Genomic DNA, 72,089 nt, shown 5'->3' with positions numbered 1-72,089 from the left:
AGCTCATTTTCTCTCATCGCCATCTAGTACATGCCTAACCCTTTCCATCGTCACAGCTACTATTAGAAATAAAACAAGAGTTATGCCACGTGATTCCCATGTGTCCTTTTAGTTTATTCAATAAGAGAAGATAGAACCTTCAAACAATGATATATTGATATTTGTCTCACACCCAATACCTTGTCAGTACTTGTCTCTGAGATGAATACTGCACTTAGAGGGATGTTAAAGGAAGATGCAGCAATCTGAGCAACTTTTGTATGCAAACCTTGGCCCATCTCCACACCCCCATGAGTGACCAACACTGTTCCATCTGTGTAAACTTGAACAAGAGCACCTGCCTGTAGTCAATCAGTCAGTGAATAACCAACTTAAACTTTTGCGATTATAATTTTTCACAGAACTAAAAATCTGAAACAATCAGCATCGGAAAAAGTGCTGTTTATGAAGAACAGGAACCTATATCTCCTGTAGAACTATTCACACCAACACCTCAACTTACTCAGGTGCATTTCACCTCCAATAGTCCCATTAACCAAGAGAAGAAAAATCAATTTGGAAATCTAACTAAATTATCCAGTTGTGCAATGGTTGAAATGGAACAGATGGACCTCAAGGGTAGGAAATGTTCCATCAGCCAATCAATTTTTTTTTTGCTAAATCTGCCACTTGCGTTTTGCAGCCGAGGGTCTTTCGGAAACAGCCGCCCTACCTTTCAAGGTGGGGGTTAGGTCTGCGTACACTCTACCCTCCCCAGACCCCACATGGTGGGATTATACTGGGCTTGTTGTTGTTGTTGTTGTTGTTGTTGCCACTTGCATTTTGTGAATTTCTTGATAAAATGAGAAATGTGTGATCAATAGAAGTCTATGTTTTTAACCACATCTTGGAAGGGCAATAGCCTGTTGGTTTTACATAGTAAATGGAATGCTTTTTTACCTTATCTCAAAAGGAAGTGGAAACCTTAACCAATTACAGCAGTCACTCAACAGGCTGTTATCGTGTTCATAGGTACCAAAGAAACAGCTTAAATATATCCAGCCGCCTGGGCTGGTTAGCATATCTTTGCTGGAAGCAGAGTCGGGAAATACGAAGGCAATAATTAAACTACTCACTACTCAAAGGAACATGGACTTAACTGGGAATTTTAGGATGTACAACAAAGATACCAACTTACCTGGTTCATAGACTTAAAAGTGAAAGCTATCCCAAATTTGGTTGGCACCATGGCAATACCCCGCTTCTTCCATCGATTATGGTGATTGAAATTTTCAATTTCATTCTGAGCATTGATGAATTCACAAGAAGATTTCAGTTCATTCCAGAGACGCCCCAAGGTACAGTCTTCAACTTTTTGACCAAAATGCAAGACTGATCCTTCACTGATGAAATTCATTTCCTGGTGGAAAACGGAAAAAATGAGAGAACAATCCATATACAATCGAAATGGAGAACTGGTGATATGCATCACATATGAAGAAAGATTATTCAGACAATCATCAGAAGCACAAGGTATACCCTTATTTCTTCTGGGCTTTTGTTAACTTCCACGGCAATCCTCTCTATCCAATTCTCAGCAATTAGCATACCCTGTGGGCCTCCAAATCCTCTAAAAGCTGTATTACTAGGAAAATTAGTGAAGCATGCTTTTCCATTAATCCTCACATTTGGTATTTCATAGACATTGTGCGAGTGGAACATAGAACGTTCAAGTACAGCGAGTGATAGGTCTAATGAATTTCCAGCATTGTTGTAGATATGAAGATCCAAGGCAAGCACTTTCCCGGCATTTGTAAAACCAACCTAACAATAATAGAAAACATTAACATTGCTTCTCCACATTCAAAAGAAAATGCTAATTGAAATCCAAACAGAAAATGACGCAAAGCAATGCCTACCAAAGACATTAGGAAAACGAATAAAACCATATATTGCCCCTTCTATTATCTTCCACTTGAGGAAGACTATATAGTCCAATAATCTATATCTAGCAAGTATTATACTGATTGGTCCCATGTAACAAAAATAGCACAACATGCTGGGAAAGAACTTGACGAATTCGTAGCCTCAATGGATCAATTTTTTTCCAATTGTTATTTCTATACTGCAAAATCCAATGCAATTAATACCTAAAAAGTTCTTACCTGTCTATGCAGCCCAACAATTCCATGTCTTTCAGTAAATCAGAAAGCGTACATATCCGTTCATCACAATATTTATAAAACATCTACCATTTCAACACATCCCAAAAGGTTTGACACACTCAAATAACAAAATTTGTTCATCAGATACTAGTTTACACTAATTCAAATTTAAACTACAATATCATGTGTTTCCTACAAGCGCTTGAGCAATAAATACCGCATAAGTGAATGATTTAAACAAGCTTTCCCAAGCCATACAAATGTCACATAGAATGAGTCTAGCTCTGTGCAACATGATCACAAACTCATCTATTTACCTTGTACTTCCCAAGAAAACTATGTCGCTGTCCCATTATCATCATGTCTATATCCCTATCCAGAATAATTTTCACTGGACGATCCAACAGGTATGATGGAACAGCCACTGCAGCAGCAAGCATAGCAGACCTAGTCTCCTTGCCTCCAAAACCACCACCTATCCTTTTTGTCTTGCAAACCACTTTTGCCATCGGAAGACCAAGAACGTAAGAGACATACTTCTGGTGCTTCTGAGGAGCCTGCAAGATAGACAATGATCGAGACACCAAAATTTGTAGCAAAGTTATTCCCCCTTTCTGAACAAGTAAATTACAAAGATGTAGCATCTTAAGCTGGATATTAACCTAATTCACATTTCGAACCAAACCCATCTAACAGCATAATAATGACATCTAAGAAACCAGTAACTATCTAAAACCAAAATCAACAAGAACAACTCATGCTTATTTCTAAACTGACGCCAAACTTAGATGACTATGTTTGATCACATATATATCATGTGAGTCCGAAAAGCAAGAGTATATAGAGCAAAGCTAGGAATTTTAGTAGGCCAGCTATGCTATTTCTAGTTAAAGCTAGGTTTTTGTTTCAAACCTTTTTGACTTTGCCTCAAATTTAAAAACAGTAATCACAGCATAAGCATATAAAATAACTTCTCTTCAAATATGTGCCATCTGAGACTTTCAAGTATGGCAAAAACATGCAGGATATACTTTTTTTAACAAGCTTTAATATCAATGGCTCTTTGGGCATAAGAGCAACTTATTAACTGAAATTGAGTTTCATGATAGAAAAAAGGCTTTGGCAACTCAATGGCAGATAGCTAGCACTTTCATATTACCACTTTTTTTTAGGATTATTAACACTTACATCCGAACGAGTAAACCGCGAGTGTTATGGTGGGGAAAGGAAGAAAAAAACAAAATACGACCCCACAGTTAATACCCTATAAACCTAGATATACTTGAGAAACAAAGAGAGAATGAGTAGATTTATGTTGAAGTACCTGGGTAGATGAGATCATGTGCACCTCATTCCCACTATCCACTGTCCATAATAAAGTGCCATGAGGCTCCAAATAGAAATGTTCTTGACCACCTACCCTAACTTCTCCTTCTATAATATTGTCACATTGACCTGACTGGAAACACTGTTCAACATCACCTTTCGTCATACACCTTTCTGTATTAGGATGATAACTGTTAGCCTGTATAGCATCCTCTATTGATAAAACTGCAGGTAGCTCCTCATACTCAACATAAACCTTTCTAGCAGCAAGTTTTGCATTTTCATGTGTGTCAGCTACAACCACCCCGATAACCTACAAATATTCACGCAGACAGTAATAGGTAGCTATGAGAAAATAGTTGAAACTATAAAGCCATTCCCAAATCTAAATCTTACAAGTCCACCCCCAACTTAACATTGCAAGAGAAAACAGTTTATTCTGAATATTAACCTAATATTAGTGTACAGATAAATTTGTGCATGGAGAGAACATCTCAGAGTACAGCATCATACCTGACCCACACAAGTGACAAACTCCGTGGCAAAAAGTTCCTCATCAGCAATAACTGCTCCAATCATATTCTTACCAGGTACATCTTTAGCCGAAAAAAATCCTGCAAATCCAGGAGAGGACCTGGCTCCCGAATCATCTATTGAAAGTATACGAGCATGAGGTTTTTTACTCAATATCAGAGCAGCATGCAAACTATTGGGTGGCATTGGCGCATCATCAGTATATTCTGCCTCTCCAGAAACCTGTAAAAGGTTAAGTTTACCAGCGAAGACATAAGTAGCAATTCTGACCAAACAGAGCCAATAAAAGGACAAATATTTCATCAGAATGCCAGCTCAAAATGGCCTCACACTATCAAAAGCTACAATTTCCTATGCATAGACAGAGCTGTACACTATAGACTTCGGAATCATAGAAGAAGTTTCCCTCTCAAAAGAAAGAGTACCAAAGCAAAATTAGAAGCAATGTTATTGATCGGAAATTAATAATAAAGCAATATAGCAATCCATTTAGTTATTAGATCCAAGAATTTTAAGGGAACCAATGTTGCTTAATACTAAAAATATGCTCCTGCACAAGCCAGAAAATAGATAAACTGGAGAAAAAGAACGTGACACCATGTCCCCTATGCTGTTAGTACAGATGCAATCACAATACATGCAACAAGAGAGGAAGAGCAGCAAGAAACTAAAAAACGAAAATTCACTTTTTCACAAACCAACAACAAATGAATCTTTTAAGTGCTTGTTCTTCATCAGAGTTGCGGAGGTAAAATAATAGCTACTGTCATGAACGCCATTAGCACAAAGGTCATTCCAGGCCGTACATAAATTATGGCGTAAGAAATAGTGCCAGTCTAGGAGGTCAAGAAGTCTTTAAACATTTAGCTGTTTCTTCTTGTCTGTCCACATGCAATCTAGAATTTTATGCAGTTATCATCTAAATCTAAACGGTTCTGGAATAGACATCAATAAATATTGCATAATTTTCAAGCTATGAATGTTGTTACCTGAAGCCTTGATGAAATATGAACCTCAGGGGAACCCACAGAAGTACCATGCTTCCTGATCTCAAAATCCTGAATTGAACTAACGGATGGTCGAAGAGATGAATCTACAGCTGAAACATGTGAAGCTGGAACTTTCTCAAGAAATGATGGTTGTCCATCCATTTGATGACAAACCCATAAGAAATATTTGAAGAAGAAACTAAACGTTAATGATTTTCGAAATTCAACCATCCCACCAGGTGCATCTTCTTTCAGCACAATTTCCTCCCCCAAAATTTTCAAAGCACCCTGCAACAGCTCTTTATTCCAACTTTTCCCGATTAAGAAGTCACTAGTTTTTGATGCAGCAAATGAAAGTGGAGCAATCCCACCATATACAATCAAAGCATCTGAAACTACCCATTTCTTGTCCTTCTCTTCTAGGCAGACACGCATCCCAGCATTGACGATGGCGATATCATCATCTCTCCTATGAGATTGCTTAAATTCTTTCACAAACTCGAACGGCCTATTCCAAGGCAATGATACTGACAGCAAAATTTCACTACTTCTCAGATCCACTTTACGATAGCCCTGGAAGAAATTTTTTGCTAGACATGTTCTGACATTTCCTTTGCAGTCAATTATTCGAAACTTTGCTCCTGTTGCCATCCAAAGAGGGTTCAAATCTGATATTGGGCTTGCAGTGCAGATATTCCCACCAACTGACGCAACGTTTCGTATTTGTGTTCCAGCAAACCACTTTATCTGCTCGATGAGAGCTCGACATGATGATGTTTCATACTCAGGGCGGTCGTTTCTTACCTTCTTTAATACATTCACAAGCTGTGACAATTTAACTCCAGCACCTATTTCTAAGCCATCATCCTCAACTCTTATATGGTTAAGTTCAGGAACATGTGCAACAGATATTAATATAGGGCAGCGAATACCTTTAAGCCTGACTTCAATTCCCACCTCTGAGTTTCCAACAACTAACCGGGCATCTGGAAATCTTGCTTTTAAATCCAGCAGATGTTGAAGTTTTAAGGGCCTATACCACTTTAGTCCATTTGATCCACTCAAACTTAAATAAGTCAATTTCCTCAATAAAAGTTCAGGAGGGAAAATAAGTTCTTTGCTGGTATACGCGGTTCCATCGGTCTCATTGTAAGAAATTGGCCTCCAGCCACAATCATTGCTTAAATTTTGTTTGATGGTTTCTTCACTATTTCCAGCCTTCGGCCCACATGAACATCGCTTACCCGTGGAAGGACAGATAAATTCACCAGTAGTAATTCCTTGTAAAGATGTGTTGGCGTATAAAGCATTATTAGTTTTTGCGAATACTCGAAACGCGTCAACAATTGGCCTGTAACCAGTACATCGACATAAATTTCCTGCAAGGCTTTCTTCAATTTGCTCTTCTGTAGGGGGTTCTTTAGATGATCGTAGTAATGCATACATGGACATGACGAAACCAGGAGTGCAGAACCCACATTGTGAACCATGCGAGCGAGCCAATGATTCCTTTAGAATGTAGTGGACAAAGCAGAGGAGTTATAAAAATGTTGCATACATCATCATCCATAAAAGGTACTATTTGCAGTAACAAATAATGTTGAAAAAACATGCTAAATTCAGGGGACATGTGAGACCAATTAATGTACCTGAATTGGATGCAATCCAGCTTTACGGTTCCCAATTCCTTCTACTGTGATGACATGCATTCCTTCCACAGAATATAGAGGAGCCAAGCAAGCATTTACTGCATGGTGCCTATAAAGAAAATATAACTTTACAAACTGAATATGATTTATGGAAACTTTAATAGTCATATACTAACTGAAATTGGAGGAATGCACCGGGGGCCAATCAAATCAAGCAAACTTCACATTTACCAAATTATTGCTAATAATATTATTATTATGGATTTTTACCTCTTAACTATCCATATTCCCCACTACTTTTTCTTACTCTATAAGTCATCTACATTCGTCGGAGACTCGCATTCCACTCCGAGAACTTTTAGCAGAGGAAGAAATGGTATCAAATTCCAAAGTACTAATATTGTTACAATAAGCTCGTGGTCCTGGATACCAGACTGAAGACTATATATCTTGCAGACTGAAGACTAATTATCTTGCACATAATTGGTCGTTTCAGGTTTTGGTAGTAAAGGCCTCTTTCTTTTGCCTTTTTTTTTTTTTTTTTTTTTTGTGGTGGGTATTTTCTTTTGGGCAGGAGGTTTATGTACAAGTCAACGCCTTACATAGTAATCGTGAGAAACAAGAAAGCTTTATCCATTTTTCATGCGACTTTCAGACAGACTTCTAGGTTAATGTAGTATAAGGTGAGGCCAAACCAAGAGGTCCACAATCTGTAACAGTTTAGTTTGCTTGAGAAATTACAGAATACTAAAGTGTGTCTACTTTTCACCCGTCCAGTTCTACAAAAGCTTGCTTCATTCTTTGAAGGATACTAAAATCAATTGACGAGAAACAAAATCTACTAAAATTTATTTCATTTTTATTATCCAGCAGCTATTTTGTAGGGCTAAGAGGAGGGCTTCTGGTATCATCTCGACACCTATCAGCCTTCTTTAGAATTTTAAACAGACATAATGTCAGTTTACAAGAATGAAAATGTACTAGTTTCTAAAAGGATGATAAACAAGAAAACCAGCACAAATTGTAACCTACACAAATGCAAGCAGTTACAGAAATCATTGCTACCCACTTAATCATGCATGCCCACGCCCGCGCCCAAAAGAAGGGATAACACAGACTTAATAGAGACATAGATGGAAAGAGACTCACACACATTTCTTCAAATTCTGATCAAAATAAGAAACCATGACAGTGCACGCCCCACAGCCACCTTCACCGCAACCTAGCTTGGTGCCTGTCAGGCCTATCTCTGTAAGGACAAAAGGAAAGCACAATTTCAGAAAAACCATCAGAATTGAGCAAGAGAGAGAGAGCACAGAAATCCAGATCAATAATCTGAACAGAAATAAAAACTACCAATTCCTAAGGAGTTTGATAACATAGAGGCTAGGAGGTGTAGTGAGTTCTAAAGACAATGGAAAAAGCATATCCATTTAACACTACCCAAAAATGGAGACACCAAACTTTTGCCAACATATAAGTACGGCTTCTTAACTTACTATTACTAAAGAGAAAGTACCATTTCAAACCTTATACAGAAGAGTTTTCAATACTAGCTCATTCTACCTATACCACAATTGAAGCACCCAAAGAAGAATTTGGATCTTTCTGGTCGAGTAACGGAAGCAATCTTCCTACCCTAATACTTTGCCATTTGATTGATTAAAGTTTCGTGCTTCTCACCACTCCTCGAGGCCAAAAACTTGGTCGATCCGTCATTCTAGGATTTGCAGATCTTTCCTGAAGGATATACGACTTAAGACACAAACTCTACTTGTAGCAATAACCAATGTCTTTATTGCTGTCAAGCAAACTTAAAATTTCTTCCAGGCCAGTGAAGTGGAGAAAGCACGGCGTAACAGACAGAACATCAAGAAACCCGAAAATATTTACTATATGAATATTCGCAGATTGAAGATAGCTGAAGAAAGCAGAATCCTTTTAGCAGTTAGATTTACACTAATACAAATCTCCCAATTGAACATGTTCATTAGAGAAACAATTACAGGAACACACAGCTATCCACAAATGCAAGCTTAATAAACTCCAGACTTCATTCTTTTCTCATTTGTTTCAACAACTTATAATAACAATAAATAAATCAGTAAAAATAACTCCTTGAAATCATCATTAATTACAAAAACTGAATAAACTAGACAAATATAACAGTCAAGGCCTTTTAATTTTCAGATTTTCTTCCCCTTCAATCCATTCACTTGAACTTAACATACTCAGCTACACAGAGCTTCTAGCTTAATCACAATGCAAATCTCCAATGATCCTTTCTCATTTGCTTCAACAATTATAATAACAATAAATAAATCAGTAAGAATAACTTCTCCAAATCATCATTAATTACAAAAAATGAATAAACTAGATTACTATAACACTCAAATCCTTTTAAATTTCAAATTTTCTTCCCTTTCAATCCATTCAATTTGAACTTGACATACTCAACTCCACAAAGCTACTAGCTTAATCACAATGCAAATCTCCGATGATCCGCTACTTATATTACTCATTTCCTTCAAGTTTCTCACAAGAAAGAAACAAAAAAGAGTTAAGGGTCAAAAACACACCTGAACTATCACTTTTTCGTGAGTTTCACACCCCAAACCATCAGCCGTTCCCTTTTCTTACCTAAACTATCATCATCAATGTATTAAAACACACATTGAAGCTGATTAGGCCAACTATCAGCTGTTCACTTTTCCTACCTGAACTATCACCCAGATATCTTTTAATATATAGATGATGATAGTTCAGGTAGGAAAAGAGAAAAACTGATAGTTGGGGTGTGAAACTCGCGAAAAAGTGATCGTTCATGTTTGTTTCAGCTTCGAGATGTGTTTTAATACATAGACAGTGATAGTTCAGGAAGGAAAAGGGAACAAAGGATAGTTGAAATGTGAAACTCGCGAAAATTGAAATGTGAAACTCGCGAAAAAGTTACAGTTCATGTGTGCTTTTTACCATTATCTCCCAAAAAAAAAAACTCCTCAAGAATCATCATCAATTGAGAGAGAACAATCAATTCATTTTTTTCGGTCAACTAGCTGCTAGCTTAATCTAATTATGAACTTGATTTATCCATTGCGTTACCACCTTGTAAGTTTCTAATAAGAAGAAAAAAAGAAAGGAACCAAACAAAAAAAATTATGAAATTTCATAAAGATGAGTATATAATGTAACCTCTAAGATACTCAAGAAGAGTTAAATGAGCTAATCCATCAGGCAAAACTCTACGAATTCCATTAACGTATAAAATTGCTTCTTTTGACTCATCTGATACCCTTTCTATTTCACTTTCCTTCATCAATGAACCCATTTTACGATAATTATTTTCAGCTATCAAGTTTTGGTTATGATTGAAAGAGAGTAGAGGTTTTTATTTACTGGAATAAAAGATTAGGATGGGTCAAATATTCCACGTAAGATATTAAGATGATTCATCGAAGTCAGAGTCGGTTGGTTTATTTTAGTAGATAGAAACAAAATTAGCAAATTATGCTATGATTAGACAACTAATTACTATTACAGTCTTAATAATTTAAAATTTACCACTTTTCTTAACCATCTTGCCACCACGTTTTTTACGCAAAATTTAAGAAATAATTAATATGTTATATTTTCATGATCCCAATTTATGTAATTCTTTTTACTCTTTAAATTCATCAAATTATACAAATTTTGACCGATATTTTAAAATTTAATTTTCATCATATTGACATGAGAAATATTGTGATTGATACTCCCTCCGTTTCGATTGGTTTGTCTGGTTTGACTTGACACGGTGTTTAAGAAAGTAGAAGACTTTTAAATTTTATGATCTTAAACTAAATATGTGTAGAATGTATTAAAATGTCTTTTAATCTTGTGGCTTTAAACATAGCACGTAAAAAGTTAAAATTAAAGAATTATCCAAAAAAGGAAGAGACGGCCTTTTTAAACAGGCTAAAAAGGAAAGTAAGACGGAATATTGACAATGAGGGAGTAGTACTTTTCTTATAGTTTTTTAATATCTTAATCTAATCTAAATTAGCTTAAACATTAACCAAATTTACTCTTGACAAACGAAGTGCCACATAAATTAAAACGGATAGAGTACATTTGCATAAATATGTTATAATATTTATTTATTATAAGAAAAAAATAAAAGTAAAAGAAATTTAAAATTAACATTAATAGTTTCAAACGTACTAATAATAAAATATGCCCAAAACGAGGGATATGAAATAGGAAACAAAAGAAGACAATGGATTAAAAATAGATAATGTTTGCTTATTGATATAGACAACTGAGGGTGCGTTTGGTATGACAGAAAATGATTTCCCAAAAAATATTTTCTGGGAAAATTAATGATTTTTCTATTCATTTTCTTGTGTTAGGTACACAAATTGTCATTTTAAGAACATTTGCATATACTCGCAAAACTACTATGAAGTTTTTGAATTTGTAGTACAACTTTTGGTGATTCGGAGTGCAACTTTTGGTGGTTCGGAGTACAGGTTGGAAGGTGGTGTAGGCTTTTGGGGGGGGGGGGGGGAGGGGGGAATTTTTTTTCCCATTTTTTTTTAATAAAAGATATGAAAAAGAAAATTCGGAGGGGTGGTGAAGGTAGGGTGGGGGAGGGGTGTGGAAGGTAGGGTGGGGTTGGTTTTAGGGGTGTGGGGGTGTAGTTGGGGTTAGGCGTAGAGTGGGGGTGGGGTGGGGCATGTGGGGCGTGGGTTGGGAAATGCGTCTGTGTGTTTATATTAGTCCGAAAAATGTTTTCCCTCAAATTTTTATGAAAACATTTTCATCTATTTTAAGAAAATACATTTTCTAAGATTTTAAGTGCAACCAAACAAGAGAAAATACGAAGGCATTATCCGAAACATTTTTCTTCATACCAAACAGACCCTAAGGGGAATAATGGCGTATCTTTTGAGATTAGACTCAGATTTGATGCAAGCTGCACTTCCTTGACTAATGGTGTAGTCACGTGCAGTGACATGGGTAAAATAATTTTTCTTCCAAATTCTAATAACCCTTTATATAATTTCATTACTCATTTTTTACTTTCCATAGTAAAAAAACTATTTTGTGTTCCCTCCAAAGCCTCGCGTTCTGAGAATGAAGAATTTAATGATAGAACATGTTTTATTCTTGAATAGGTCTATCGGAGCCAAATTAGTCCAGCAAAATAGATTTTGAATATATGTGTGAAGAATCTTTTGATAAAGAAAACAAGAAAAAAAATTGAACAACTGCATTCAATCAAATAAGAATATTGTAACACCCAGAAGAAGAAATCAATGGGAAGAAGTATATTTTTGTCTATGTAAATACAAATTTTCGTAATAATCAAGATAGGAAATAGTGTACAAAAGTAATATATGATTACAAAAATGACAGCTGATTATATTATCTAATATATCAAATCTAAAAAGACGTAGTCATCTTGTTCTTCTCCTCACAAATGTCGGTTCAAAGACTCGAGAACTTGATTTTGAATTTGAACTTTAAAATTTAATTTAAGCGTTTGCTCTTGTATTTGTTATGGGTCACGAACAATTTGATAATCGTATATACCGGGATTTGAGATTTAGCAATTACGAAAGGAGAATTTGAAGTAGCAGCTTAAAATTCATCGTTAGATTTCATCACGGATGAAGATTGTGAATGTAGAGAAAGACTGAATTTTTTTTATTTTTTATTTAAATTTGCTTGATGCACTTTCCATCTCCTTTTAGCCTTAACGGAGCTTCCTGTTTATAGTGATAGACAAAGGAGTTGTGATATTGATTTGTCCATTTGAAGTATAAACCAAAATGTATCGTTTATATACTTGGTGGGCTTGTATTCAGGCGGAGCCAATAAGGGCCAAGGGGTTCGTCCCCTTCGGCAAAAAATTACATTATATATATAAGGTGAATTTTTTTTTTTTTAATGTATATATAGTAGATGTTGAACCCTTTGACATCTTCGTTTGTCTACTTCTTTATATTTTTGAACCCTTTTATTTAAAATTCTTACCCACCGTTGTGTATTGACAAGGTGATTTGACTTGCCACAAAATGCAGCTCGACATGAAACATGATTAATTGGCTACTTTATTGGAATTTTTACGCGTTATAGCTACTTCTAATACATAATTAGTGGTAATAAATACCTTTTATTTTAATTATTAATAATAACTAAATACTTTTCTAATTTAACTATTATAGCTACACAGTAACTTTCAATTACCATTTCACAAATACACCTAAAAATTAGCACCTCCAATCCCATATCCCCTTTTAATGGTAACAATATTAATCACTTAATATACATTACCATTCTCTCTCCTTTTTCATAAATTCTTACCTTTTTAAAAAAGGAAGAATCTGTGAATGCCCAGTGAAATAGTTGTCTTCTTCCGGTCTTCACCCTTCTACAAAATTCGATTTTCCATTTTGGGATATTGCAATCCGAAACGGTATTTTCAGTACGGTTATTTCGATTCAAGGCATATGTGGTCAAAGTGGGCCTCTTTCACGTTCTATCCCATCTCCTTTGTTTCGTGAAATTTTCGCTATTTGCGTTATTATTCTTCCACAAAAACAACTTGGTGGAAGTGATTGTTTTTGCTCCAAGCCGTAGTGGTGGTTATGGCGGCGCACACCAGAGAAAGGGAGAGAGAAAGTTTTTTAGGGTTTTTGAAAAGATGAAAAATATATTTTGTGTATGTTCTATGATATAACTACCAATTGTTGTGGTTGGTGGTGTATGTTTGTAAGTTTTTCTATATATTTGTGTATGTTGTTCAAATTAATTCCATCAGTTCATCTAGTTTCAAATACACGGGTGACACAAATACATGGTAAGTTTTCTATATATTTATGTATTTTGTTCAAATTAATCCCATCAAATACATGGGTAATGCAAATTGTTATTCATACAAATACATGAGATTTAATATAAAATACATGGGGCTTGGTTAGAAACTTCAAATACATTAGTTATGCTATCAAATGCATAGGTAAATAAAAAAAAACGAAATCAATATTGAAAACTTCAAATACATTACCACTAAATACATAGGTGATGCAAATTGTTACTCACACAAATACATGATATTTAATATAAAATACATGGAGTTTGATTGGAAACTTCAAATACATTAGTTATGCTTTATCAAATACGTCGTAAATAAAAAAACGAAATCAATATTGAAAACTTCAAATACATTGGTACATTGAATGTTTTCAAATTTTGAATTTTGATTTTTTACGTTTGAATGTTGAAGATTGGATGAAGGAATAGAAAACGGTTATGGAAAAGAAATCTAAAATCGATTTTGTGGAAGAGTATGGTAAAAAATACCAATTAATAACTAATAAAATGATCTCCCGTTATGGCCTAACATCAAGGGATATGTTTTCTTTTTTGTGTTTCTATGAATTTACACGCATCAAATACATCCGAAAAAATACCTTAATTTGAAAAAACATAGCTACAAATGGTAATATTTAAAAGGATAGTTATAAATGATAGGAAACTACCATAAGGTAGTCATTTGAGTAATTTTACCTACTTTATTTGACTTGAGGCCCATACCAAACATGTTACGACAGCATGGGCTTTAAGATACTAATAGGGGCCTGTTGGACCTTGGTTAGTGAAGAGGGCTTCCTTTTCGAGCCCAGAAAATATTTTTTTGCACCGACTGACCTTCAAAGGCGCTGGTCTTTAATTTTTGTCCCTCAAATTGCTGATCTTTAATTTTTGGCTTCGCTTAGAAAAGTGGTTGAAAATATTCTGAGATTTTGGGTTCGAACTCCCGCTCAGTCAAAAAAAAAAACCACAAAACAAGGCTTCGCAAAAAGTCTGCCTTATAAGGCATAATTTGCCTTAAAATTATGCCATAAGGCAAAAAAAAAAAAAAAATTTTACTCTACTGGAATTCTACAAAAGTTAAGGCCTAACTTTTGCTTGAATAGGCCTAATTTTGCAACGAAACTCTGCCTTGCGATTTTTTTTTACTGAGCCGGGATTCGAACCCAAAACCTCGGGATATTTTAAGCGAAGGCCAAAAACTAAAAACCAGCAATTTGAGGGACAAAAATTAAAGACCACCCCTGAATAAGGGCAATCGTGCAAATTGCCCCCCAGAAAAATGGACTAGCTCAAATAAAATAAGATTGTTCATTTAAATTGAAAACTTGGCATGGTGTGCTAACTCATAAACCTAATTGGCATAAATTAGCCAAATTTTAATAACTTGGCATAAAACGGCCCCCACATACATTTGTTTCCTATTTTCTCTCCCACAATTTCCTCCTCTCTTATTTCTTCCCCTAAAATCTCTCTCTCTCTCTCTCTCTCTCTCTCTCTCTCTCTTATTTCTTCCATCTATACATTATTGTGTATCTCTCCTCCACTTTTTCCCTCTCTTTCCTTTTTCTTAAATTTCTCCAATCAAAATAGAAAATCTACCATGATATATTGTGAAGTACCATGTATACATTCTGGGAATTCAATAGAGAAGAAGAGTACTATGTGTACATTCTGATGTATATTGTGAAGTACCATGTATACATTCTGATATATAGTGTGAAGTATTATGTATACATTCTGATATACATTGTGAAGTACCATGTATACATTCTGAGAATTCGATAGGGAAGAAGAGTACCATGTATACATTCTGGTATATATTGTGTAGTACCATGTATACACTCTAATATATATTGTGAAGTACCATGTATACATTCTGATATCTATTGTGAAGCACCATGTATACATTATGTTATATATTGTGAAGTACCATGTATATATTCGTATATATAATGTGAAGTACTTGGTATACATTCTAATTATTATACTATTAAACAATGTATATTTATTACGTATAAAAAAGGATAAAAATATCAAACTATGAACTATAACTTCAAGTCTTCAAGTATACATTCCGAAATTTGATGTGGAAGAAGAATATTTTGTGAATTAATATTTTCAAATTGTTTTTATTTGAATACCCCTTAATAACGAACTCTCCACTTTTTAAGTATATAATAATAATAATTGGGTAAAAATCTAATATCTTGGCTACTCAATGCCATTTCTTTTAGGTTTCATTTGCTAAATAAAATATTTGGTTAAAAACGTGCCAATTTTATTTAAGGGTTTTATATTTATGTCAATTCCTCATTTAAATCATGTTTTAGATTTGAATAAGTAATCTTGATGAGGTCCAACATCTCCACATTTTAGAACTAAGACCAAATTTTGTATGGTCCAAATTCAATAGAATTTAAATGTGTATAAGTACCACTTACTTCAAGGTTTGTCAAAATATAGACTTTTCGAACTTTAAGACTTAAACCTCATTCGTTTGCACTTAATAAAGGGCTTAATCTTAATTATTTAGATCTCAATCATTAAGTACATGTTTTCAACTTAATGAAGAAATGAAAAGGGAAATATCCAACTTAAACACAATTAGTATGAAAGATTTCAACTTTCAAGATGTTATAAATAAAGCTTATAAAGAAAGTAATGCAAAAAAAAAATACGAGAGAGAGACTGATATTTTATTTAACTTCAAACTGATTTATAAATGAACTGATTTGGCCTCTTATTTGTAGAAGGAAAGAAGCCGTTGTGAAGGCTTTTCAGGAAGCTTGCTGATAAGCTGCCTACTTGAGCTACTTGCAAGCTGTCTGCTTGATTGTAAATTTATTTAGAAAGCTGTGTATGTAAATGGACGTTCACAAATTTAGGGGTGGACATGGTATAGTAGATACCGATTACATACCGAAACCGAAATTCTTTATACCAAGGTTTCGGTATTATGATATTTAGTATGGTATTTAGTATGCATTTTACAAAAGTTTGGTATTCGGTACGGTATTCGTTATTCATAAAGAAAATATCGAAATACCGAATACCATACCGAAGTATATAGTTACATATACAATTCATATTATATAGTTACATATATAATTCATATATCTTAGTATTATAATACTAACAAATATATATACTAGTATTACTAGAAAACTAATTGTTAAAACGTTGTAACTTTTACTACTTTATCTTGATTTAAATGTCTTTTTTGTGTAATTGAATTACGAAGGTGATTGCTTGTACTTTCTTTTGAATATTTTTACATTTGTAAGGTGTTAGTACAATATAATTTAGACGTTTCTTAAGTAGCGGAAGTCATAATTCTCCACGATATGTATATATGTTAGTCGAAGTCGAATAAACTATGGTACCGATTTACCGTACCGCAAAATCTGTAACCGAACTTAAAAATACCAAACCATATCGAATTAATTTGGTATGGTAATGGTATACTCCCTCCGTCCCAATTTATGTGATATAGTTTGACTGGGCACAAAGTTTAAGAAATAAAGGAACACTTTTGATCTTGTGGTCTAAAATAAGCCAAAGATGTTTATATGGATATAGATCATCGCGTTAAGCGTAAAAGATAAAGTTTAAAGTTAAATTGTTGCCAAATAAGGAATTGTATCATTCTTTTTGGGAGATTAAAAAGGAAAGTGTATCACATAAATTGGGACAGAGGGAGTAATATTTTTAGAAAACGAAAATCGAAATCACCGTACTGAAGTTTCAGATACCGTACCATGCCCACCCCTACCTATTATCACAATACACAAGAAAAGTTTTAAGAAATGATATATAAAGAATTTTTGGAATACCAATTCTCTCAAACTGTGGTTCTTTTTCCCGGGGCTTTTTAGGGGAGATTTCTTTGTTTTGATCTCAGAATCTGTTTTTCTGTTCTTTCTTAATTATGTTACGTTTAGGCAAAAGGAAAAGTAAGAAACTGTCTTAGATGCCAATTTGTACGTATATATGTTAATTCTTCTTCTATTTTTCTTTTTAGTTGCAGTATTGCTAATTTGTATACTTATTTCAGCATAAAGAAAAGTAAAAACTTGTTGGAAGTATCAAAAATGATATGCCTTAAAATGAGTCAATTGGGCTGTTTTCTGTGTTACAGATAGTGAATTAATGGGGGATTTTCTCTGTTAGGCAGGTTCCTATTTATTTATTCTTTTGGCAAGTTTAGTTTATTAGGACATTTAACAAAACCTTCTATAAATTAGACATTTAGAGAACCTATTACACATGATTACCCCCTCACGGACACATGATATTGAAGTACCAATTATTTGTGGGCCCCACGTTTTAAAAACTTTTTCCCTTTTCATTGTGTCTTCTTCACACCATCAGAAGTTGTGGTAGCGGAATGCTAACTATCCTTTCATCTTTAATTCCCAAAAACGTCTTCTTTTTCTCCATTTCAGTATCAAGTATTTTGCCCCACTTTTACTCAAACTTTTAATTAAGAAACAAAAAATGAAGAAATTGCATGAATTGCCCTTCAAATGAACTTTTATTTTTGGCGATGGAAAATTTTTACAATGAAGAATTCGAACTTCAAATGGAAACTTCAAAAAAAAAAAAAAATGGGGCCACGTGGTGGCATGAACGGAGGAGAGAGAATCAAATTAAACAAGTTCCAAAATTGATGCTAGACACCAAGTGGATTATAAAAATATATAAACTAAAAAAAGAAAATAATAAATAAATTTTAATTAAAACGCGCTTATTTTTCAATATTTTTATAATTTGTGCATCGTCGTGGTATTAATATCACTTTTAGATGTTCGTGTGTGTAATAGGTCGCAAGCAAGTGATATCCTTTTCGGGTATAGTTCAGGGGGGTTTTGATGTATTTTGCCCAAAACCTTCTATAAATTAGACATTTAGAGAAGCGCATGATCCACATGATATTGAAGTACCAATACAAGTTGAACACGTAAACATCTTTAATAAAAGTAGTACTTTTTGGTGCGTATTTTACTCTCAAGTTGAGATGCAAGTGAAAAACTACTTATGCACACTCAAAGTTGGTGTATAGATACTTCAACACGTATAAAGTTGAACACGTAAACACTAAAAGTGGAGGCAAGTTGGTCAAATTTGAGAGCATGTTTATGTATTTATGTGCCTAAAAAAATCAAAGTAATAAGCAATTTTATCATGATATAGAAATATACATATAAATAATGTAAAAATCAGATGCAAATGAATTTACTAATACCTTGCCATGGTGTTGAGTTATTGACCAAAATTTTCAACTTAGGCACACACTCTGTTAATACAAAGCTATACATAGTATTCAAAAACCACTATAGCCATCTTGGAAAATCCGACCTTTGAACAAGAACACACACAAAAGGTCAACAAATCAAATTTTATTAGTCTTATTTGAATTTGTCATCCTTTTTGCTGATACCTATCAACACAAGTGTCCCTTCTATGTCCTCCTCATTACATAGGCAGTGGCCAATAATATTAATAAGATGAGAAGTAGGTGTATAGTAGCACTCAAAGTGTGGCCTAAAAATTAATAAAATAACTTAAAGAATCATAAAATTAGGGTTTTAAGTTTATTAAAGACAAAAAAAGTGAGATAATTTCTTTTCATCAGCTTAAGTTTTTATTCGCAGATTAATCAGGTACCTATATTCATAAGAAATGTTAAATATAGGGTGACGTAATTAATCCATGAAAATATAATCCGCTCAAAACGTTTAAGTTTGGGCAGGTCAATTGGCTTAGCCCATTTTGCCCCGCTCAATTCAACCCATTTAGAAATTAGGTTGGTATATATGTAGCCCAAATTGATCCATGAGAAACTTTATCGAAATACAAATAAAAAACTTTTTTTTTAATTTGGTATGTTATATATAGCCATAATAAAGGGAAAAGTTATGAGGTACTTAATAAATTATAAAAGAACAAATAAAAAAGTTAAAACTTAATAAGAAAAGGACAGGTTGGGTTATGATCCGCTTCTTAGCCCAACTCATTTCACCCAAGTAACTTTCTCAGCTTATTTTAATCCATCAAAATTCAGTCTGACCCCCTATTTGACACACCTAATTAGAGAGGTACCTACATAACACTAATATTAAAAAAATTATTAATGGAGTAGGTGTCTGCTGTTAGTTGCATCATTTGGGTTACTATCCTCTTCTACTCCTTACCAAAAAGTCCAAAATCCTTCATTTATTTTTTCTTGTAACCAACAAGAATATGTCAACAATTAAAAGCGGCAGGGAAAACAGTAGCAATATTATGGCTCAACCATTTCTCCATGAATTCAAGAAACAAGCTTCTTTCTTCCTTAAGGAGAAGATCAACACAGCCAGATTGGCCTTGACTGATGTTACACCAACTCAGATGTAAGATCTCTTCTTTCGCTCATTGGAATTAGCGACGGACAAATTTTATAGCTATATAGAAAAATCCGTCCTTAATCCTGTTTAGCAATCCTGTTTAGCGACGGATTAGCAACAGACCAGCGACAAAGTTAATATTAATTCCACTTTTTTTTAAGTGTTTGTAGGATGATTATGAATTTTGACTTTCCCATCATTTGTATCTTTTGAGTTATTCACACATAGTTTATTATAATAGTTTCGTAACGTTACTGTTATATTAGGTTATTATTTTTTTCTGGAAATAGAATACTTTTGATAGGTAATTATTTCTTTATAACTTTTCAATTACTTTGACGTGACAAAACATTGTTTTTGTGACTTTACCGGATTAAAGTTAGTGATCATACGTGAAATTATTCCTAAGCTGATGATGATGTTGTTTGAAGATTGACAGAAGAAGCTACAAATGGAAATCCAGGTGCACCAGACACAAGAACACTAAAAATGATTTCCAAGGCAGCTTTTGAAGTTGATGATTACTGGAGAATTGTTGGGATCCTCCACAAAAAGTATGTATATTTTAATATTTTTTTTAAAATTGAACTTTCTTGAATAATATTTTCAGGGTTGATATTTTTTATTGGTTTTATGATTTAGATTGTCAAGATTTGATAGAAAGAATTGGAGGGTGTCATATAAAGCTGTGATGGTGCTGGAACACTTGTTGACTCATGGACCTGAAAGTGTTGCAGAGGAATTCCAAAGTGATAAAGATGTTATCAGGGAAATGGAAAGCTTTCAACTCATTGATGAGAAAGGGTAAATCTTAGAAGTTGAATTTATGGTCATCCAGCTATTAGTTTATTGTAGAAAAGTCATCAAACTACAAATTTTTAGAATGGAAAAATAACTCTACCATGTATATATCACAGAAAATAAAGAAAAAGTCGGAAAAAAAAATGCTAAATCTGCTCCCAAAAACACAAAGGTTGCTACTTCAGTAACTCACCTTACATAATATCCACGTGGCATCATTTAAGAAAAACAATTATCCATTTTCTGACCCACTTTAAGATAAATAAAAAGTTCATGATGTGCCACATGGCGAAAGACATTGGGTATTATGTTGGGTCGGAAAATGAGTTTCTTATTTAAGTGGTGCCGTGTACACATATTATGTAAAGTGAGTTGCTGGTAGTATATATATTTACATGACACTTCTATACATGTGCTAGCTTACTTTTTTCTTCTAGCCCGGATTTAGCATTTTTTGGTGTAGTTGAGTTATTTTCCGTCATAAAAGTTAGTTCTACAACTTTTTCGCGATAAACTAAAAGATGAATGTCCATGCATGAAATCATCCATTTTTATTTTAGAGGTTAAGGTACTTTGAATGACTGTGCAGATTCAACTGGGGACTAAATGTTAGGAAGAAATCAGAGAGGATATTGAAGCTGCTAGAAAGTGGACAACTACTCAAAGAAGAGAGAAACAAAGCCAGGAAAATATCAAGAGGTATCGAAGGTTTTGGGAGCTTCAACATTAGAACTAGTTCAGGTGAAGGAATTTTAGAGGAATCAACAATTAAACCTTATGGAAGGTCTAATTCTCAGTTTAATGATCATGGAAATGAGGATGATGAAAACTCAAGTTTCAATAGTGAAGTGCAAGTTAGTGAGAAAGTGGATGATGAGTACTTAGTTTCTGGGATTTCTTGTATTAGTTTCAAAGAAAACATGGCTCCAACTGAGGAAATGCATAAGTGGAACTTCAAAGGAGAATCAAAAGCACTTTTGGAAGCAGAACCAAGAATGGGATGTTTGTCAGAAGAGGATCATCCTTTCAGTGAAACCGACCGATTAACATCAGTCTCCCTACTTTCTTCTGGAGATCAAGTCCTTCAAGCATGTAAATAGGACGCTCCGGTTTTAATCTCTCTGGAGTGTATGTATGTTGAATAGTTGTTTTATGCGTTCATCTATCTCTCAGGAGCAGTTGTATTGTTTTCCCGGAGATTGGTGTATTAGAGCTAAGAACAACTAATTGGTTGTTCCCTTATAGGCTTATACCACTACTAGCTGTTTTGAGCTTCTGTTGTAACCTACAGGGTAAAGCGAAGCAGATTTGCAACTGTACTGCTATTTCAAGTTCATGGAATAACTACTACTGATGCTGATATTTCCTAATATATTGCTTTTTCCGTTTAACGGTTTAACCAAGAAGTGTTCGAGCCCTGCACTTCTGGTTAAGAGTGGAGAGATCTCAACCGTCCTACCCACACCTTACTAGTCCTATTGTATTTATACTGCTACACCTGATGTGACTAAAATTAAAAAAGAAAAATGAGAAGGAAAGGGGTTGTTTTATATTGACATTACATCCTCTTACCTAATAATGGCCAAGTGGGTTTTTTCCATCTGGATTTACCTTTCAACTGCAAAATCAACCGTTTAGCTACCTCAGCTAGAGAATTATTTACTCCCTTCAGTCCAAAATAAATGAATTTCTAGCACTTTTTTGTTGGTCCAAAATAAATAATTTTTTCAAAACCCAAAGAGGTTAATTATTTTTCCAAAGTCACTCTTCTCTCTAATGGGTTTTCAAATCCCAACGCTGTCGATTTCTACTTTTAAGAAAAGTTTGGAGAAAGCAAAAGTGTTATGTTGCAAATGACTCTTTGATTAATATGATTAATTAACTTTCTTAAGGGGTGTCGCACACCCCAAAAATTCACTTATTTTGGACTTGCAGGAGTATTAACCCCAATAGCCCCTTCCACCAATTGCATTCTTGTTGCTTCTACCTTCAGCAACATTTAGCATCTGAACGGAAATGGAAAATGAAATAACTATGCTAAGGTATAAGAGTACATAAAAACAGTCTATATTTTTATAACTATTACATTGTCCCTGAGACAATTTCAATGTTCTCTTAGACTGTTATCAACACAATGTCTTTCCATTTTGTTGTATAAGAGATCCTATGATACGCAGTTATTTTCCATGTATTTGCAAGGCTAGTTCTAAGCTTACCTGTGCATCCTAGGCTCCTAGAATACATACATATCGATTTACAAAATTCTACGTTACTGCTATCTGAGGATTTATAAGTTGCAGACCCAATCTCGGATAGCAAGTCGTAGAGCATGGTTGGGAGTTAGATCCAAATGGCTTAGCTTCAAATTAGTCATCGGAGAAGTATCATGACCACTTCCCAGCCATCCTTGAATGGCCTCTCCTTCATATGTGAACCCGTCTGCAGCGACCTGAGGGTCATGCATTATGTCCTGAAAATAAATTCACAATGATGTGAGCATTGAGCAGCAAGTTTGAAACCCAGAGAAACTGTTTCTAACAGCAAATTGGAGTGAATCAATATCTAAAAACTACAAACGTAGCACACCAGATGGATCACCTTTAAGTTAACTAGTGATCAAATTCGGACATAATTATAGGGAAAATTTCATAAGTAGCGAGATTAGTGCCTTTTTTGGCAAAAAATAGTGGCATTTTCTTAAAAGACATGGCAGTATTTTTCTTTCAAAACGCAGCATATACACTGTATGCGCGCACATAAAGTATCAATATATATACGCTGATACATTTTATACACACTGATAGCGTCTATACATTATGCATATACGCGTGCATACAAGAATTGTACCTACAAGTTAGGGATACGTGTATCAATGTATATCTGCTATAAAATGTAAAGTATAGCCATGTTTTATAATTACTTAGAAGTACCGCTATAAAGCGTGTAATTATGAAGCATAATCAGTTACATTAGGTAATTTTCCTAAATTATAACACCGACAGGCCTATGATGCCATGCAAGTGGAACAGTTCACTCCCTTACACTTGCAGCCATTACATATGTTTTACGTTCCGATTATGTTTTTATTTTTGTCTTTGTTCTGTTTGGGAGGTCGTAGGCTGATTGAGAGAAGAGAGAATAGGACCGGCTGCTGTATCTTGGACCTTTAAGATGCACGATAGGAGCACTACCAGTTTGCCCCAGTTCAATTCCTTTTAAGTCTACACATAAATGATTATCCCCTAAAATAAAAAACTAAAACAACATATCTTTATGTCTTCCTATCCTGCGTCCTAGAGGACCACAAAATTTCAAATGATTGCTAGTGCGCAGAGCATAACTTACCTGGCGAATTGGACATAAGAAAAAGGAGGGCACTGATTGCTCTTCCAACTTATTCAAGTTCTGTAGCTCCATTACAAGGGCCAGTGCCAGCTCAGGCCTATCTCTACTGTTTACTTCACAGCATTGCAAAGCCAGTTGTGCTAACCTCCTTGACACAAATGTAGACCATTCTCCAGCAGATGAATCCAAAAGAGACTCTAATTGTGCACATGAGACTGCCCTGCGTACTTCACTCACTAGTCCTGCTACAGTTTTTCCAGTGAGCATTTGAAGGATAATAAGTCCAAGTGCGTAAATGTCCGATTTAGGTGTCAGAGTTCCAGTGACATGAAATTCAGGATCAGTGTAGGAAAAGAGACCCTTTGGTTCACTAAGACGATCGAAACTTGGGCATCGTAGGGCTTGTTTAGGAATCAGCCTAGATATCCCGACATCACATATTTTGCAGCTGCCGGTGGAATCAAGGAGCACATTCTCAGGCCTCAGATCCCCATGTACAATCTTTTCAGGGTAGGAAGAGTGCAAAAACAGAAGCGCACTTGCAATTTCAGCAATAATTTGTGCTCGCATCTTCCAATTCATGGGACTAATGTTGTTTTTGTAAAACAGGCGGTCTCGGAGGCTCAGGCCAGGAAAATATTCATAAACAAGGCACCAAGCTTCTGGACATACACCAAGTAATGTGACCAGATGAGGATGATGTAGCTTAGCTAGAATTTCCACCTGCAAGTGAAAACTTAATCATACGATCAAGCACATAAATCAAAGCAATTGCTGGTAGAGAAAACTAAGAGACTGGGTTTTAGCTTATGATGAAAGACCAACTGAGCACAAGGGTATATGCACTTGAGTTGGATGATATTAAGGAAAATCACATGCTAGACATTTTAGACCAATTGTTTATATGCTGAAAGGGAACTATGAAGTAAGAAACAAATGCAATTTGCAACCCATGCATGTGAATCTAAGGGAGATGTTGACCTGTTCAAAAAACTGTGACTGCCGTAGCATATTATGTGGATGCAACTGCTTAATGGCAACGGTTTTATCCGAGAGTTCTCCTTTAAACACATCAGCATATCCTCCCTGACCAATCCTGAAGCTCTCAGAAAAGTCGCACGTTGCTGTCTGCAAATCGGAGAGTGAAAATTCAACCAACTCAAGTGATACAGAGCACTCAGTCAAGTCATTTGCACTTAGTCCTCCAATCAAGTCATTTGCACTTAGTCCTCCATCTTTTCCACGATTCTTCCACGAATTAATCCAGTGCATGGCTTCAGTGGTTTGCTGCTGAAGTTTCTGCTTCTCCTGCTGGAGAGTTGCTATGGAGGAATGAATCAACGTCAATTCTCGACCAATTTCTTCAGATCGCTGATTGTTGTGCTGTACGCGACTATCGAGGAGGGCTATATTTCTCATGGCCTTGCGCAGCTCATAAGTTTTCTCTTTTTTCTCCTTCAAGAGATTTTCTTGTTCCAGCAATGTAGTTTCCAGAGCAACCTCAGCTTCCTTCCTCAGTTCAACTTCATGCGCATGAGCAGATTCAAAGGCTTCTACCTACAACAAAGCAAAATTTCTAAATTTCGGAGCCTAAGAAGGAAGCTTCAGTACTTATCCAAAAACAGAAGAAGGAAACTTCAGTTGTACAGAAGTAATAGTTCACCAACTAGTGTTTTCAGTCCATTATAGATATTGCAAAAATGAGAAATGACGTTACTATCTACGTAACATTCCTCTTATACTGGTAGTTGTCGCAGTATATATTGGATATGCTGCATGACTTTCTGCTCAATTTAAGAATACATACTGGCGCTAGGGATGGCTACTCTGACACAAAGATTATAGTAGTTCTGAAGTGCTGCCGTAATGGACAGAATTCAACTTTAAAACTTTTAGCTCGGGTAAGCCCATAGCGGCTCTACTGGTTAGACATGATGGCCTTGGTCCATTTTTGAATGTGAAGCCATAATATGAGAAAAGCTAATAAAGCTTGTTTGGCCAAGCTTCTAAAATTAGCTTATTTTGAACAGCCCCTTTTTTTTTTTCTTTCAAAAAAGTACTTTTGGCGAAAAGCAAATTGTGTTTGGCTAAATCAATTTGAAAAGTACTTTTGAACAACATTCAGTGTTTGGTCAAACTTTTAAGAAGTGCTTCTAAGTATATTTTCTCAAAAGTGCTCTTAGGAGAAGCTGCTTTTTCAGCTTCTCAAAAACAGCTTCTGCTTCTACTCAAATACACTTTTTCTTCTCCTAAAAGCATGGTCAAACACCTCAACTTTGAAAATAAAACACTTTCTTTTTGGCGGGGGGGGACCCACTTTTAGCCTTGGAGAAGCTTTGGCAAAACAGGCCATAAGTGTAATTTAGCTTCATAAGCCTCTCTAGGTAGCATGTCTGTGATATCCAGCGGTAGCCAAATTTTATCAGTGTCCACGCATCAATATAGTTATTAATCAAAAATTGAAGTATGGAATGATCTCCAGAGCCATAAGAATAATACCTCCACGATTGGAACAGAGAAACTAGAGGTTTACCTTTCTGATGGCTTCCTCAGCTTCAGCTTCCAGTTTTTTGCGCTTAAGCCTCTCTGCATAAGCTTCTTTCTTTGATGATTCAAATTCTTTGCGGACTTCTTCCAACCGTTTGTATAAACTTTCCATCTCCACATCAGCAGACACCATTTGTTCAGCAGAAGTAGCACAACTGGTATCAAGAGTAGAGCTTGTTGACATAGATAAACTAGGAACACTAATCAGATTGCTTCTGCTGGTAGAAGAAATGTTGTTGAACTGTAAATCAGAAATCTTGTCTTCAAGAATTAAACTTTTAATTCCAGATGACAACAGGTCCCTAGACAAGCTTGACCGAGCACGTTCTGGGGAGAGGATACCCTCGTTCTTGCAAGAATTTAGAGACCGAGATCTTAAACCGCATACATCAACTGCCGTTACTCGAGTATTAGGAGAGATAGGTTCAATGAAGCTTGAGCATTCAGGAGGTTGTCTACTCCAGATTAATCTTCCTTTGTAGACAAAGAATATTTCACAGAATGAAGGGAAATTTGTGGCAGCATAACTTGCTTTCCTGGAGCTTTTCTTAACCTTCGCACAACTGTATATAACTGGTAAACTTGAGTACAAGGGACAAGTTCTATTTGATGAAAATTCAGAAAGATGCAAAGATACTGTTCCAGTAAATACAGGTGAAGCAAGAAAACAAAAGGTGAAAGAAAATATCCATATAGACATACCCACTACCCGGGATTAAGGCTCTGTCATGTTGATATCCTTACATTAGGTCCAGGGTTAAGAATCTTTTCATATTTGTATGTTAGTGTAAAAATAAGAGAGAGATTTTAAAGAACCTCTAGGCTAAGAGAACTACTGATTTGTCCAAAACACAAAATTATTATGAAATGGTCCCAAATATAGCAGATGGATAGAGGATTCATATAACCCACACTTCTAGTTTGCTGTGGAGGCATTGTTATTGTTGTCATCGTTGTAAAACAAGTAAAGCAATTAAAGGATATAGGTTATATTATGAAATTCTCAGTTCTGCAGGCAAATACAACCTCTACAGATTTCTACACCTTTTAATTTGACCTCTGTTCTCAGTTCAATAGTGAAAATTTTGACTAGCCTACTAGTGCTTTCGGCTAGCAATACTGCTGCATTAGGCGATTGGTTCCCATCCATCAAATTTTGATGGAAAGAGTTACTTGATACTTGAGCTGGTGGGAGGTACAAGTACCAGTGGATTAGTTGAAATTCACACAAACTGGGCCAGGCACTTATGTTGCTCGGACTATCCAAAAATACTGTCACACTCATGTCGGATCCTCCAAAAATGCACTACTTTGGAGGATTCGACACACATCGTGTGCAAATTTTGAAGAGTCTGAGCAACATAGCTGGGCACTACCTTATTGAAAAAAAAAGACTTAATTTTCTTTTGCTAATTAGGTCGGGCAGGAAAAATGATCAAGTTGCTACAACACATGAACCAAGCAATCAAAATACTTCCAAAACTGGAGATTCCTTTTTTCTCCTTTTTTTTTTTTTTTTTTTTTTTTTTTTTTTTTTTTCGGTTGATATGGTAAACCCGATCCCCTTCCCCAAAAAAATATCCTGTTTAGGAGTCAACAATGGCTCTTTCCAATTGTGCTCTCTCAGTGACACAAACACCCAACCTCTAGGTTAGTGGAATACTTTTACAACTCAAGCAACCTCACTTTACAGAACTGGAGATTCCAGGAGATCAAAATAGCAATTTGGACATTTTACTTTGAGGTATTTTATAGCGTCCAGAATTCTTTCCAAAAAGATAAAGCTCCTCAAAAATAGTCAAAATATTGAATCACATAACATAATCCAGGATTCACAAGTGCAATCATAATCTACAACAATTCAAACAGTTTACTCGCACTTGAAAGTAAACTAAATTATTAGAAGTTGAAGACCTACTCTGGTATAGCCCCAATTATAAGCTTTCTGATGTTATTTTTGTTGACAAAATCTAGAATTCCTTTTAGGACTTGATCTGCTTCAACTATGACAACACTTGCTTTAACCTGAAAAGATTACCACGTCTTCTGTAAGTGACGGCCACGTCTTCTGTAAGTGACGGCATAGGTAGCATGATACAAGGTAAATACTCAATCAATGACATTAAATATGCATCATTACTTTTGAAAGGAAAAGCGGGATTTTTACAGTAGCAATAGAATGTCAAATCTAGCCACAGACCATCAAACCAGAGACTAAAAAAAGTTGTAATTCAAACATTGGTTAAGTTGTAGTGAGGAAGGGAATTGTGAAGAACATATTAAAAAGCAGAAAAAGGAGAGAAGAAAAGAACATGTTTGGGGGTTCAAACCCATTCAAGCTATCAAGTCCCAGCGGAGGCAAGAAAACACTAGGTGATTTCTTCCCATCTACCCAAACCTTGGTGGGCAGAGTTACCCGATACCTATGTTGGTAGGAGATGGCAGGTACTCGATGGAATAATCGATGTGCTCACAAGCATGGTCCAAGATACCACCATCAAAAAATAAATAAAAAAATATAAGTATAACTTGTTGTGACATGGAATAAATCAATGGTTATGGAGAGTTGACTCTTTTCAACTCATTGATAGCTTGAGTGTTGCCCTATTACCCGAATAAAGAGGCGCGAAGGGCAGATGCGGATAAAACGAGTAGATTTTTAGGGGATCGGAGGGTAGAGAGACAGCAAATGAAGAATACTTAGAGAAGAGGGGAGTGATCTGGACAGACAGAAACATTCAGACACAAGGTGCTTGAGATGGAGAGTCAGGAACCTGGAGCCCCAAAAACTTCTTCGTCAACTTATCTCACATCCTCACCTTTTTTTTTCTTTTGAACAGGAATTTCTTCACAACCACATCACTTTTTACTGAAGCTTTCGCTTCCACTGGGTTTTCTTTGATATCTAGAAAAAGAGAATAAATTTGTTAGAAATCACTCTTCTTTTCCTCACCACATTCTCTGTTCCAGATATAAGGTATAACTCCGATCATCAGGAAAACTTTTTTTATAGAACGGTTACAGTAAAAATGGCAAAGAAGAATAACTTTTTCTATCACCAGAAGAAAAACATATTTTTTGAGAACGGTTACAGTAAAAATGGCAAAGGAGAATAACTTTCTCTATCTTAATTTCTCTAGATTGGCCAATATTTTATCACCTGTAAATCTGTTTATTCTCATGTCCACATTCAGTGTATTCAATTTGAATATTCCACACGTGTTCTTCAGAACGAAAAAAACGGAAAAAGAGGAGAAAAAATCCATATAGCCTTCAACATTGACCTCTCTTTTGTACAAACCAGCAAACGACAAGAACTGCAATAGAGCATTCAGGATAAACACGTGATACAGTTGCGATCGACGGAATATGGTGGAGATTTACAATGGTGCTTAAGTTTCTACACTTACTAAAGGGACGGTAAAAGTTAGGAGGGAGAAGGAATTGTGGTGAAAAGGGGAAGGGAAGGGTAGAAAGGGTAATAAGAGATACCGTAAATCGAAGCTCTCAAAGATGTATTCATTTATTGGTACCATAAGAGGCAGAATTTCAGGTGTAAAGCATGGAAAGTATCCTCTATGGAATGCCTTTTTAAGCTTTTGCTTATTCTCGACATTGCTCGGTAAATTAATGAAAAGCATTACTTGAGTAAATGCTAGTAGAAAAGACTCTAATGTCGCATTAAGAAAACTAGTTAAAAGTCAAATATCTGATTATGGCCCCATTTGAGCAAATTGACAACCATTTTATTCTCAACAAAAATCCCACCAAATACACAACCAGACCTCAGTCCGAGCCTCGAAATAAACCCATCCCAAAGTTTCTGAACCAAAATGAGTTGTTGAACATCTGGCTCATAATTCATTTTGAAGCAAAACGTAAAAAAAAAAAAAAAAAAAAAAAGACTCTAGCAGCTTTTAATGATAAAGGAAAAGAAATTTTTACCATTTAAGATTTGAAGTTCTTAAGCGACCTCAACGATCATTAATACCACATAAGAATCATAAAAGGAAATGGTGCCACCTAGCTCATCGTACTCAGACGTATTTAAAGATTTCAATTCAAACACTCCCGCCAAAATAAGTAAGCTCACTAAGATAACAGCTCTAATGTTTCAGAGTAGCAAATGATCTTAGTGAGAATAGGCTACGCTTCTAAAGCAAATTAGTTAATCACAGTAAAAATGCACGACCTAAGACAGAAATGATTCTAAACGATGAGAGGAAGAAAATGGTGAAAGACGAATACATAACGTACAAATGACTATTCAACATCATAATTCTCTTTGATCAGGACATTAGAGCATCAACAGCTCTGCCATTATAGAGTAAAACGGTCATGCAGTTACTAGTATGGTCTTCTTTTGTTTTTTTTCAATATACTCCGCCAAATGAATTTACTATAACCTAGGACAAACGTTACCTTTGATTTGCAGCATACGCTCAAACAACGAGATAGAAGTTTCCTAGCCCCTTCTCTCTCCACATTTCGAAATGCAGATACCACTTCTGCATTAGCTTGAATAGCTGGCAATCTTCCCACTGCATAAATATCACAAGTACGCACACGTAAGTGTAGGTTATTGAAAGAATAAATCAGTTCCTCTAAAGTTTTCTAGTCTAAATGTGTTTAGTATGGCAAGAAAATGTTTTAAAAGGGGGCACTTGGTTTGTAGAAAATGTTTATCATACTGCGAGAAAACATTTCCCGGATCATTTGCTATTATTAGGGTTACCAAAATAGAAGACGTATGGTAATTGTACAAGGCTAATATTTGGTAAAAGGATATTTATGACTGAAGCAAGTGATATTGACTTAAACTAGGATACCTATAAAAGGAAATTTTGCTCATTCTTTTTGGTAGAATTTTTTTTCCCTATAACAAAGAGTTTCACAACTCAAGATGATCAAACATTCCTCAAAGACCAAAACTTCATCAATTTATTGAACAACATTTTAGTAAAACAAGCTGAAAATTTATAATCATGAAATCATCTACATCTATACCCTAGAAACACTACATAAAAAGGAATTAGTGACCGACAAATTCCGTAGCTAAACAGCAAAATCCGTTGCTAATCCTATTTAGCGACGGATAGGCAAAAAATTCTGTTAGTTACAAACAATTTAGCGACAAAGTTTGTAGCTAATTCCAGCTTTTTTGTAGTGAAATGATCCATAAGATGGTCTTTTAAGGAACAACGTTTTACACAGAAAACATAAACATTTTACTCCAAACCAACAAAGGCACCCTAAAGACCAAAACTTTATGAATTTATAGGAACAACATTTTGCTCATTCCTTTATGATAGATTTTATTTTCCTCCTAGAACAAAGAGTTTCACAACTCAATGTAATCAAACATTCCTTAAACACCAAAACTTCATCAATTTACTGAACTGAATTTATGATCATGATATATCATCTACATTTATACACAAGAAACACTAGAAATGATCCAAAAAATGATCTTTTAAGGAACAAAATTCCCCATAGAGAACATAAATATTTTACTCCAAACCAACAAAGGCACCCTAAAGACTAAAACTTTATCAATTTATAGGAACAACATTTTAGCTAAAGATGATAAATTTATATAAGAAAAAGGGAGCGATTCTTTAAAGACCAAAACTTCATCAAATCTATTGAACAACATCTTAGTAAAAAGAAGCTGAATTTATAATCATCATATATCATCTACTTTTATAACCTAGAAACACTAGAAATGATCCACAAAACAATCTTTCAAGGAACAACATTCTCCATCGAAAATATAAAATCCCTCTATTTCAATTTATTTGTCTTACTCTCCTTTTTAGTCTGTTTAAAAAAGAATGCCTCTTTCCTAATTTGGCAACCCTTTCGTTTCAACATATGGCATGTCTAGTCAGTTTCAAAAAATAAAATGCTTATTTCCTAATTTGGCAACTCTTTAATTTCAACATCTTATATAGTATGTTTAATTTCAAACAACATTTTGGTACATTATACATATCTTTAATTTAAGATAACAAGATTCAAAAGTCTTCTTTGCTTTCTTAAACTCCGTGTCCAGTCAAACGAAGACAAACAAATTGAAACCAAGGGAATAACATTTTCCACCTTACCAACTGCACCCTAAAGACCAAAACTTCATCAATTTATAGGAACGACAATTTAGCAAAAAGATGATAAATTTACTTACACAAAGTAGGTATATAACGAGAAGGTTCAAGAACATGAAGAATGCAAATCTCTGAGTTCCCAAATGTCTTAAAAGCCCATTGAAGTGAAGCAACAGCTCTATCAAAAGATTTCCCAACTGCTACATATACTTTTTGAGACCCTTCTTGTTGTTCTTCTTCAACAATTTCAGTTGATTGGGGAGTGATCATAATTTGGCTAGTTCTGTAAAACCCACGTCTGAAAGTGGCCATAGAAGGGAAATTTGGAGGAGAAGGGGTTAGCAACTCCATGGTAATTGAATATCAAGAACTCAACTAACTTGAACAGGGACTCATCAGTCAACACTTTGTTTCCTTTTTGACGTTTTTTGTGTAATAAATTGTGGGGATTCTTTTTTTTTTGTGCTCGTGCTTACATCGCACGACTTACATTTCTGAGAAAGTCATACTGATAGTGATAGGACATCTAAGGTGTGTTCGGTTCTATGGTAAATATTTTTTAGGGGAAAGGGTCAAAAATACCCCTCTACTTTGGAAAAAGGTCTAAAAAAATATCTCCCAATTTATTTTGGCCAAAATAATCTCTCTTAAAGTTTTCAAATATACCTCTGTTTTGACGGAAATTATCCCCAAAATAACCCGAAATTATTTTTTAAACCGTTCCATCATTTAAGCCCGACTCAACTAAATAATAACCCATAAGATCCCTTATTCTCCCAATTCCCTCAAACTTCAAACCTACATATTGGGGGAATAAGGGGATCTTCTGGGTTATTATTTAGTTGGGTCGTGTTTAAATGATGGAGCGAGTTTAAAAAATGATTTCGGGTTATTTTGGGGATAATTTCCTTCAAGACAGGGGTATATTTGAAAACTTTAATGATGGGAGGGGTGTTTTTGACCCAAAATAAGTTCGAAAGATATTTTTCCCTTTTTCCAAAGTAGAGGGGCATTTTTGACCCTTTTCCCTATTTTTTATAAAAAATAAGTGATTTTTTATTTATTTTCTTATGTTTCATACCTAATCAAACAATATTTCAAAAACTATTTGTATATAATTTAGATGAATACTAAGAGATGAGATTTGGATGGTGGGCAGGGGGAGTTACGCTTATCACTTATATATTTTGTTATTAACTATTGTCCCGGAGACACTCACTGAGTACAGTACTCAGGTATACTATTGTTTTTTTTTTATGGTATGTTAGGTAACAAAGAAGAGCAGCTTTGTGACACACATACGGAGTAGGAGAAGATGCTGCTTTCCAGACTTATTGGTGAGCCCACTCCTTGTCCGTATCTAGTTTTCCTTCATACCAAACACACCCTTAATCCATTTGCTTTTCGTTTTCTTTTTTAAATTTTGAAATAGAAAGACTAAGAAAATATCTTCTAAATGAAAATATCCTTTGTTTACCCCTTAAAAAGGTAACAATTCAATTTGTATGTGGTTTAAAGGATATGCGGTTTGATTTGTTAATTAAGTAAAGGAATAACAACAATAGCCTCAGTGGATTTGAAGAACGGCACAACGGTTGGTTTGGAACGGGGTTTAAGAACTTCAAACCCGAACCAATTTGAATAGAACTGTATTGCCTTTGATGTTTACAGAGCTTAAGAACTAGGGGTTTTCGTATAAGTATTTAGAAGGAAAAAAAGACATGATCACTTATGAGGGTTTACCTCCCTATTTATAATACAGGTGTTTGTATTATACATGGTAACTAAATCACTCATGGGGATAATGATTCCCCAAATCTCGGGTTCAGTAGCTGTGTGACGTGACGTGCGGAGACAAATCTGCAACGGGCCAGACTTGTCGGACTCTTATCAACTGAAGCATAACTCTTCGGATCCTGTTGCGTCCGAATGACCAATTCCGAAACGTTCCTATTCGACCAGTCGAACCCATACTGACCTGTTTCTCCTCATTATTGTTCCGAACCTTCGGCCGTCGGGTTGAGACCTTAAACCCGGTTTTCACCGTATACATCCTTAACTAGTGAGAACATCTAGAAAATGTTTCAACTTTCAAGAAACCAAGGGCCTGTTTGGACAGCCACCCAGGTAATTGAAATTGAGTGTAATTATTGATTTGCTTTGTTTGTTTGACCAAGTAATTAAACAGTTAGGTGGGAATTGGGTGTAATTGAGAGGGTGTAATTACACTCTCCAATTCTCAAGGGGAATTGGGTGTAATTACACCCTGTAATTATAGGGTTACTTTTTAGTTTATTTCTTTTTTGTTTATTTTAATTTCCTTTTATTTTTTATTTTTTATTTTTACTTTTTAATTATTTTTATTTTTTAAAATGTATTTCTTTTTATATTATTTATTTTTCATTTCGTTTCTTCTCATTCCCAACCTTTGCTTCTTGTGGTTCCATGTAATTGCTCATATTTTTTCATTTTTTTAATTTTATTCATTTAGCATAACCGTGTTATTATTCTAATTTTTTAAACTACACCTCTTAATATTGGAAAGAATAAGTCATTAACAAACTTGACATATAACGAGTGATGTTATTAAAAGTAGAATTTCGTTGTGAATGAGGTTATGAACTTATATTTTCCCTTTTGTTTTGAATTATTTACTTAAGTTGCGTTGAAACTTACTTATGTAATGTTGGAATTTGACATAAGAGTATTATGTTAAACTTTTTCTTTTGGATTTTGAATTTAGGTTATATTTTCAATTTTAAGCACATTGCATGTTGTTTATTTTTCATTTACATTTGATGAATTTTTTGTGTCAAAACATTTGAATAATGTCATGGCATTATATTTATAAATATTATTTTTTGTCAAACATCCACTCCATGACGTTCTCACAAAAAAAAGTCTTCTTTTAAGTTTTATAATTAATTAAAATTAAATATTATTAATTTGAAAAATATATATCAATTATTTTTTACAATATTAGTTACAAATATATGACTATTAATTGATATATTTTCAAGAAACAATGTATTATTAAATAAATAATTTAATATCATTTATAAAGGCAAATATTTTTTAAATATTAATTTTAAATTTTTTATAATTACATTTTATTTTTAAATTAAACTAACTGTGTAATTACACTTGTGCAACCAAACAACACGCTTATAATCTATATATCATATAAAGCTAGGCAATAGAAAAGTGATGTGGCACCTCTCTATGGCCAAGGATTCTATTTATCTTTTTTCTCATTTTTTGACATTTTTTCCCTCACCTTAAATTAAAAAAAGACACAAAAAAGTTACTCAATTAATTCTATTAATTACACCTTTTAATTATGTTAAATACACTTTGACCTCTTTCTCTATAGCCATTGTTTAATGATACTCTTCGACTGCACCCCCCCCCCCCCCCCCCCCGCCCCCGGAACACTTTTTCTATTTCATCTTTTCATTTATCTTTTTAAAAAAAAAAAAAAAAAAAAAACACATATGTAACTCACCTCTTTATTGAGGGGTTATGGCTTTTCAAAGCCATAACCCCTAATTATTAACGTGTTATAAATTGCATTTTTCTTTTATCTTTTTGCTCTCAACAAATTGCATCTTCCCCATTTACGTGAGATATGAAACATGTCTTGGGGGGACATGGATTTATTTTGGAGTTTTCTTTCTGCCAAAGCATGAAGCAAGCAAGATGACACTGATTGTAGAATGTAGATGCAGAACAAAGTGGTGGACATTTTCCTCAGCCCAAAGAAAACATTTATCATTTTGCCTGTAGCATTTTTTTTTTAACAGGACTAGATTTAAGTCTATTCGTCCTATATTTTCTGCCTTTTCTTTATGTATTTCTTATTTCATATGCCTTATGTATTCATTTTTTTTCCCATGTATTTTCTATGCATTCTGAAAAAATCCTACATCAACAAGAAAATTTTATATATAGAGGTATGAACTTACTTTTTTTATCTTTTAGACGAAGCTAACATAGAGATGGGATTAGACTCAAGTCGTGGGTGTTAGAAATTAGAGATTTTAGTTACACCATCTATTTGTGTTTCTTTCTATGTATGAACTTATTTTTTAGACCTAGCCATTAGAGCCAAGTGGTGGGTGTTAGAAATTGAAGATTTTAGTTACACCATCTATGTATGTTTCTTTCTTTTGTTTCCTATTTTTATTCTATATTTAATCTTTTTAGTATTTTAATGGTTTGGTTTAATTTCTTTATTGAATCTATTGTGAGAAGACCTCACCGTTTAAGAAGAGCCCACTATTTCTTTTATTTACTTAGATTTTTGATACTTAGAAAATACAATTTCTTATTTCACAGTGAAATGCCTAAAAAAAGGAGCAAAATTCAAGAAATAGAAATAAAGTTGTTGAACTTATAAAGCTCCAATAATTCAAAGCACGGTGAATTTGTCATCTATTTTGGTTAAACCATGTAACTTCGTTCAAAGGATTTCAAATTTACCAACAAGGTAAATCGATTCATGTCCGGACCCTTAATTTCGCGTGGAGCAGTATTTCACAATGTTACTAAGGAATGAGGATCGCATGGATAAGTACTCTTATTTTTTCCAACTTTTTCTTTTATTTATAGTGTAAAGTTTAAAGTCTACTCCAATTTTTTCAAATTTCTCACTTGGTTGTTCAAGTACTTATGTTTTAAAAAGTTATATTCTTTTCGTCATTTTCCCTCATTATCTTTATTTAAATCATATTTAAAAAATCCAAAACTCACATCTATTTCCCCCGAAATCCCTCAAAATCTCCTACACTAAGGTTTGTGTTGAGAATGAATCAGAATTGTTTTCATTATTCTTGAAACTATATGTTGTAGTTATTATTTCTTAATGGAGTATGTCACAAATATAAATTGCAATTTTCCTATTGAAATCGGGGCATCTGAGGACTAGAAAAAATTAACCAAATATTGACATCAAATGAGATATCCATAATATTGCTATCTGTTCAAGAAAGAATGCATATTGTTAAAGTTAAAGTCATAACAGGTTCATAATTTATTTACATATTATTTCACAGTTTTATCAGCTTGGTCTATAGAAGGTTGCACAATTTCAATTCCAACTACAGATTATCGTAACTTCTAATACTCTTTAAACCTTGTGTTCATGTATGTTGTCGCAAATGTTTTCGTTTTCATTTAAGAATAGATGGTAGTTTTCCTAGAAATTTTAGTAGAACTTCCTTTGTGAGGTTGTTGTTGTTTCCTTTTTGTTTGAACTGATAACATTTTTTTTAGTATTTAATATTTCGTAAAGTCAACAAAGTTTTATACGACCGCTCGAAGCGCGGGTAAGTTTACTAGTTACACTGTAATTACGTTATGACAAACAAACAGGTCGTTGTAATTACACTACTATGTAATTACTACCTTAGTAATTTCACCAATTCCAATTACCAGGTGGCTTTCCAAACAGGCCCCAAATGATTTTCTTAACTTATAAATCCACCTAATAATAATTTGTTTTGATTGAAGTTGCAGCTTAATGGTTCAAATTTCACCTTACATGATCGTAAATGCCGGTAAAGTAGAAAACAAGCACAAACTAAAAGCTTATCGACCTCAATTTTTTTTTTCTTCAAAATATAACCTCTAATTTTCATCAGGTATGTTTTGAAATGGTTGCTTTACTATAACATATTAATTGCGGTATGTTAGCACTTGCTTAATATAATAAAGTAAATATATTTTATTATAATCTTACAAATTTAAAGATCTCAAAATAAACAAGCTAGCTCTTTGATTTGCCTCTTGTTTCATAAAGGTTTGAAATGTCCTATTTTTATGTTAATTACTTAGGTGTAGAATTCCTGTTCCACCATGTCCTTCATCGTCGCAAGTCCACTCCACCTTAAAATTTGAAAGGAAAACCAATTTAAAAAATTTAAAGAGGAAAAAAAATGTTCATGTTTAGACTAAAAGATATATTTAAAAAGCAAGTCTTATTTTTTGTTGGAAAGAAAAATAATCCAACCTAGGTTTTTACAAGAAAAGCTAACATATATTGCTCTAAACACTAATGCTTAAAATAGATTCAAACACGCAATTTTTCTTCATATTTTTATACTTTATTAAATCAGAAAGTCATAATAAATTGAAAAGTGATATTAGAACAAAAAGAAGGAAAAACAAAAAGAAAAGTGTCGCATTTTACTAGTACTTTATAATACACTTCGCTTTAGTTTATTATTATAAAGAGCCCACCTAATAAAGAATGAATGAGCAAATACTAACTAATCCACGAACAGCCAAATCAATAACTATTATTTTGTATTTTTATATTTGAGCAAATGAAATACTCTTAACGATATAAAATTATATGGTTAGAGATGTGACAGCCAGCTAGTGGCTTTTAGGTGACATTTGGAAAAAATTAAATTATTTAGAACTTTATTATTTGTGTTTAATCTTTTTGTACTATTAAACTAATTACACACTAGTAGTATTTTAATTGAGATTAGATATTTGCTTCACAGACTTTAGAAGTAAACCTGAGGAAAATCGAAATCTAAAGGTGGCAATAATTGCATCAAAGGTTGTATGAGGTGGTAAACGAAATCTTCAATTTTAATTAGAGGTTTCATGTGCTAGTCTTAAGAATTAATTTATTTTTTGTAAGGAGCATTTATAACTTCCCACTCCCAAATTAAAAAATTTCGATGTGAAATCGAATTAGTCGGCCCAAAGTAGGTATCAAGCACCAACTAAAGAAAATGAAAAAATAATAAAAAAAAAAGTTAGCAACGATTGAACGAAAAGACCAAAGGCCAATTACCAGTAATAATGATTTAAAAATCTAACAAAAATCACTCTTATTATCTACGAAAAAAAGTTGATGAACTTTTGTCGCGCCATGACCCCTTCTAGTATTTCTGTCGTATATCATATGACGAAAGTGGCATATTACAACCATTATTTGTGAAAAACTATGAATCTATTTTGACTTGTCAAAAAGTAATGTTTCTCAGAGGAGAATAATACAAATGAAGACAACAAATCTTGGATAATCAAGATCACCCAAGTCTTGAGTGGGGGCCACAAGAAGAAATTATATTAAGATTTAAGAGAGTTATATATGTGTATAGATTAAAAAAAAGATATGCTAGATCTTTTCATGTAGTAGAAAGTCCACATATTGGAGTCAAAAAGTAGAAAGTGGCATAAGCATAAGTACTTTTCTAGTCTAAATTTGAATATGATGGCTGCATTAGTAACAAAAAAACATTTTGGCATTTGGAATTTGGTTTAGATTTTGAAAGATTATTTTGGAATTATTGTGATTGTTACCGTCAACAGGTCTTAACTCTTAACCAACTTATTTTTATTTTTATTACATCTGACGTCTATGTCAGAGAATGTGATTTATTAGTGCCACTGGATTTGATTGACCTGAAATTTAATTCACCTACTGGATGCATCATGTTAATACTTGTGCATATTGTAATATGGACATAATGAAAAACAATTAGATTTACCATATAAGGTCAAAGTTCACAACCAACAAAATCTACATGGAACTGTCAATTGTGGAAAATTTATTTGCCATTGTTACAGAGACAAAAGAATATTACACGTCTAAAAAGAATTAGAAGCATTTTCTGTGCACAATGGATGGACCAGATTCATCGTATTCTGCCTTTGCAATCCACATCTGTATTTCAAAAACAACATAGAGTTACATTAGTAATCTTTATGTTCAAAGCAACCTATAATCAAAAGAAGAATACTAAACAAAGACAAGAAGGAGATGGAGATAAGAAACATTTTTTTATTTTTTACAATCAACGTAATACATACCTAACCGTTTTCTTTTAGATAATCTGATAATGTAAAGATTCTTTCGCTTTCGTTGTATAAGAAATTAAACTCGATAGGAAGCAAATTAGAATGAATCGAAGGATCAAATGTTACCCAAAAAAAACAACTCTTTATGGCTAGGAATACAAATCAAAATCAGTTCCATATGCACACAAGACTATAAACAGAGAGTATGCGTCCGATGTACCATAACCTGAACCCATCATTTTCTACGTGCACCATAGATATACATATGAAAAATCACTAAAATGTCAATTATTATATGAAGCAAAATTGAATGATTTGAAGAACTAAATGTTAACCAAAATAAAGCAAATCTCCATGGCTCTATGACTAGGAATACAATTGAAAACCAGTTCCATATGCATACAAGACCATAATATAGTGTATGTAGAGATGAATCATAACCTGAACCCATCATTTTCGACGCGTACCGTAAATATACATGTGAAAACAAAAAACACTAAAATGTCGACAAATACATGAAAAAGGATTATATGAAGTAAATTTGAAGGACTAAATGCTAACCAAAATAAAGCAAGTCTCCATATGCAAACAAGACCATAAACACATAGTATGTGAATCACAATTGTTATGTCAAAATGTAAAATTTGATTCACCTGTTGGAAGGTACTTAAAGAAGCCAAAATGGAACCTCCAATCCAAACACTATACTTCCTCTCAGGTGGAGCTACCACCTTAATTTTCATGCTGCTTGGAGCCAATGCTGTGATTTCCTTACTCATCCTATCAGCAATCCCAGGAAACATAGTCGAACCGCCACTAAGTACGATGTTACCATATAGATCCTTCCTAATATCCACGTCACACTTCATGATTGAGTTATACGTCGTTTCATGAATACCCGCAGCTTCCATTCCAATCATTGAAGGCTGGAAAAGTACTTCTGGGCATCTGAAACGCTCAGCACCTATCGTGATGACTTGACCATCGGGCAACTCATAGCTCTTCTCAACAGAGGAGCTAGTTTTCGACGTGTCCATCTCTTGTTCATAGTCGAGGGCAATGTAGGAGAGTTTTTCCTTTACGTCCCTCACGATTTCTCGTTCAGCAGTAGTGGTGAATGAGTAACCGCGCTCAGTTAAGATTTTCATTAGGTGATCGGTAAGGTCACGACCGGCTAAATCGAGACGGAGGATAGCATGTGGTAGAGCGTATCCCTCGTAGATTGGGACAGTGTGGCTGACACCATCACCAGAGTCCAGGACAATACCTACACAAAAACATCTGATGTTATAATAGAACCTCAATAATATCTAGTTGTTATGTATGGATAAACCTACTAAAAGAAGAAAAGTTAATCTATATGAAGTATAAACGTAGAATTAGTCAACAGAGGAGGGATGTGTCAACAAGAATGTAAACAGATTTCACCAACAAACAAATGATTATTGAAATTGCAAAAAGGTTGTTTTTCAAGAACAGATTGCTTTTGACAAAAAGAAAAAAAAAAAAAGGATTTAGGAACACAAATTTTCAATCTTCAATAAAAAAGATAGAGATTCATTTGAGATTGTACATATAGTTACCACTTTGACAATAATAAATCATCACTTTCAACACCTGAACAATCGATGCGCTAGATACTACCAAATAACATATAACATGAGAAAAGCCCCAAAAATGCCATATTCCAGGAGCCCAAACTCCTCTTGCGGGTCAAAGGGTAATTCCCTTTTTTTCACAACACAAGTAGGAAGTTTTGAATTCAAATTTGATGTTAAAATTAAAGGATTTACTAGATAATACACAATTTCTCCACCTATTCCTTCCAGTCGAGCCGCTCGTTCTATGATTACATCTCCAAATTTCATCGTGTGATCATGCTAGATACATAAACGGTCATAGGTAATTATATTATGAGATCCTTTCGAATGAGCTATAGAATCTTATGTGTTCTCTTTCGTTTTCTTCACCGAAGAAATGATTAGAAAATAAAACAAGCACTAAAATAAGTAATACCCCCTGTTAAACTGTAGACATTTCAAATACTCCTATAACCATTAACCTACTGCAAAAAATGGAACACAAAATTTCAATCTCCAACATAAAAAAGATGGGGAGCTTACAGGAAATTACCATTTTGAAGACAAAAAATCTTCTTTTTTAAGGCCTAAACTAAAACTATTGATGCCTTTGGATAGTATTAAAGTGTAATAATCTCATCTAAAAAACTCAAAATAATAGAAAAACTCACTTTTATATAAGCAATTATGTCTTCAACAGATACTAGTAAAGAACAATAAAACACGAGAAAGTATTCACCTGTTGTACGACCACTGGCATAAAGGGATAGAACGGCTTGAATGGCAACATACATAGCGGGAGTGTTAAATGTCTCGAACATGATTTGAGTCATCTTTTCGCGATTAGCCTTCGGGTTGAGAGGTGCTTCAGTGAGCAGAACAGGATGTTCCTCTGGGGCAACACGAAGTTCGTTGTAAAATGTGTGATGCCATATTTTCTCCATGTCATCCCAGTTGCTCACAATACCATGTTCAATTGGATATTTCAAAGTTAGAATACCACGTTTGGATTGAGCTTCATCACCAACATATGCATCTTTTTGCCCCATGCCAACCATCACACCCGTGTGACGTGGGCGACCAACAATGCTCGGAAATACTGCTCTTGGAGCATCATCTCCAGCAAATCCAGCCTACAAAATTGAGATACACAAGACAAAATCAAATCAAACAACTACCTCAAGAAAAACTGAAATTTAGCTACGAACTTTGTCTCTAATCCATCACTAAATAGCTCGTAGCCAACTGATTTTTTGATAATCTGTCGCTAATTCGTCGCTTAATAGGATTTAGTGACGAATTTTTCTGTTGAGCGACAAAACTTGTCCATTTTTTAAGTAGTGTTTTTTAGCTTTATGACAGCGTAGCATTTGAAAGGAGTTTGGCGCAAAGGTAAATGTTTCCGGCTTGTGATTAGGTAAGTATGCACACAATAAATCCCATGTGGTCCGATCTTTTTCCAAAACTCGTGCATATAGTGAAAGTTTAGTGCATTGGGCGGCCCTTTTTCTAATAGTACAATATTTACAAATGTTTGACAATTTCAAATTTCTTGTACGTACCTTGACCATTCCAGTCCCATTATCACAGACGAGTGGCTGAATATCCTCACCATCTGCCATTTTTTATATACTGCATGCCATGAACAAATTGAAAGCCTCAAATGAGAAAGATCCAATGATATCAATCTAATTACTACACCCAATAACAAATAGTACCCAATAATTTCAATCTAGTTGCCACACTTTTACCCTTCCAATCCAATAACAAGAACTCAATAAGTTCAATATGCAGAACATAATTCCCCCATAAGCCATTAACATTAGTAACGCTCAAGGAGCAAATACAAATTAAACGTCATAACCAAGTGTTCCAAAAAAATTGTACTCTACAAAAAGATGGAAGTACTAAAAGAAGAACAAATAATGACACACAAGATACAAAAATTAACAATAAAAGAAGATATAAATGTTGGAAGTGAAAAACCGGTTCGAGGAACGTTATGGTTGGCGCTCTCTTCAGAGTAGCTATCCGCCGCTACCGAGGTGCAATAGCCGAATGACGTCCTACTCCCAAGATACAACAAACCACACAGGAACTTTTAATGTGCACTCAAATAAAAGCTCCTAAGAACTGTTAATCTCTCTACTGCTTTGTGTAGAAAGGAAGAGGAAGAATGCAGAATTTTATGTTGCGGGAATTTTGTATTGCTAAAATTTTTCTAATGCTGGAATATAAGTGCAGCAAATTTACAGCAAATCTTAGGTCTAGAAAAAACCTAACACACCTTTTCAATGAAAAAATGCAACCCTCAAGAATATAAGGCACCTATTCACACTACGAATTTTGAATCACCTAAGAAAAAACTAACAAATCCAATATAAGTTCCAAGACCAAGAAGAGAGGAAGCAGATATCTAGGATTTGCAATCAATGGGTCCAGAAAAAGTGTGGTGTATTACATACATACATTTTAGAATTTATTTTCCCCATATATATATATATATATCTAAGCAAATAGATAGAGCCAAATGCAAAAGATCAGAATTGACTATAATGAATGCAAAGAGAACCATAGACGCACTTAGGTCGTTTGATTCAAGATAAGGTTATCCCAACATTATAATCCTGAAATTACGACTAGGATAGATAATCTCATCCTTTATATGGGATAGATAATTCCATAGTTTTGTTATAATTTTTTTCCTGATTTAACTAATATTCATAATCAAGTACTGGACAAATTTAATTTCAAATTTTATAGCGGGATAACTTCCAATTCCTGTAACTAAACGACCCCTTAGTGTAGAGGCAATAGACATGTATTACATCCGGAGAGAATATCATCCACATCTTGAGAGACGCAAGTAAACGTGTAGACAAACTGGCAAATGAAGGCCATAAATATGACGTGGACTTGGTAATATGAGAAGAGGTGATCAAGGATATGGAGTTTTTGCTCCAAATAGATTTCAGTAATTTGGCTTGTGAACATATGTAATATTTCTATTTAATATTTTTTAATGTAACAAAAAAAAAACACACTACATCTGCTCAAGATTCATACACATATATATAGATTTTAAATTCTAAATCCGTCTCCAATAAGAGAAATTACCTTTGTATTAAAAAAAAAAAAAGGAGCTTTTGGGAGAGGAGTAAGCTGATGGTGCCCACGGTTGGCTGTGACTATACAAAATTAAAAAAACAAAGCAAAATTGAAATGAAACCCAACGCCTCAAAAACAACCATATGGTATTCTTTTTAAATGCTAAAAATTACCCGCATTTCTTGTTGTCTGTTAGTTTTTGTTGGTATTGGTCTTTGCCTTTGTCTATGATTGCCACGTGTCACTTATTCATCTGAGGTCCTTAGTAAGTGGCCATTTAAACGGCATGGCCAATTAGAAACATTCATCTCTTTGATTTCTCCTAATTTAAGTATTCAAAATAATGTTAAATTGACTCGTTATATTTATTCAATTAAAGTAAAGTTGAGAAAATGAATTTTAAACAACTATTCTCTAGAGAATGTATAAGCCCTATTTTTTAACTTTTGTGTCTGTAGATAACAGAATAGAAATGTACTGTTGAAAAAGAGTAAACTGTTTTTTTTTTTTTTTTTTTTTTTGCTAGTTGTGGACATGACCTTATGATTTGCAACATTTACTAAGAGGTAGAAGTCTTGATAAATCAGTCAAGAATTGATTAGGAGATTGATAATTTGTTTGATAGGAAAAAGGCAGATATACAACAACAACAACAACATAACCAGTATAATTCCAAAGGTGGTATTTGCGGAGGGTAAAGTGTACACAAACCTTACCCCTATTTTGTGATGGTAGGAAGGCTGTTTTCGATAGACCCTCGGCTAGACATGAAAAGGAAGCAGTAAGAAAAAGGTAGATATGTAAAGTGAAAAATAATTTTGATGCTCTTATGTCTTCTCTGTTGTATGCATCAAAGCGCAATATTTCTGATCGACTTTTTTTTTTTTTTTTTTTTTTTTTATTATTACATAGGGGGTAGGGAAAGGAAAAATGAGGAAGGGAATTACAACGTGCGGATTCAGACCCTCACCAACAAGGTGAAAGTTCAGGTAACCAAACAACTGAGCTACTAGATCCCTATTTCTAATCGACTTTGTAATACTGAAAATAATGAATTTTGTACAATAGAAGGGTTAGAAAAATCATTTGCTTGATTTTTAGCTACAACTGTGAATGAACAAGAAAAGTATATTTATGTTTTTTAGTGAATGTGAAATTTGTATTTCTTAGGCTTATGTTGTAACTATATTTGAAAGTTCTGTCAAGACTTACTTGAAGGTTCATTCACCGTTTAGTTAGCTGGTGCATTTTGGTGCGTGAAACAAAGACATAGCAAATGAATATAATGTAAAATGTTGGCCTTATAATAAAAGTTGTAGAACATTGAAAAAACAGAGCGGTCAAGCTAAGCTTTAGCTATTAGGCAATACTTGTAGACAATTCTACGAGACACAACCAACGAATATAAGGTACAGTGTTGCCCTTACGACAAACATTGTGATTTTTTTTTTTTTTTTAAGAAAAACTAGTGGGATCAAGCCCTCAAACTAAGTTTTGATTATGAAGCAATATTTGTAAACAATCCCACAAGATATAGATAGTAAATATAAAGTAAACAACAAAAGTTGCGGAACATTGAAAAAGATAGAGGGATTAAGCTAAGCTTTGTCCGTAGGAAAATATTTATAGACAATTCTACAAGACAAAGCAAGTAAATATAACTAAATGTTGTCCTTACCGCAGAAGTTGTGGAACATTGAAAAATCAAGATCAACCCTCAAGCTAATTTTTGCCCTATAGGGCAATACTAGTAGACAATTCTACGAGACATAGCAAGTGAATAAAAGGTAAAGTTTCGTGCTTGCGACAAACGTTGTGGAACACTAAAGAAAGCATAGATCAAGCTAAGTTTTGCCTGTAGAGCAATATTTATAAACAATTTTACATGGCTTAACAAGTGAATATAAGGTACAGTGTCCCTTATGACAAAAGTTGTGGAACATTGATAAATCTAGATCTTGAGCTGAATTTTGCCTACAGGAACTTATTGTAGACAATTCTATAAGACATACCAAGTGAATAACGCAGGCGTTACCCTTGCTACGAGAGTTGTACCTTTGAAAAACGCATTAATTCTTTCGGCTAAGTGTTAATTATTTAGCAATAAGTTATGACAAATTATCTGAATGGGTAGACTAAATATTGCTGAAATTTTTTCTTTTTCATCTATGACTTTCCTTGATGTTTAATAACTATTAGCTGGTTCAGTTTTCTTTCTGTTAATAATGACAATGTTGTATTACACTAGTTTTTATTTGGTTTTTTGTGTGTCTTTGTATGTGTAATTGCTTGTAATTTATTATTTAGTTTGTTGTAGTTATAATGTGGTCAAATTTGTATTAATAAAGTAATACCTAATTCATTTTTGTATTAATGTGATATGTGTTGCCTATTAGATAATATTTGTAGTAAATCATCAGGATCAGTAGGTTCAATATTATCTGAAGTTTTGTTTTTAAATCATGACGTTCCTTATTGTCAGGATGAGCTTAATTAGTCTAATTCTCTCTCTTTTTGGCAATGTCTGTTTAAGAGGTTTGAAAACCACCACTATTAAAATCGAAAAGCTCGAAACTTGGTGAAGAAGAAAATAAATGGTTCTATTAAATTATTAAATATATTAGCTTGATTTATTTATTGGGTTTTGTTAAAAAATGTTGTTGAGTAAACCTAAAATTTGAGATTATTCAGAGTTGATTTAGATTAATTTTTTGTCAATTTTAATTCAATGCCAAATTTCTAATGGGGGAAGAGGAGGAGAAGGAGGAGGATCAAGGATGAAGTTACAGACGAAGAAGAAGAAGAAGAGTTGAAGAAGAAACGCGATTGATGCGTGGTGGGATGGGAGGGGGTAATTTTATTCAATTAATATTCACAGGGGCGGACGCATGTGTTAAGTTTTGGTGCTCGAGCACCCATTAACCCTGGTGGATACTCTACATAGACATAAAGAAAATATTAAAGTTTTAGTATAAAATAATAAATAGCACCCACGAGGCAATAAAAGATCTTGGTGTTCTGGTTAAAAGGTTGTAAGCTTTAGATTAAGCCATGGAGTAGCCAAATTCGAATCCTACTCAAAGCAATATATTTTTTGGTCAATTTTAAGGTGAGCACCCAGGACTACTGAATATTCATTAAATGTTACAAGTTCAGCTTTTTATAAATAAATAAAAAATAAACACAAAACTTCAAGACTAGCCCCTTTCAGAATTGCTTATGAACTTATCGCATAATATTTCAACAACAACAGGCCAAGGAAGGGTGTGCACATGTCCCACACGCATCTGCCTGCGAGGGACTTCGCAAACCTGATTGAAATTCATCTTCTTCCTCGAGCCGACTTTTTTTTACAAAAAAATTGAGTTTCTTGACCCGATTTTGTTTTCTCCCATTTTTCGTTTTGATTCGACTTAACCGACAAACACTGTGCATCAAAAATTTTTAAATATATTTCTATGGTTTCATTACTTTAAAGCTCAACAAATCTATCAATAATTTGAGTTTTAAATTCGGATTTGAAGGTTTTTTTTTTTTTTAAATAAAAGAAGAACCAAAACCTAACTTTGAAAGTTCATTCTTTACAATGTAAAAAATCAATTAAAAGCTACCATCGCGTTTAGAAACATCAAACGAACTTCGTTTAACCTTTAATTCAATCAAAATAAGGGTTTAAAATTGTCCAAAAATTGAAACAACTTCTTTAAGAATATAAAATCCTATTTTTCATAAAATCGCAATTACTTTCTCATTTTTTAGAGTTAAGAGATATCACATTCAAAATCGGAGCTCTCAATGAGAGGAATAAAATTTCTAAAGTCCAGTAAAAATTTGTAACTTTTCTTCATGAGGTAATAACCACAGGGTTACAGAATTAACATTTTATAACCTTAACTAATCAAAATATTTTGATCATATTATCATATTTTTAAGCTCAGATACCACATGTGAGGATATTAACATATTAAATCAAGATTAAACGTGATATTAGGACACAAAATAGTGTAGCAATGATAATTGCATACTTGTTTGAGTCATGTCATGGATTGAAGAATGACTAAGTCTTTCTCTGTATTCCCGTTGGCAATATGACGATATCAATGCGACAACTACCACACACTACATATGATGATATGAAATAACCATGATAGCATGTTTATGTAAGGGTTAGAGAGGAAACATAGCTACAAGTAATGAAATCCTGATCAAGCCTCCCATTACCAGCCTCATTGGATTGAGTCTACACTTCCACCACAATAAAACTACCAAGCACATAAAGTGCACGATCCAACAATCAATTATCACACTCATAATTGGGTCTCATGTTTATGGACTACATCAAATCTGAAATGTATAAAATATAGGGATATTGACACTGATAGGTTTAACGATTGAAGCCTAAAAAATTTGGCATTTTATAGCCATCTCGAATTGTAACCCATAATTTAGTAGAAAACTTAATACTCTCTTCCTTAATTTAGGACTTGTTTCAAGTAAATAAATTATGCCTAGAAAAGGCCCCAACGACATGGTGTAAATCATGTTGTATATTGTGTATTTCAGTGTATATCACATCAAATCGTGGACGCCACTTCGACATGTGTATATCTCGTTGTATACTATGTGTATTAGTGTATATCAAAAATTGATAACGGTCGGTCCTACACCTCCAATGAAGAATAGTGCTGTTGTAGTAATAATAAACCCAATAAAGGTTGGGGCCGATCCCAAAAGGAGTAGGAGTGTGTCAAGATGTCCAAAAGTATATGAATTTGTGAATTTCCTACAGTAATCTTCAAACACTATATGTTTTGTTTTCAATTAAAAGAGAGACCAGGGTTGTAACTTCAATATGTTCATGAATTCAAGTATCTTGCTTAAAATAATAGAATTAATGATTATGATTCAATTGCTAATTACTCACTAGAATTTCTATTCTAGCAAGCTTGTTCCTAAGAGTTTTTCCAAACCCAAAGGAATACACTAAGACCCGATTGATAAAACTCAAGTAGAAATCTCCCTATTCCTAAATCGATTTCATTAATTAAGCATAATAACTTCTTCATATACTCACTTCAGTGCTACTTGTTAAATACCCAATCCAATTTTCACTCTTCCAAGAAAGAAAGGAATGGGTGGGGCTTAATCTAGTGTTCGCAACCACCAAATTTACAAATAAGAATGTAAACAAGTAGTTAATCAATAAAAAATAATAATAAACAAGAAAAAGTAATACTCATTCATGTTAATACCATAAGAGTCCACAACCCCAGCAATAGAGTACAACTACTCATGATAGAAACAAAAAATAAAAGATGAAAGAAAAAAATGACATAATTAAAGACTAATTAAGTAAGTAAATGAAAATTCTATGGTGAAATCTTTCAAATTCTCCCAAAAGTAGCCATGACAGCTCTTCTTAGCTCAAAAGTACAAAGACAATATAAAAGAGTGCCCTAAATTCTATTTAATGTTGTCCAAAAATGTGGCAAAAATATCCTTCTCGCCCAGCTATATGGGTGAGCTGCGTGAGTGAGCTACATGCCTACGCGGCCACTGTCATAAACTACTTTGACTACGTCGGTGGCTGCATATATGGTTGCGTGGCCAGATATGTGGTGAGCTACTTGGGCCTTCATGTCAAATCTTCTCAAGTATTTGAAGTTATTCCACTCCTTATCTCTTCAAAGCCTTCCAAAACCTGAAATTATATCATTAAAATCATTATTTGTTTCATTAATCTCATAAATGAGACATGAATTTATCATTAAAAAATAAGATAAGTTGATAAAAATGCCTACTTATCGATGTCACACACAAAGATTCATGGAAATACACGAATATTCGTGATATATAGAAGATAAAGCAGATATCCAGTGTGATACACACGAGATACAATGCGAATATATATACAAGTGGAGTCATTTGCAACCTGAAGTTTTTAGTCTAAAATTCAGCTCAAATTTGTCTCAGATCGTCTCCAAACACCTTTAAAATTAATCTTCAAACTCTTTAATATGTTTCCAACAAAATTTAATATCACTAGTCGAGATAAATCACAGATACACAAATTGAAAAAATTTGAATCAAAGTTTAATGGTGTTTTTAGACTAGGGTCTTAATAAGATAGATGAACAACCCGAAAAATGAAAGAATATTCCAACGTAGTAACGGAATCGATGAAAAACCTGAAAAATGAAGGAAAATTGGCACTGCAACACTAACACGAAATCAATGAAGAGTTAATGAAGATTTCTTAGCCGAAAAAGAAAGTAGAGAGATTTGTTAGAAAATATTAAAAAAAAAAAAAAATGTTGAAAGTCGGGAGATCTTATCTGAAAAGGGAAGTAGATAAATTTGGAAGAAAATATTCAAATTTTGATAAAATCATGAGGAGAGAGAGGATGCTAAATTATTTTTTACTATTTTTAACGAAATTTCTTTTGGTTATTGGATGCCAAATCTTTTAGATAAATATTTAATTTGGGCTACCAAATGCCACATGCGAATTAATTCTTTTATGTCTTATTGCGCACAATTATCACACTGTGCCTATTTCTGTAAAATATTAACTAAATACTTTTAATAATGTAAACCAATTTTTTAAATTACCATCTATATTCATTCACCTTTAAGATAATTTGTAAGACTTATCTACGAGCCTGCATGGAAAGAGAATAAGGATATTTGATGCTATTGCCAGTTGAAAATTTTCAAAGTCAACTAAACCTTTCAACATGCCAAATAGGCGACAGACTAATGCCTGATTAAGAGCAAAACTACTTCTAATAAAATATCATCTTAACACGTTAGGTTTGATTTAGTGGTAGAACATCTTTCACTAACTGATAGGTTGGAGGTTCGAGTCATGCAAATGGAGACAGTACTGTTACGCCACTTGGCTGAGATAGAATTAAGGATACAAAAGATTAAAAATTAACCTCAGGTTATTAAAGATTAATAAACCTACACGCTTTTAATTTGGGTTAAGTACTATAAAAAACCAGTCTAAAAGAAAATGAAAAGCAAATTATAGTAAAGATAATCCTCTAAATAATGGGGTACATTTAAAAAGTTATGTACTTGGAATATTCTCATTAATTGTACTAATATAGTATGTTAATGTAGACAATGATGAGATTCCTAATTTTTTTTTTTTTTTTCAAAGAAGTTAGATCTTACGTTGAGATAAACATCATGAGATGCACTTGACCCTAACATGGTGAGGATCTGTGGGAATCCCACTGCAAAAATATTCGCATCACAATTTAATAAATCCATTGATTAATCTACTTGTGATGTGATCTGAATTTATCCGTCTTTTAGATTCATGCATGTGATTTCAAAATAAAAGGAACCTCCTTTTGGTTTTTTTAGTTGATTTTCTCCTCATAAGTATGATTGCAAAGCATGGTTTAAGTACATTTATATGAAGAGAACTGATGTATCCATCATTGAAAATTTATTTCAAAGTTTTTGATAAGTTCAATCCATTGATGAATTGCTTAAGGACCTGTCAAGTTTAGAACATTTTCGTACTTATATATTTTTCTATTAAAATTGATTATCCAAGATTTATTTGTTTAAATTCAAAACAACTTATACGAATCTAATAGTTATCAGAGACATGTACCTTTCATCATGATAAGATTTCATTGTTCCAAACATAATTCTTGGTCGAGTCAAATAGTCAGATCTCTTCTTACGTAACGTTGGAGATTATGACACTTGAAAGACCGTACGTTAGTGGGATCAATTTTAAATTCAGAAAGGAAAAACCCTTTTGTTCACTTTGTGGAAAAACAAGAAGAAGAATGCAAAAATATAGAAATTTTCCGGATGATTTTCATTGATTTACTGTACACCTATTTATACAATGTAATGTAAATATAGCAACCAATAATATTTGTACACTTGCTAAATTCCTATTGGTTTTGTTCTAACTAATTACAACTATATATGAAAGTGATAGAAGATTCCATTCTTTTGTGTGCTGTACAGGTATATATGAAAATGATCTGAGGGCTGAGAATTGTCCAACACATCATGTTGGATGATCATTTCCATTGTTGGCACCTGAGATTTCATGTGCTGACGAATTGGGCCCATTTCCATTCATTCTTGGTCCATTTCCTTTATCCGCATTGTTACGCCTAATTTCCTTGATCCAAAAAATTGGCCCATCGTTTTAATTTTGTGAATCTGACCGTATCCATTTTCTCCTCTTTCTTGCCCGATTAGACTTAGGGTTTTCCCTCCCAATTCCTTGTGAACTTTGTTTGAATCCTTGCTAATTCCAACAACCCCCCCCCCCCTCAAGTTGGAGGGGAGGGAATCGAAACCCAACTTGCCTAGCAAGGATTGATGAGAGACGCCTGATAATGGCTTGGTAAAAAGGTCGGCTAGTTGAGAAGCAGCTGGCAAAAACGTCAAGGAAATCAAGCCGGCGAGATACTGTTGCCGGACGAAGTGGCAATCCAATTCCACGTGCTTGGTACGCTCGTGGAAGACAGGATTGCGAGCAATTTGAATAGCCCCTTGGCTATCGGAGTGGACCGAAATAGGAAGCGAAGGAGGTGAACCCAGATCTTGCAAAAGTCGATTCAACCAGGTAATCTCAGCAACTACCCTTCTCATAGATTGATACTCAGCTTCGGCTGAGGAAAGTGAGATTGAAACTTGTTTCTTAGACTTCCATGAAAGTGGTGATCTCCCAAACGTAATGTAAAAAACACTAATAGATCTGTGTGAAACGATGCATGCACCCCAATCTGCATCGCAGAATGCTAGAATAGAAAAAGAAGGACTAGCAGACAGGAATACACCTTGACCTGGATCAGCTCGCAAATACCTGATCACTCTCAAATCAATTGCGAAATGAGGGATGCGAGGCTGCTGCATATATTGACTTAAATGTTGAACTGCATAACATAGATCAGGTCGAGTGTGTGTCAAATAATTTAATTTCCCAATTATCCTTCTATAGGTAGTAGGATCTGCTAGTACTTTACCATTTTCAACTGACAGCTTAAGACTAGGATCAAGTGGAGATGACACCAATGGTAGATGAGATACATCAAACTCAGATAATAACTCCATAGTCAATTTCCTCTGTGTTAGAATAAGACCATGAGTCTCCCTTACCATTTCAGTGCCAAGGAAATAGTGTAGATGACCAAGGTCCTTGACCTTAAATTCTGAATCAAGAAACAACTTCAACTCTTCCATTTCTGAAGCATCTTGTTAAAATTATGTCATCTACATAGACTGCCACAATAGTGATTAGATCACCTGATTTTTTGATGAAGACTGAATAATCATTTAAAGAAGCAACAAAACCTTTAAACACCAAAACAGCTGCAAGCCTGGCATACCATTGCCTTGAGGCTTGCCTCAAACCATATAGGGACTTCCTTAACTTACAAACATAGTTGGGACCAGGAGAATCCATGCCTGCTGGAAATTTCATGTAGACCTCTTCATTGAGGTCTCCATGTAAAAAGGCATTATTCACATCTAGCTGAAAAAGCACCCATTTTTTCTTGACTGCAATTGCTAGAATAGCTCTGATTATTATCATCTTCACTACTGGAGAGTAGGTTTCAGTGAAATCAATCCCTTCCCTTTAAATATCTCCCCTGACAACTAGCCTAGCCTTCAATCTTTCAATGCTCCCATCTGATTTGTGCTTTACTTTGTAAACCCACTTACAAGGCAAAGCTCTGTGTCCCTTAGGTAATTCCATTACTTCCCAAGTCTGGTTTAGTTCCAAGGCTTCAATCTCATTTGACATTGCTTGTTGCCACCGTGGATGTAGTGATGCTTGAGCAAAACTATCAGGCTCTATTATGTTAGAAATGGAATTAAAAACTTGTTGATTATCTGAAGACAAAGCTGCAAAAGGAAAAATAGTAGGTGACTCAGGGGAGGAAAAACAAGAAGTGTGGTCTGTGAGATACACATTGTTGCACAGATAATTAGATAAGTAAGCAGGTTATTTGTGAGGTCTAGTTGTCCTCCTAGGAGTTACAAGGCACTGACTGTCTTGTTGATGTATTGGCTCATTTAGGGGATTTTGAATAGGATCTGCAAGCTGTTCTATAGCTTGTTCAGGAGAATGGTGAATAGGAGACTGATCAGGACTATCTTGATTAGGAGTAGTTGGTGAAGTAGGTGCATCATCATTTAAAACAGTAGGCAAATCTGTAGTTGGAAGGTCATGTAGGGAAGGTATAGGAAAAACAGGCAAGGAATTAAAACTTGAGGTGGATTTGAAAGGAAACTTGTTTTCATGAAATGACACATCCCTGGAGACAAAAATCTTTCTTGTTTTTAAATCCAAAACCTTGTATCCCTTCTGCCCATAGGGATACCCTATAAAAACATAAGGAACTGCCCTAGGTGAAAACTTTGATCTATTTTGACTTAAAGTAGAAACATAACACAAACATCGAAAGGATCTGAGATAGTGATAATCAGGAGGTTTTTGGAAAATCATTTCATAAGGGGTTTTTCCTTTTAAAATTCTAGAAGGATATCTGTTAATTAGAAAAGTGGAAGCCAACAAACATTCCCCCCAATAAGTCATAGGTAAATTAGACTGAAAAAGCAGAGCTCTAGATGTTTCCAACAAATGTCTATGCTTCCTTTCCACAACCCCATTTTGTTGTGGGGTTGACACACATGAAGTTTGGTGCAAAATGCCCTGAGAAGAAAGAAATTCAGAAGCAACATCCCTCTTCCTAATTTTAGAGCATTATCAGATCTTATAGTTTTGACCTTAATGTTGAATTGTCTCTCAACCATAGACAAGAATTGTTTGAGCATAGCAAAAGCATTTCCTTTAGTGCTTAAAAGATAGGTCCAAGTTCCTCTACTGAAATCATCTACTATAGTTAAAAAGTATTTGTATCCATTGTAAGTTGCTTTATTATAGGGACCCCAACTGTCAATATGAATAAGTTCAAAGATAGACTTAGTTTTTATAGAACCTGTACTAAAAAGGGAGTTTGGTTTGCCTAGCGAGGGGACACACATCACAAGCTCAATCAGGAATAGATTTAAAAGATAAAGAACCAATATTTCTCATTGATGAAAAAGGCATATGCCCAAGTCTTACATGCCATAACTGAATATTAGAATTCTCTTTGATTTGAGACAAAACAGGAACAAAATTACATCTAGGAAAACTTGAAACTGAAAAAGAAAATGCATTGGTCTTGAGTAGACTCTTAGGTTGTTGACTGGAGGAAAACAGATGATAGAGACCATTCCTAGCTTGACCAAGTACTAGAGGCCTCTTCACTGAAGGGGTTTACAAAACACATTAAGTTGAAGAAAAGGTGATTAGACAGTCTAGCTGAACACACATCTTGTGTATGGATAAGAGATTAAGTCTGAAAGATGGAACATAAAGGACATTGATAAACAAATACTCCCTGCATGAGTTTTTTTGACTTTAAAACCATTAGGGAGATTGACATTGATAGATTTAGTTAAAGCTCTAAGATTAGTAAAAAGGCTAGAATCAAATGACATATGCTGAGTTGCCCCAGAATCTAATATCCAAGAGTTAGAGTTGATGGAAATTAAATAGAGAACAAACTTATTCAAAACATTACCAGCCAGGGTAGCATTAACATCAACTTCTGAGCTTGAGGGAACCTCTTGATTCACCTTAACCTGGTTCAACAACTGAACCAGCTGAGCAAATTGATCCTTGTTTAGCTGATTCAAACCATCACTAGATGGACTGTTGGAGAATCCACCTTCTTCATTAGGTTGTGCAAAGTTGCTCCTGATATTTGTCTTATAACCCTTTGTTTTAGTGAACTTAAAATCAGCAGGAAAACCAATAACCCTGTAGCATTTGTCAACAGTATGTCCCACTTTCTTATAGTAGGAGCAAATAGGAGTGTTCTTCTTTCCTTTGTGTTCAGCATTCTGAAACTTATAACCATTGTTTTGTCCTCCTGGATTGGCTCCATTGCTTGCCATAAAAGATGAAGAGTTATTAGGAAAATGAGACTGCACAGATACCTCTCTTTGTTTCTCATCCTAAATAAGCAATGCATAAGCTTGACTAACTGAGGGTATGGTAAAGGACTCATCATGATAATATTGCTTTTTACTGATGCATAGGCATCATTCAGTCCCATGAGGAACTGAATCAGCCTTTCATCTTGAACTGACTTGACTACTTTGTCCTTTCCACCACACTTGCATTCACATGAACATATACTTTTAGCACATAAAGTGTCCAGTTCATCCCACAGTCCTTTTATCTTAGTGTATTAGTTAGCAACATCATTTGAACCTTGAGTTAAATCACTCATTTCCTTCTGCAGATGATAAAGTTTGGCACCATTGGGTTGTCCAAATCTTGCTTTAAGATCATTCTAAAGATCTTCTGCTGATTTAGAGTAAATGATACTATCAGAGATATCCCTGGAGAGAGAGTTCAGCAACCAAGAGGTTACCGTGTCATTGCATCTGCTCCATAGATTGAAGTCAGTGCTACTGATCTCAGGGGACTTGTTAGTTCCATCAATGAATCCAACTTTGTTCTCGGCTGAAAGAGCAATGAGAATGATCCTTCTCCAACCTCCATATCCTTTCCCTTCAAACATGGAGTTCACCAAGGACATGCCAGGTGAGTCTTGGGGTGAAGGTAGTATGGACTATCATTTGTCCATTTGTGTGGAGACAACGAGAAGGCTGAAGTCGTTACGTTAGACTCAACCATGATGAAAAGAGAAAATTAGAGAATGAAGTTGATAGAGACTAAACAATGAAAAGAAAACCAGATCTGAAGAGCTTCAAATCTGCTCTGATACCACGTGGAAAAACAAGAAGAAGAATGCAAAAATATAGAAATTTTTCGGATGATTTTCATTGATTTACTGTACACCTATTTATACAATGTAATGTAAATATAACAACCAATAATATTTGTACACTTGCTAAATTCCTATTGGTTTTGTTCTAACTAATTACAACTATATATGAAAGTGATAGAAGATTCCATTCTTTTGTGTCTTTGTATGTACAGGTATATATGAAAATGATCTGAGGGCTGAGAATTGTCCAACACATCATGTTGGATGATCATTTCCATTGTTGGCACCTGAGATTTCATGTCTTTGACGAATTGGGCCCATTTCCATTCTTTCTTGGTCCATTTCCTTTATCTGCATTGTTGGGCCTAATTTCCTTCAGTCCAAAAATTGGCCCATCGTTTTAATTTTGCTGAATCTCAACAGATCCATTTTCTCCTCTTTCTTGCCCGATTAGACTTAGGGTTTTCCCTCCCAATTCCTTGTGAACTTTGTTTGAATCCTTGCTAATTCCAACACACTTCAAATACATGTCCATTCTAAAAGAATTTAAGGCTTACATATTTACTGATGGTGTAAAGTTTTTAATACTATAATTTCACTTATAAGGTAATAACAGATAAAGGTAAATTTCTTTCGAGTTTAAGTAATATAAATTGTCGGTGTAAACAAATTCTACACCAAGGTGAGGTTATAATCGGTACATATTGTAGCATATAACATATCTTATTTTTAAGATTTCAAATCGTGCATTTTAAGAAGAGTTACCTATAAATATTCTTTGGATGATCTAATAGTGTAAAAAATTATTTAAGCTGATGATATATAAAATTTACGGAAAAGGGCCAAATATACCCTTTTACTATTAGAAAAGGTCAAATATGTCCCTCGTTATACTTTAGGTCCAAACATACCCCTGCCTTTATACTTTGAGTCCAAAATACCCCTCATTATACTTTGGGTTCAAATATACCCCTCATTTTTAACGGAGGGACATGTGTCATCATTCTATTGGACTATTTTAAATTATCTCCTAATAAATAAAAAATTTACCCATAACTCGTTATCCAATTAAAAGATCCATACCCATACCCGGAAAATTAAAGCGAGCTTCGAAAAGCATTCTTCAATGGCTGCCAATAGTATGACGGCGAGCATATGACCGGAAGAAATGGCCGGTCATAAAGTTCCCATTTTTATCACACCAAGAAAACTAAAATCCACAAATAAAATCATACAAATACAAAAAGTTTTTTGTTTCCACAGAAACTCAGTTCATAGTATTGAACAATGATTCAAGAAAATGGAAGAAATGTTAAAATTGGGGCAAATTTATTACTATAAGTTACTGACTGTGACTCCAAATAGCTCTAAGAACAAAGTGATTGGGAATCTCAGCTAATCTAGGAATATATTGAGTTTTAACAAATATGCCAGCTCCAAGAATTGCTATATGTGGTAGTTGAGCCATTGCAAGATCTTAAAACACTGATTGATTTGAATAATACTCTACTATCTTTCAGTTTATTGGACTTGTATTGGTCTTAATAATACTACCTATTCTTCAATTTCATCACCGCTATATGATTATTACTTTTTCTTTTTCTACTTGTATTACTCTGCTGCACATTCTTTTGGTTTTTTTTTCCACCATGGTCAATGTGATAAAAATGGGAACTTTATAACCGGCCATTTCTTTCGGTCATATGCTCGCCGATCATACTATTGGCGTCCATTGAAGAAGCTTTTCGAAACTTGGTTTTAATTTTCCGGGTATGAATATGGTCTTTTAATTGGATATCGAGTTATGGGTTAAATTTTTATTAATTAGGACATAATTTAAAATAGTCCAATAGAATGATGACACGTTTCCCTCCGTTAAAAATGAGGGCTATATTTGAACCAAAAGTATAACGAGGGGTATATTTGAGCTCAAAGTATAACGGTAGGGGTATATTTGAACCCATAGTATAAAGAGGGGTATATTTGGCCCTTATCTGATAGTACAGGGGTATATTTGGCCCTTTAAAGCCATTTCCTTGAAGATCATTCAATTAGTAATATGATAAAAATAGTAAGTAATTAACTTATTATCATATGTTAAACTCTTTAATAGTGTAAAAAAATTCAGACTGCCCCTCTGTGTGTGTGTGTGTGTTACTATATATGTATGTATGTACAGAATATGGATCATATATAGCTACGTTAGTATGTATTTGTTGTGCGTTTGCTCCTTGTATTTATCCAACTTGAGAGATAATTAACTAAGTCACTAGTTAGAAATTAGGCAAATTGGCAATCATTTCGAAGATAGCACATGGATGAAGATTCCATTATAAAATATTTTACTTTTATTCCTCTTGATTCTATTGTTCTCAGAGGTACAAACTATAACAAAGTCATGAGTCAGCAATAAGAAGCCATTTGGCAATTATTCCAAGATAGAACATAAATATATGAAGATTCCATTAGAAATATGTTGGCAATGCTCTTACATAATAAAAATTACTTAAATTCACCGATCTAGAGAAGAAGAAACAAATCCTGTCTTCCTTTCAGTAACATATACCCATGCGCTCTCTTTTCTATCACTAAATTTTTTATATGTGCCAAGTGGTATAGATTATTTAAATATCAAAGTCAATAGGCTTGGATAACTCACAACTCCTGTTCGACAAAACAACGAGCATATAGAGTACTGTACTAGCTGAATTCACTAGAAATTCTATTTTCCTTCTCCTAATTATCTACTTCATTCAAGAAATAATTAATCATTATGGTAGAAGAGTAGTAGATAGCCGAATAGTGTCGTAATTTTAGTATCTTTTATTAAATCTCTTCTACTCATCTTCTCCGTTTTTTGTAGTATTTTTAGTATTCCCGTAGTACTGTACATATTCTTCATTTCTTACTACCATTATTGCTTTATTTGTTTTGTTTTCATTACCGCTTGACTTGCTTCCTTAGCTTTGAGCCGAGAGTATATTGGAAACAACCTCTCTATCTATACAAGGTAGAAATAAAGTCTGCGTACATTTTACCCTCCCCAAATCTCACCTGTGGAATTACACTGGGCATGTTAACGTTGTTGTTGTAATCAGGGGTAAAAAATATAATAAACGATAGTACTGCATGCAAAAGTTTGTATTTCATTCATCTCTCTTTTGGTCCCCACTTTTAAACACAAATAATACCACCGGCCTATACAGCCAGCTGGCCACTTTTTATTGTACTCAAACAACTTGTCAAAGAATTTTTATGCTTTTTTTCTTTCTTTCTTTGCATTAGCTCAAATAACTTGTCAAGGAAATTCAGCAAAAAAATATTGTTTTACCATAGCTATTCATATTACTGAATGTTACACTTGTCCATCATCAATTGTACAAGAACTTCTAAAGAGGTTTAACAGGTTCTCGATTATTCCATCTATAATGTTAAGGTTTTGGATTGGATATTTAGATTCTTTTACATGGTATCATGTCAATTAAATTTTGGTGGGCCCATTTGCGCAACTACTTTCTCTCTTCATCTTTTGTCGTTCTCAGCTTTTCTCTTCCCACTTAACCTATTGAGTTGTTTTGAACTTCTTTCACACACAATGTCTTGTGTTTATTAAACACATCACATCTTTAATTAACCTAAGTGTATGATGTTTCTCTTTTAAGCTAACAAATGTTAAGTAATTAATGGAATTTGTGTTTAGAAAAGTAATCGAAAGAAAAAGAAGATATGAATCCATTTTCCTTCGACGTCTACATCACTATCATAGCTGACTTTGAGAAGCATAAACCTAGAAAAAACTCTGTTCAAAAAAAGAAAGAGAGAGCTGACTTGGACCCTTATTCTTTTTTGCTTACTTTCCAATGATTTCTTTAAAAAAAAAAAAAAAAAAAAAAAAAAAAAAAGGGAAGAAGTAAGAAACACCATAACAAATGTTTTTGAAGTTGATGGAATGGGAAACTGGGTTGCTTAATTCCTTTGTTCATGTTTCAAAGAATTGAAGGAGCACAAGAAAGGTTAATTAAGACACTAATTAACCATTTCCCATAAAGACGGCGGTATTTATGCCATTCCTTAAGCTAATCACTACTAAAAACAGGAATCAGTGATGTATAAATTTTGTAGCTAAATAACAAAATTCGTTTCCGATCCGGCTTAGCAACGTATAATTAAAAAAAGGTGTTAGTTATGAACAATTTGCCAATTGCATAAGCTATATCCGAAGAAACTACCTCAAGAAACCACAAAAAGGGCCTTTCAATTATTTAATGGCAATAAGATAATTGCCAGCATTTAGTCTTTAAACAATAAGTATTGCCCGCAAATATACATTGGCCAGAAAACACTACATTTTTATCGGCAATTAGAAGAAATGGCCATGAAAAGAGTCAAACATTTATTTTTAGTATTTCCTCCAAAAGCAAACCCTATGTTTGCCCATCCGGATCGAATTGACCACAAACCTTTTTCATTAAATCCCCAATTGATAGTCGTCCGATTATTCATCGATTATTTTCCGATAAAGTTCATAAATCTAACTTTATCAAGGCTATTGTAGTGCATCAAGATGTTTGGAAGCTTTCAAGTTCGCCGTTGCATGAATCGATAAATAAGGGGACAATATTGCGTTTATTGAAACAATGGAACCATGTATACTAAGTTTAGTACGAAGGTTTGTTGTTTTTCTTCGAATCTTTCCAACGAGTTATTTCTTAATATTTTTCTAATCAATTCGGAATACAAAAAGTTGAGCATAATTTGTTTATTACAATATTGCTTGTGGTCAAGTTCTGGTTCATTTGTTTAATAGAAACCTATATGATGTTTGAAAAATTGTCTCTCGCAGACAACTGGGACAACAATATTTAATGGAAAAGAAGCTACCAACAATTAGAGTTTTTGTCTATACCAAAAATGAAGTAGTTTACACACTTGATTTGGCAAGTTCTTGGTCAATTTGTAAATCATGAGAGGTTGGGATGTGGAAATACTTCTTATGAAAACTAAATAACTCTTCAAAGAATTCAAGAACATATATGATGGTTTAAAAACGGGATGATGCTCTATCTTATGGACAGTTGCAATGCTCCAAGTATGACATGCTACTCGATATCTTGTGACAACAAAGTAATCATACATGTATTACATGTATAATTTATTCATATGTATACGAGTAGTATAAAAACTTGTTTGTTTTGTAGTGAAAATATTTATTATAAAAACAATGAATCAATATTAGTTCTTGATTTTATTTGGATACGAAAGTTATGCTGATTGAACAAAACAAGAAGGAATAAAGCGGGAGCAACCTTTAACTCGGTATCGGGTATATGTAATAAATCCATTTATACTATCCTATGAGTAGTGCTAGTATGTGGAATAGCTTCCGGCATTTATTTCACATCTAGTATGCTGTTGTACTTTTCTAAAGACATAAGGTTAAGATTTGGTTTGTCCTTGTGAATGATATGATCGATCGCCGTGCATTATTATGGTTTTTGGTTCTATAGAGATAGTCATATTCAGACTAGAATATACTACTCTTGATGCTTCTGTTCTTGTTCATGGCTACACATAACACAACCTCTTGCTTTGTCTCTTGTGTTGTCTTTAAAGTATTAATTTATCAACAAATTTTTATATGTGATTTAACTTGTTTGTACATTCTAGGTGGCTAAACATTTCATAATAAAAAAGGAATCCGATGGTGAGACTTTCATATTGTCCAACTATGGGCGTGTCTCGAAAAGTTCGATGTTAAGAGGTTAGAAATTTAGATATTTCATCTATTTCTTATTACAAGATATTCAGTTCATAGAAAGTAGCAACTATTTTAAGTACATTAAATACCAAGGCAACCGTATGCTTTAATTCCTGTCCATTTCTCTCAATTCATGTTTCTTTGTTATCTAATTAAAAATTCTTGTCAAAGGAAACGGAATATTCCTTTTTTTTTTTTTTTTTTGTGCTTTTTAATGCAGAAAACTTGTGTTCTTGTCATCAGAACAGTTTACCACGCATTTTTATTCTTAGATACATACTTTGTTGTTGTATTATACTAGAATTTGCTGATTAATACCTCAATGTAATGTGGCATAATGGTTTTGTAGAATTTCTCATATAAAACCCAACCGATTTAGAATCGTGGAAGGCGAAGAGATAGGTGACATTGCTACGAGAAGACAAGCGAAAAGAAGTTCAATGGGTTGAAGACTTGATAATGGTCAGTGTTTGGAGAATGTCAATAAGCTTACTATAGTCTTGAGTTTAGATATTTTGCGACACTAGTTACTAGACTCAAAATAACACTACCGAAGATTCAAATAGTGTATTTTTTTATTTTTTTTTAATGTTGACTCGAAATTATGAGAAGTTGTCTTTGTTATTAATTTAATGTAATATATTATGATTGGATGAATTTAGCATATTTTGTTATGAATATTTTATTTCCTATGTGTGTGAATATTATCACAAAAAAAACATTGATGATGTTGGAATCACCTTCATTGACAAATTGACTCATATAAGCATTAACCAAGAAACAAGAAACTAAAAGATCAATTAAAATGTGTTAAAAAGCTATCTCAGCAATTATTTAGAGACCTTCATTAAAACCAAAACAAAAGGCCATCCAATAAGTGGCTATTTAATTGTAGCTAAATAAATGCCACTAAAATCTAGATCTCAATATTGAGACACCGCGTTCAATTTGCAAAGCCTTTAAACGGTGGGTAAAGGTTTAAAATGAATATTTATTGCTAAAAGCCATTTTTCTAATGCGGATGTAATGACAGTGACAAGGCTCCTGCTATTGAGAAAACTAGTGAAAATGGTTGTGATAGTGATGATTGAGAACATCAAGATGTGTTTCTAGTTGTTACACTTTAGAAAAAACCATGTATCTCATTGTAGGTAAACGCAAAAGAGATGGGAGACCTTGGAAGACAATTACTATATTGGGAAACAAAACTTGAGTTCTTCAAAGAATTGAACATATTGATGGATGACACAAACTAGTAATGAGACACGTAATCAAGAAAATAGGAAGTACAAAACTTTTAGGATAGTTATGCTTGGCAAGCCACCTTATCCAACCTTGAACCAGTTGGTGAATGCATTGAGAGGATTTGATCTCAGAGAAGATGATGGAGAAGAGGCTCAAAGGTCAAAGAATTATATACACACATAATGCGAACTATAGCTCAAGAGGAAGACAATAGTACAAATCAAGGCAACCAAAATGCTCAGGCCAATGCAAATCACTCAAAGGAGACGGAATAGTTTTGTGCTTTTCAAATATGTGGCAGGAACAACCACAGTGCACTAAAATGCTTTTACGGGTAATTTTAGTTCTAGTTATGTTTGGTAAGCTATCTAGTTCGAGACCATGTAGGAAATGGACTCAATATTACACACATTGGTGGTGGAAGCATGTCTGGTTTAAAATTAAAAGAGCATCCTTTAGAAGAAACTCTAAGTTTTTAGAAGTTTTAGATAAGAATAAGTGTATCAATATCATGCTTTGGAAGTAGCATTGACAACCACGACAAAGGAATTTTAAACATGGCATGCTAGACTTGGGCATCCAAACTCTAAGTTTTTAGAAGTTTTAGATAAGAATAAGTGTTAGTTGTCAAATAAAAAAAGGTTGTAAATTGCCTTTTGGTCTGAGAAATACAATTGAAAAAGAACCGTTGATGAAAATTCACTGTGATTTGTGGGGTCCTGAACCTGTTGAGTCTTCACAACATATGAAGTACTATGCATTGTGTCATACCCTATATTAACCTAAGTCAAAATAGTTTACAACATCCGGGTAATTCCGGGGTTATTTAAAGTTAGGAGTCGCCACCTAATTATTTATGGTGAATTAGGGCACCTAAAGTTATTAAAGTCATTTATTTAAAGTCAACTCTATTCTAAAGTATACGAAATCAAAATTCTAGGTACGGGTTCAACTAACCTAGAGGGAAGGTATTAGGCATCCTCTAAGTTCCATTAATAATGGTTAATCCGACCGGACTTATGATTAATTAGGCTAAGTATAAATATGGTATTATAGAAAAGAACGTAACTTTGTAAGTATGACTGAAGTTGTAAATAGATATATAAGAATGCTATTTAAAATAGGACTTGTAGAAAATTATAATTTTTTGCGTAAAAGAGTTTAATTATAAATAAGCTGAAAAAGTGTGAGACGGTGCAACGTTTTACAAATATTTGAAACAACTTAATAACTAGTTGTTAATCGATTTTAACAGTTATATATATATATTAGATGACTAGATAAGATAGATAGATGGCTAAGGCAAAAATAATTTTATAAATAGGCTTTCTTTAACTGATCATTTAGTAAGATGAATATTTTAGTGAAAGACATTTGAACTAACTCCAAACCTATAGTAATTTATTCACTATTAATTAAAGACTCGAAGATTTGCGTACCAATGACATTTCCGAATTTCTAAGATAGTAAGAGTGGATCATGATTCTTTTAGCCCAAAATATGTAGTCACGCTATTTTAGAGATCAATTATTCTAAGGAAAATAAATATTAGAAGTATTATAAATAACTTTAATATAAAAAGAAGAAAATGAAACTTTATGGAATTAATTATTAGTTTTCCTTAAGCTAGCTATTCATTATCGAAACTAAACTCCACTAATTTCGCTAAGGTTCAATCTAAATTAAGAAATAAAAAGTGTTAGTCATACCATACGAATAAAAATACACAACAAAAACGAAATAGAAGGAAAGAGGAGCAAATATAATGTAAATGGGCTTGGCCCATTTGGATTGCTGTGATCTGTTTGCAGCTGGGCTTCAGCCCAGTATCAATTGTTGCTGCTGTGGGTTGTTCCAGCCTATTGGGCTTTGGCCCAGATTTTTTTTTTTGGTTGCGGATAGGGGCTGGATAGAGAGGACAGATTGCGTTGGGCTTTTGGCCCAACACCGAATTCGGGAGAAAAGCGAGTCCCTAGGACTCGTGTGCGGGATGGTCATGCACAAAGGAAAAGAAAAGGAAGAGGATTAGTATCTACCTAAATATTTAACTTAAAACACATGTAATTTCATAATTAAGAAAGATTAAATACGCAAACCAAGCGAGCATATAAACAAATGAATTAGGATATTTAGGCCCTGGTCAGATAACTGTGCAAGAAAATGCAAAGCCCAAATAAGTCATTTTACAATAGCGAACAGATTGGGCCCAATAGAAGTCGAATTTAGCACATAAGCAAAAGGCCCGGTAATTTAAAAGGGAGAAAACAGGCGCAAAACTCAGGTAGGCTCAACAGCAATTGACACTAATGATTTACTTGAGTGATATACCTCATATATACTGAATATACCCACTTCTATACACTTTATGAGTGTGCAGAAGTGAATATACCCTGTATATCTGGGTATGCCATTTGATATATTATGAAGAAAATCAACCAATTAAGAGAAGAGCAACAAAGAAAATCATGCTAAGGCACTCAACACTTAGAGATTTCAATGTAGACAGTAGCAAACAGAACCAGCAGCGAACAGAACCAATCATGGTATGCCTAAATCAGATAGCAGGGCAAGCAAATACATAGTATGCCTACCTTCGGCTGAACAGTCACGATACACATTAGCTGGAGATAGGCATAAACAAACAACAAAATAGCCAATCATAGGGAAGCTGACTGAAACTTTAGGCTATCAACCAACAACAAACTAGAAACAAAAGCATACTCGAACACTTAAAAAAAACAGAGACAAAGTTCAGTTTGAAGATTTTGAACCGAAACTAGAAAATTAAACATTTATAGACCCAGTTTGCTGGTCACGAACTAAGAGAAAGGAAAAATAAAACAAAAACAAAAAAATAAATAAAATTAAAAATAAATAAAAAAGATAAGGAGATAGGCATGTGAAGTTAACTGAAGTTAGTTCTACAGCATAGGAATCATAATTTAGTATCCATGATCAAGTGCACACACACTAGCGAAAACAGTGAAAACAGTTATATAATTAAGACCAAAATGATATATCTTAAAGCATATCATCGACAGGTAGCCCCTGGACAGAACAACTGGGAATGGGTTTGCGCAAATGTACTCATTCAATCTCATACGATAAACAGCCAAGCAAAATACACGTCTTAGGGCGAACATTCTTAAGGCTATACACATTTCCTATTCTTGGCTAAATACAGCGGTTATAGGTTTCGGACAGAGGAATAATGCTAGGCTAGTTTCTGAGCATGCAGGGCATACACAGATCCATTTTAAGCAAGCGTAGCATAATTATTTTAAGATATGGGTATGCATTGAGTAGACAGATCATACAACAAGTTCATTGAGCATACTTATTAGTTCAGAATGAAGGGTCACATAGCGCTACAGGGGACTTAATATGCTTGCATATTTCCTTAAACATACTCTTTTGAAACAAACAACTTTATCAGGGTCCAAGTCGACACACAGTTTGAACTCACACAGGACGAATCAGTAGGGTCTAAAAGGGTTAGACATATTCAAAATCAGTGAGATATTACTGAATCATGAAGAGGTAGCATTCCTCAGGTTTAATGGGATTTCAGGTCCTCAATGGCGTAATATTACAGAGGTAACACTGAGATTAAGCCAACATGGATGACCAACAAATTATCCCTTTAAATATGATATTCAAATGGACACATATCAACACATTAAGGCTAAGCTAACCAACTAATTTATATGCTGAACATCTATGAACCTATACAAGCCGAATCTAAGCAGAAACTGGCACAGTCATCTATCAATATTGACAAACATCAAACCAACCTAACAGCCAGCTATCGGACAGATGAAGCACATCATCATATGAAACAAATAGGAAAGTGAATAAGCTACTAATAAACAGATAACGAAGGGATATTTACCGACCTTTTGTGGGTACAGTGAAGTGGGGCGTCGACGTCACGGATTTACGCTCGAACTCGAACGAACCCTTTGTCGTGGCTAAAGTTCACCGAAAAAAAGAAAACAAGTTTTAAAAAAATAGTTGGGGTCCCCTCAAAAGCGCTCCCTCCCCCTTTTATTTATAGTATCAAGATGGGTTTTGTTTAGGCGGGATAAAAATTTCGAAATCTAGTCAAACTTGTCCGAAATACGAACGTTGAAGGGGTTTTGGACGAGCTTCATCCTGTCCACGTGATTTGTCCAAATATATACTCAAAATGGTGAGATTTGGTGTGACTTTGGGTCTGTTCTGTTTGGCTTCGTCTGATTTGATACGTATGGGTAAGTGGGGAAACTTGCACAAAAATGGAGTGACAAGTCTGTGAGGGTTAAAGAGGGACTGCGTTTTGCTGGAAATGGAAGGAAGAGAGATAAGACGATGACGTAGCGTCTTGCACAAAAATAGGGTGTCACGGGTCTGCCATGGTTGAACAAGTTTTGGTTTCTTGTTGAGAAAGGGAAGGGATAAAGGAGAGAAAGGGAGACGAGCGTGAAGAAGACGACGAGGAGAGGAGAGAGAGTAGAGAGAGACGAGAAACGGCGTGAAGAGAGGGAGAGAGAGAAAAGAAAAGAGGGGTTAGGGCAGATGATGATTTGTTTAAGGGGCTGGGCTGGACCGGGTCGGGTCGGGTCGGGTAAGCTTAGTGATAGTGGGCTGGTCTGTTGGTCCGAAAATGTGGGCTATTTATTTGTGGCCGAAAATTTGGATCCTTTCCCCTTTATTTTAATCACTTTTGGGCTTCTAATTTAATAATTAGTACCTAGTACAACATATATTATATGAAGGCGATTAGTAATTAATATGTGGAAAGTAAAGGATTTACTAAAGTATTGATTTATAATTAATTTAACCAGTACAAATCCTGAAGTGATAAAGTAACGCTCGTAATGCTGATAGTTAAAAAAAAAATAGTAATGCTATTAATAGTAGTAGACATAACAAAAATGGTAGTGAAAACAAAATATTTATTTCATTAATAATTTTAGAAGCCCAATAGATTAAAAGGGAGGGACGAAATTGGGTGTCAACACATTGTTTGTGGATGATCATAGTAGGTTTACATGGTTATATCCCTTGAAAAGAAAATCAGACTTTTTTTGAAGTGTTTGTCAAGTTTCAGAAAATGGTTGAAAAACAGTTTTTCAAATGCATTAAGATATTCCAATGTGATGGTGGTGGTGAGTTCTCTAGTTTGGAATCCATTAATCATCTAGAAAGTTATGGCATTGTTAGGCATATTCATGTCCAAACACACCGAGCAGAATGGTATTGCATAAAGAAATCATAGAAATGTGGTGGAAACTGGTTTAACATTGTTGTTCCATGCCAAAATGCCCTTGTTTCTATTGATAGAAGCATTTATTATAGCTGTGTTTCTGATAAACAGGCTATCATCTTCAGTACTCAAGAAGGAAACACCTTTTCATAAACTGCATGGAGTACATCCTGATTATAACAGTTTAAAGGTGTTTGGTTGTAGGTGTTTTCCTTAAATCAAAGGAAATAACAAGATCACCAAAAACATGTCCACGTGTGTTCATTAGTTACATCAGCCTTCACAAGGGTTATAGATGTTATCATCCATCTACAAGAAGAGTGTTTATATCAAGACATGTTGTCTTTGATAAACTAACTCTACCTTATGTGCAGGAACACAGTACTGATAACTCTTCTGCAGGTTCCACTCATTTTGCAACATTTTTGGAATTCTTCTCAGATTCCAAGAATGCAGCTGATGTATTTCCTACTCCTGGTGCTGGCCTGCATGATACTTCAGTGGAAGTGTTGCCATCAGAAGAAACAGTTTCACAAGAAGATACAGTTATTGATCTTGATATCCATGATGCAGTTCATGATCTTAATGTCCATGATGCAGTCCATAATGGAGAAGTAAACACTGTGGAACTTACAGATAATGAGGAATCACCTCTCTCCATATCTCAGGAAGGCTATTCAAATTATGACAATCAGCAGCAGCCTAGACAAATTAGTGTTGAAGATGAGCAGGGAATCCAACTTGAGGTTGATCTATCCAAGTCCTTTACTAATCAAGTCTCTCCTCAACTACAGGCTGATCAAGTTTCTCGTCAACGACAGGCTTCAACTTCAGCAGCAGATCATGTCATGATAGCCAGGTCAAAAGCTAAACACCTACCACTGATCCATATTTCATTATCTGCAGATAGGATAAATATTGTATCTAGTGAGCCTAAGTCACTCAAAGAAGCACTTAATACTCCACATTGGGTAACAGCCATGAAGGAAGAACTGCAAGCACTACATAAAAATGAGACTTGGATTTTGGTTCCTAGAACTACTAATATGAATTTAGTAGGGTCAAAATAGGTACTTAGAACCAAAATGAAACCAGATGGATGAATAGAAAGACACAAGGCAAGATTAGTTGCAAAGGGCTATTCACAGCTTGAGGGAATAGATTTCGAAGAAACCTTTAGTCCTGTTGTAAAAGCAACTACTATAAGAGTTGTTTTTTCTGTTGCTGTCACTTAACACTGGCCTATAATATAGTTAGATGTTAGGAATGCGTTTCTACATGGTCATCTTGTAAAAGAAGTATACATGAGTCTACCACAGGATTTGTTGATAAGAAATATCCAGAACATATGTGTTTGTTGAAAAAGGAACTGTATGGTCTCAAACAAGCTCCTAGAGCTTGGTTTGAGAGGTTTAGTCTATATTTTCTTCACCTTTGATTCAAGTGCAGCAGAGCTGATTCATCTCTATTCACTCTCCACTGTTTAGAAGGAACAATATTATTACTCATGTATGTAGATGACATAATTGTGACAAGCAGCAATTCCAAGCAAATGGATGAGATTGTGAGGAAGTTGGGCACTGAATTTACTATGAAGGATCTTGGAAAACTGAGCTTCTTCTTGGTATTGAGGTGAGTTACTTTCCAGGAGGGATTCATTTGAATTAAAGCAAGTATGCAACTGACTTGCTTAAGAAGATGGACATGACAAATGTTAAGGCTGTTCATACTCCTTTAGCTTAGAAACATGGCTTACAAGAGGCTGTTGGAACTGTAGTTGATCCTTTATTGTACGTATATATCA

The 72,089-nt window shown here is 34.3% G+C and overlaps 4 protein-coding genes across 5 annotated transcripts in view; 1 reads left to right on the top strand and 3 right to left on the bottom strand.

Annotated features, from left to right (window-relative positions):
* Nucleotides 1–9,970, bottom strand: part of LOC132065739 (xanthine dehydrogenase 1-like) — a 14,612-nt gene extending 4,642 nt beyond the window's left edge. Inside the window, exons 1-10 of the mRNA XM_059459263.1 lie at nt 9,835–9,970; nt 7,792–7,891; nt 6,643–6,751; nt 4,994–6,502; nt 3,984–4,226; nt 3,469–3,783; nt 2,462–2,701; nt 1,519–1,803; nt 1,178–1,399; nt 180–341 (exon numbers count right to left, since the gene is read on the bottom strand). Of these exons, the coding sequence (XP_059315246.1) occupies nt 180–341; nt 1,178–1,399; nt 1,519–1,803; nt 2,462–2,701; nt 3,469–3,783; nt 3,984–4,226; nt 4,994–6,502; nt 6,643–6,751; nt 7,792–7,891; nt 9,835–9,970 (3,321 nt within the window). The remainder of the gene's footprint in view (nt 1–179; nt 342–1,177; nt 1,400–1,518; nt 1,804–2,461; nt 2,702–3,468; nt 3,784–3,983; nt 4,227–4,993; nt 6,503–6,642; nt 6,752–7,791; nt 7,892–9,834) is intronic.
* Nucleotides 9,971–19,649: 9,679 nt separating this feature from the next.
* LOC132065738 (epsin-3) lies at nt 19,650–22,062 on the top strand. The gene is made up of 4 exons (XM_059459262.1): nt 19,650–19,895; nt 20,321–20,443; nt 20,532–20,693; nt 21,280–22,062. Exons 1-4 carry the CDS (start codon nt 19,747–19,749, stop codon nt 21,788–21,790), a joined length of 945 nt encoding a protein of 314 aa, XP_059315245.1. The 5' UTR covers nt 19,650–19,746; the 3' UTR covers nt 21,791–22,062.
* Nucleotides 22,063–22,737: 675 nt separating this feature from the next.
* Nucleotides 22,738–33,166, bottom strand: LOC132065737 (U-box domain-containing protein 33-like). Its single transcript, XM_059459261.1, has 7 exons — nt 32,767–33,166; nt 31,005–31,123; nt 28,501–28,607; nt 26,569–27,145; nt 25,017–25,592; nt 24,036–24,758; nt 22,738–23,160 (listed from the first exon to the last, which is right to left on the bottom strand). Exons 1-7 carry the CDS (start codon nt 33,035–33,037, stop codon nt 22,978–22,980), a joined length of 2,556 nt encoding a protein of 851 aa, XP_059315244.1. The 5' UTR covers nt 33,038–33,166; the 3' UTR covers nt 22,738–22,977.
* Nucleotides 33,167–40,168: 7,002 nt separating this feature from the next.
* LOC132065736 (actin) lies at nt 40,169–45,303 on the bottom strand. 2 transcript variants are annotated; one of them, XM_059459260.1, is made up of 5 exons: nt 45,205–45,303; nt 43,650–43,719; nt 42,827–43,220; nt 41,161–41,774; nt 40,169–40,373 (listed from the first exon to the last, which is right to left on the bottom strand). In XM_059459260.1, the coding sequence occupies exons 2-5, from the start codon at nt 43,707–43,709 to the stop codon at nt 40,308–40,310; spliced, it is 1,134 nt and encodes a 377-aa protein (XP_059315243.1). In that variant the 5' UTR covers nt 43,710–43,719; nt 45,205–45,303; the 3' UTR covers nt 40,169–40,307. The 2 variants fall into 2 exon arrangements, with proteins under 2 accessions (XP_059315243.1, XP_059315242.1); XM_059459259.1 differs by lacking the exon at nt 45,205–45,303 and having other exon boundaries at nt 43,650–44,333.
* Nucleotides 45,304–72,089: the final 26,786 nt, after the last annotated feature.

The sequence above is a fragment of the Lycium ferocissimum genome, chromosome 7 (genome assembly GCF_029784015.1).
Source record: "Lycium ferocissimum isolate CSIRO_LF1 chromosome 7, AGI_CSIRO_Lferr_CH_V1, whole genome shotgun sequence".
In the NCBI taxonomy this organism is placed as follows: Eukaryota; Viridiplantae; Streptophyta; class Magnoliopsida; order Solanales; family Solanaceae; genus Lycium; species Lycium ferocissimum.
This window is presented reverse-complemented; position numbering and strand designations above follow the sequence as displayed.

Bases quoted from the DNA above. Each gene is read 5' to 3' on its own strand.
- LOC132065738 (XM_059459262.1), top strand. From the start codon at position 19,747: ATGTCAACAATTAAAAGCGGCAGGGAAAACAGTAGCAATATTATGGCT. The intron at 20,444-20,531 runs GTATGTATATTT...TTTATGATTTAG, and splicing joins GTTGGGATCCTCCACAAAAA to ATTGTCAAGATTTGATAGAA. The intron at 20,694-21,279 runs GTAAATCTTAGA...ATGACTGTGCAG, and splicing joins CAACTCATTGATGAGAAAGG to ATTCAACTGGGGACTAAATG.
- LOC132065736 (XM_059459260.1), bottom strand. From the start codon at position 43,709: ATGGCAGATGGTGAGGATATTCAGCCACTCGTCTGTGATAATGGGACT. The intron at 41,775-42,826 runs GTGAATACTTTC...GTTTTTGTGTAG, and splicing joins TGCCAGTGGTCGTACAACAG to GTATTGTCCTGGACTCTGGT. The intron at 40,374-41,160 runs GTGAATCAAATT...TTTGAAATACAG, and splicing joins CTTTAAGTACCTTCCAACAG to ATGTGGATTGCAAAGGCAGA.
- LOC132065737 (XM_059459261.1), bottom strand. From the start codon at position 33,037: ATGGAGTTGCTAACCCCTTCTCCTCCAAATTTCCCTTCTATGGCCACT. The intron at 27,146-28,500 runs GTAGGTCTTCAA...AGTTATATACAG, and splicing joins ATAATTGGGGCTATACCAGA to TTGTGCGAAGGTTAAGAAAA. The intron at 23,161-24,035 runs GTAAGTTATGCT...ATTTATTTTCAG, and splicing joins TCTTATGTCCAATTCGCCAG to GACATAATGCATGACCCTCA.